The following is a 72,089-nucleotide window of genomic DNA, read 5'->3' as shown; positions in this document are numbered from 1 at the left end:
CAGCACCCCTCAGCCCCCCAACAAAAAATTTCTGGTGCCGCCACTGAAGTTATTCCATTTATAAATCCTATTAGCTCAACCAATAATTTGCATGACTTTTTATCAGGATTGGAGAAACATTCATTTTTGACCCCTGTACAAACTGAAATCAACCTTCTGTCACCATTCTTGCAGTTTCAGCTTCTCTACCTGTGATTGGAAAAATTGTGCATAGTGCATGTGTTGTATTTTGTATCCCCATCATACAGCTTCATGATAAAGTTGTATAGAGCGGGATTTTGATAAAAATAAGACCTGAGCGTTCAGCTACAATTTGCCAGAAAGTACATCTGAGATGCAAGCCTATATTTAATGTGAAAGGTGAAAGTGTTGTATTTCTTTATAGCTGATGTAAATAAAGTCCAAGATAAATTCAGTGACTTGGAAATGTATCCATCCCCTGACTTTTCTGAACAAAACTGGCAATAAAACTGATTATTTTTACAGGTAGTATACCAAAGTGTTCCATTACTTATGCAAGCCATCATGTTGGCTTTCATATTTTTCATTATATAACAGCTGAGTGGATCCTTATTTGACTGGTGCTTTGTAGGTCACGTGAAATGGATTGTTTGTAGCAAGCGTGCACACAAAGCAGACACTGACAGCTCCCAGGTTGAAACGGACCATCAGATTAGAACATGCAGCGGGTGATCTGACCTTCATGTCACCCACGTAAGCTCTATTCCACATGACGTGGTGTCTGTGCTGTGGCGCGCCGTCCACAAGACACACGTGTCGGGCAGAACACGCTCGCGGCCGACTGGACGCACCTGACCAGTAGATGTGGACATGATCAGAGCACACTGCTTCTCATTCATGTCATTTCATGACTGTATGTCTGTGACCATGGGTCATCACCAGAAGAACAGACAGATCATATTCGTATTGCTCCCTTGATAAATGTGGTGTTTTTATATGGTGTGGAATTTTATTTTATTTTATTTTTTTATAAGATTTACATGTCCTTCCTGATATGAGGCAGATTTCCGCAGCTTTCAAAGAACAGCTCTGTAGCTCACTGGTAAAGTCTCTGATGAAGGATCAGAGGTTTTGAAAGGTGCGAGTTTGTGTCCTGGGTGGTGTGTTTTTTTTTCTTTCTTTCTTTCTTTCTTTCTTTATTATTCCATATAAGCAGCGTGATGTGGTCCCACAGGTACTGCCTGGTTTTTATTTTTTTTATTTATTCCACATAAGCGACGCAATGTGGTTCCACATGTACCCAGCCCAGTCTCACTTTTTTATTTATTTTTTGTCCTCCCATCACAAAATGAGTCAAATTTTCGTGATGTTTATTTTTTAACTCACTATTACTAACCCTACTCCTATCCCTAACCCTAACCTTAACCATTACCTAATCCTACTCCTTCCCCCCACCTTAACCATAACCACCCCCGACCCCCCGCTTCACTTTATTTTCGTGCAGCCATCACGGAGTGAATTATAATGAATTTGTGCTGCCGTGACAAAAATGAGGCGCTTTTAATCACAATATCATGAACCAATAGATTAATGCATTTTTTGGGTTGCACGTACCAGCTGGTTTTCATTTCTTCCACATAAGTGGCACCATGTGGTGTATCTGGCACTGTTCCTGCTAGCAGGACACCGACACATGCATCAACTCTCGCACAGGTGTTCATGCACACCTGCCCGTCTGTGCGATGTTTCGTGCACTAATTTTGAACTATTTCATGCTCTTTCACCGTTTTCATCCAAACGCCATCCAAACTTTGCACTATGTGTGAAGGGCAAATAAAAATAGATTGGTTTGGAATGTTTAATAATATGTATATGTCACAGACATGAATGAGCTAAGCTCTTCAGCATCTCACCATGTCATGAATGAATGAATGAATTAATTTATTCAGCACACACAGATACAAAACAACAAAACATACAAAGAAAGAGAGAAAATAATCTGACAACGCACCCATGCGCCGGGAAGGGTGTAGGCAGCTTATAAACGCCTACCCCTTTAACCAAAAATAAAAATTGTACACACACATATATATATATATATAAATAAAATTATACATATACTTAATACAAGTATAAATTGATCCCTGAACTACAATTTCAAAAACATAAACGTACAATCAGCAGTACACCAAAAACAAGACAAAATGAATAAACCCAATTTGACATTCTATAAAGCAATCAAATAGTTTCTGTAGAGCCTTTTAAAGCCAACCAAAGTACCAAGTGATTTTATGTTATCCGGGCAATTATTCCAAGTTTTAACACATTTAACAGAAACACAATGACTTTTTATGGCAGTTTGAATCTTTGATTTCTGAAATAACAATTTCCTTGGAGATTATAACTGGAGTATCTCATTTTAAACAGGCCCTGGACATGTTGTGATAGATGTTTATTTTGTACTTTGAACATAATTTGGATTATGATATAATCAATCAAGTCCCAAAAATTTCAAAATATGCAAACAGACAGACAATGGATTTGGAGGCTCATGATATGGTTTCTTACAAATAATTCTTATAGCTTTCTTTTGAAGTAGAAATATAGGATTTGTATTAGTTTTGTAGGTGGTTCCCCAAACATCAATACAGTAGGTCAGATATGGAACAAGTAATGAATGTAAAGTAATTTCTACCTAATTTCTAAGGTAAATTCCTGGGCTTATTACCAAATACAATACACATTATGATCCTTCAGACTTTTTTTGAGCAAATGCTTCAGGGGAGCATAAGCATGGCTAAAATCTTTCAGCTTCTGGGGGGATCCACCCCCTAGACTCCCCTAATGACAGCCCTCTTAACCCACTGCTACTTTAAGCATTCTTTTAATGTAGATGTAAATTAATATGCAAGGTTTTCAGCTAGTTGACAGCAGGGCTGTACAATATGGCCAAATTATCAAATCTCAATATTGTCATATCAATATCATATACAATATGACTGATTTCACGCAAAGTGCAGCAACAGTGAAAATTAAACATTCTTAAACAAAACAGTAATAATACAATACTCATTTTGCACTCATCATAAGGTTAGTATACAGTGTTCTCCAAAAGTATTCGAACACTTAGTATTTCACACAATTTAATTTGTTTATGCCATTTCAAATACAAAAAAATATAAAGAACAAAAATTTCTAAAATTATCTTCCTCAAACTCAAACTGAAAGGAAATCTGTAAAACTTGATAATACCTGTAAATAATAATCAGTTTTATTCTTAGTTTTCTTCAGACAAGTCAGGGGACAGAAACATGAACATTTCCAAGTCACTGAATACAACCTTGTCTTGGACTTTATTTACATCACTTATGAAGAAATTGAAAAGTTTCTTTCAACAAAACATCATCACCAGAAAGACATGTATATATAAGGCAACCTGAATTAAATGAGAAATGCTGCTTTTAACAACCTGGCCCTCATTACTGGCATAAAATACAGTTGTTTACTCACCAATAAAAGTTTGGTGTCATTAGGAGTCCATGGTTCAGACAACAAGTTCAGATTCAAATATGGCTCCAAGATTTTTCTTCTTTTACTAAGGAGGATTAGAACTTTTTGTGGTACACAGTGCCAGCTACTGTACAGGAGAGACCAAGCAGTCAATATGTGTCACAGATTTAAAATGGCTTTTCAACCAGACTTGCGGTGCTGTGACATGTCAGTCATTTGGGGTGGTGATCCAGTGACACCCAGTTCCACCTATGCCAAGAAGTGTTCAACATTTGACATTTCCTGTTTCACTGTGGACTCAAAATTTGGCACTTCCTGTTTCAGTGTGAACTTGCCACTGAGTTCCCCCGAGATTCCACAAGATCTCGTCTGGCAATCCAGGAAGTGTCAATCCAAGAAGTGTTTGACATTTGACATTTCCTGTTTCACTGTGGACTCAATATTTGGCACTTCCTGTTTGGGACTCCCTGTACCATGAGTGAGCCTCGTGCCACTGCACATTGCTTCCCTCGTATTATACAAATAATGATTTTTTTATGAGTTCAATGGTATGAACATTTCATGAGGTGAAAGATGGAATGTTCCCTCCAGTGAGGCAAATTAAAGGCTTCAAATTAAACATTCATTCCATTGAAAGAATGTAAAAACATTTGTTAGTTGTTTTATATAATGGCAAAAATCAATCCTTGTCATTTGATATTATATTAATTTAAAAACAACAGAAAAGGGACTTACATGTTGTTGTGTGTCACTGGTGAGGAGAACTTGCCGATGCATGCACCTTGCGGTGGTGTCTTGTGATGTTATATTCTACATCACATGATATGTGTTCTCCAGCTTTGAGTAGAGATGACACAGTGTTCAAGTGCAGCTTTGACTGCATGGTCACCACCATGCATGCTGAGATGTGGCTGCACCGATCCAGTTTGTTTTTATTTCTCCCCCCGTGTTGCGGGCCCGCGAGCTGTTTCTATTTTTTACCATGTCAAATGAGCCCGCAGATACATGTGCATGGTGGTGATGTGTTGTGAAGAAGTGCTGTTCTTCATGGCACGATATCTGTTCTCCAGCTTTGAGTAGCGATGATGCAGTGGTCAAGTGCAACATGGCTTGCCTTTTTTGAATGCACATGTGATCATCTGACATGCACTGGCATCATCTGATTGTCTCGGTGGGTGTGCCTGGGCCGTGATCATCATGTGTTACATCACATGGCTGTCCGGTCTGTTGGTGTGCTGGCGCTATGACTTGCAGAAGGGCTGGCTTTTTATTTACATTTCTGTTGTGGTGTGGGATTGGGATATGACATGGTGTTCCACAGCTGTCAGCTATTCTATCATGGATGTGACAGCCATCCAGCTGTGCATGCTGTGCTGACAGTGATCACACTGCACTGCTGCCACCATGCAAGCCTTCGCAACCTCAGCCGCACCTTGGTAGGCTTGTGGTGTGTGTGTGGGGGGGAGGGGGGGGCACACTCACACACCATTTGTGTTGGGGGGTGACACCGTACACTCGCATCCCATCTGTGTTTCAGGGGGGTGGCACTGTGTTGCTTGGTAATGACAAACTCATGCAACACAGAAAATGTGCAGCCATTCGCACCGCAAGCTCAAAAGTGGTCTGCCTGCTCTCTAATTTCCTGCAGGCTGCGCGAATAGCCCCAGCTTTTCTAAGTGCCCCGTGAGTGGTGTTGGATGTTCATGGCTAGCACCTGGATTCCAGCCAATTCAGGTCAAGAGTGTGTCGAATGGGCACTCGCATGGCATTCGAAGATTTTCGGCCACTGGTGTGAAGGCCACCTCGATCGCACCATTCAGCCACAGTTCGACATGGATAATATGTCCAACATACAATATACAATATGTCCAACATGCATATGACATGCTGTTTAAATGTTCCAAACACGATCAGATGGCAGTGTGACCTCAACATGCCCGCCTTTCGAATGGGTTTCTGGTGTGAGCGGCTTGTGAATAGAGTGCATGTACCGTGCCCAAATGAATGTGGAGACTGTTGTATGAAGCGCTTAAGTGTGCCATTGAGTGTGTTTGAGTGCCGTTTGTCTCCTCCTTCGTGCACCATTCTGCCTCAATCGTGTTATGTGTGAAGGGGCCCTTAAATAGAGTCCAAAATTGCTCTCAGTCAACTTGGAAAAATAGTTAGATAGTTCAAAAATAATTCTGACAATGTAGTTCATGATGCTGGGCACTGACTTTGTGTACTTCCAAAAAAAAATAGAGACACCGCCCCCACTAGTGTGTGCATGGGCGGTGGTTGCAGCATGCAATGATATAAAATGAATGGAACCAAATTGCATGGCAAATGGAACGGCATTTGTACACTAAATGCAACGCAACACAAATGGGATGAATAATTCTTGTCACATGACATACAAAGCACCAACCAAATGACAAGGATCCAGTCAGCCGTTATATAAACACATGTAGATATAAACAATAGAGATATAAAATGTAACAGAGACAGAGAATGACTTGAGTACATATACATCAAATTTGTGCATTTGTACAGTACATGCATACATCTTCACCAGTGTTGTGTAAAGTAACTTTGACAAGTTACTTTCTTAGTTACTTTTTTAGTTGCTTTATGCAGTTACTTCATTATCAGCATTATGCAATTACTTTATTAGAATCTGCCGAAAACTTGCAACTAATAAGGAATGTAACTAATAAGGTAACGAGTAATGTAACTTGGTTACTTGTAAGATTGAGCAATCAGCAAAGTAACTAATAGTTACTTTTCTGAGTACTAAATCTTAAAAATAACCAAGTTAGATTATGAATAACTTTATTAATTACATTCAGCAGCTGCCGACAAGGTGTCCGCAGCTGCTAATGAACTAACTGTATGAAGTAACTGTAAAATATAACTGTACAAATTAACTAATGAAGTAACTTTCCAAAGTTACTTTCCCCAACACTGATCTTCACCTGTGCATACACACAGAGTACATTATTCGTAGCACTCTGCTTATGTGTGCCAATTGCACAGTTGGGCTGTGATTCAATCATAACTGGGCTATTGCTTTTACTTCATGCTCAGGCCAACCAATGGTCATTAGCATTAGTAATTCTGGTCACATTAAGTAAGCCACGCTTTGAAAGGGCTGGTATAGTTCAGCACTGCTTTTACTGCCACGAGAACCTCATCATCTCTGCCGCTCATTACAGCTGTCATTGTCATTGAAACCATCACCATTTTCATGAATATAATGTTATCACTGATGTTGTATTTTTTATCATTATCATTGCCACAGATTGCTCCTCCAGTCTTAATAATAATTACAGTGATCATCTCTCAACTTCGTGATTATGGCATGTTCATTCACACTGAAAGAAAACCTAACCTGTCATTTTGTCATTCAAGCCATACCTTTCGGCACTCCCTGTGAACACAACACATTTTGGCATGTATAAGAATAAAGACATTTTACTGTGGGATCAGTCTTATGCCTTATATTGTAAAACCTAAAGTGTGAATTGAGTCCTGTTCGCACTTTCACAGATTTGAAACCCAAATGCTCACAATGTATTTGTTCACGGTTGTCCATAAATATGAACTTGTACACAGGGACCATGTGCGCAGTGCGCTGTTCCTCTGCATGAACTCATATACACTTTATTTTGTTTGTAGTGCGTTTGAGGGTGCACACTCGGCGCCTACCTATACATATCCTGGGCAATGAACATTCACAAACACTCTAACCTGTTGCTGCGCAGCTGTCAACTGTCCCTCGAGTCAACCGAGGCGCTTCCCGGATGCGCTTCAAATAACGAATTGTGGCACACTCCATGCAACCAGCTGACCTTGGGCTGAACCATTTTTTGTGTGTGTAAATTTATTGTCTGATTTGCCACATTTTATGGTTTATTTCTGTTTACTAAAGATGGGTAAAGAATTTGTATTACAACCCCAATTCCAATGAAGTAAACTTTGTTGTTTTTGTGCAAATATTTGCTCATTTTGAAATGGATGCCTGCAACACGTTTCAAAGTAGTTGGGACAGGTCAACAAAAGACTGGGAAAGATGATGAATGCTCAAAGAACACCTAACTGGAAACACGTGAACGTCATGACTGGGTATAAAAGGAGCATCCCCAAAGGCTCCGCCGTTCACAAGCAAAGATGGGGTGAGGATCACCACTTGGTGAACAACTGCATGAAAAAAATAGTCCAACAGTATAAGAACAATGTTTCTCAACATTCAATTGCAAGGAATTTAGGGATTCCATCATCTACAATCCATACCAACATTGAATGCCCATGACGTTTGATCACTCAGGTGGCACTGCATTAAAAACTGACATCATTGTGTAAAGGATCTTATCGCGTGGGCTCAGGAACACTTCAGAAAACCACTGTCAGTTAACACAGTCCAACATTACATCTACACGTGCAAGTTAAAACTCTACCATGCAAAGTGTAAGCCATATATCAACAACATCCAGAAACACTGCCGTCTTCTCTGGGCCCAAGCTCATTTGAAATGAACAGAGGCAAAGTTGAAACGTGTGCTGTGGTCTGATGTGTCCACATTTCCAATTGTTTTTGGCAATCATGGACGTTGTGTCAAAAAGACAAAAGAGGAAAAAGACCATCCAGATTGTTACCAGCACAAAGTTCAAAAGCCAGCATCTGTGATGGTATGGGGGTGTAGTAGAGAAGCTTGAATCTTCGACTGGATTGGGTTGCTTGACGCGAGGACGTTTCGCTTCAAATCGCAGAAGCTTCCTCAGCTAAAATTCTTGCTCTGGTGGTCTGACTTCTGTCTTGACTCTTGTAGAGAAGAAAATCAGAAGTCACAAAAGCTGGAGTTTTAAGCCTAACCAGACCCCTCCTACCGAGAGGCAGACTGCTATAGGCTAGTGACTAAACAATAGCTCTAATTAGCACCTATTGTGCTCTAGTTAGCACCCTCCTAATGAGAGGGCAGCTGTCCCTCCTAATGATGGGACGGACCCTCTCCTGATGGCTCCCTTGACGACTCTGCTGATGACGTGAATGACTCATTACCATGAAAAAAAGACTGAAACTGCTTTGACCTGAGTACCCCATTGTAAACAGGGGATAAAGCGTGTCTCAGACCCCCTCCCCGGTTAAGGCTGAGTTTCAAACGTTTCACAAAGAATGCCTCCTTGACCCCTCTCTCAAACCATTTCTTCTCTCTGGCTAATATTTTAACTTCCTTGTCCTCAAACGTGTGGTTAGTGTCTTTAAGGTGGTATGGGGGTGTGTTAGTGTCCATGGCATGGGCATTGGGCAGCTTACACATCTGTGATGGCACCAACAATTCTGAAAGGTATATCCAGGTTTTGGAGCAACACATGCTGCCATCCAAGCAACGTCTTTTTCAGGGACGTCCCTGCTTATTTCAGCAAGACAATGCCAAGCCACATTCTGCATGTGGCTTCATAGTAAAAGAGTCCGCGTACAAGACTGGCCTGCCTGCAGTCCAGACCTGTCGCCCGTTGAAAATGTGTGGTACATTTTGAAGCACAACGGAGACCCCAGACTGTTGAACAACTGAAGTTGCACATCAAGCAAGAATGGGAAAGAATTCCACCTACAAAGTTTCAACAAATAGTGTCCTCAGTTCCCAAACACTTATTGAGTGTTGTTAGAAGGAAAAGTGATGTAACACTGTGGTAAACATACCAATGGCCCAGCTTTTTTGGAATGTGTTGCAGACATCCAATTCAAAATGAGCAAATATTTGCACAAAAGCAATAAAGTTTATCAGTTTGAACATTAAATATCTTGTCTTTGCAGTGTATTCAATTGAACATAGGTTGAAAAGGATTTGCAAATCATTGTATTCTGTTTTATTTACTTTTTTCACAACATCCCAACTTCATTGGAATTGGGGTTGTAAAACTAAGTCTGCCTGAGACTTTACACCATGTGCAATGTTATTATGATGAAGCTAATTGGATTTTAGTTTTCACCAATATTCTTGTCTTGATGTTAACCTGTCCATTATGACATGTGCTGCTGCCTATCATGGCTAGGCCATCCTTGCAAAAGAGGTTTCAATCTCATTGAAATTCTACATTGTACATGGTTAAATAATGCTTCTTCTTATTCCTTCTTCTTCTTCTCCTTCTTCTTCTTCTCATTATTATTATTATCATGGATTCTCACCAAATTTGCACCACAGATAGATATTGGGGCATCAAAGACTCCACAGAATTTTGGAACATATCTGGATCAGGATCCAGATTCTGTGTCAAGATATCACTTTATATAGTCTTTGAAGGATTATGTAAAAAATACTTCACAAATTCTCACCACATTTGCACCACAAATAGATATTACAGCATGGAAGACTTCACTAAATTTTGTAGGTGATCTGGATCTGGATTGTGGCTCAGGACTTCACTTTATAAAATCTTTGAAGGTTTATGTCAAAACTACATTATGGATTCTCAGCAAAATTGCACCACAAATACATATTCAGGCATGGAAAACTCCACAGAATTTTGGAGATGATCCAAACTGGATCCAGCTTGGCAGCGGTCAGCAATCTCTGATTGCTCTTGTTTCTTATAAATTTCCAGTAATCTCAAATGAAATTTTTTCACATTGTCATTATGGGGTATTGTGTGTAGAATTTTGAGGAAAAATAAATTTAATCAATTTTGGAATACGGATGTAAAATTAAAAAGTGCAATTTTGACATTAATTTAACCTTATTTAACTAGGTTAGTCCCATTGATACCAAGACCTCTTTTGCAAGGGAGACCTGGACAATGATAAACTTTCCAGTTAACCTAACCTGCATGTCTTTAGATGTGGGAGGAAACTGGAGCACCCGGAGGGAACCTATGCAAACACAGGGAGAACATGCAAACTTCACTCAGAAAGGCCACAGGTAGGAATAGAACCCATGACCTTCTTGCTGTGAGGCAACAGTGCTAACCACTAAGCCACCATGCTGCCCAAAAAACTGCAGTGCTGTGAATACTTTCCTGATGAATTGTATTTTAGGTTAAAGTAAAGTAGACAACTGATTTTCATGTAGTTCTTTTTCCTTTTTCATGTGAAATGAAATGAAATTACAAGTTTCTGGTAATATGGAGATGATGTTTACACATGTAGCCATCCTCAGATTTACATTACTAAAAGTAAAAGGTTTAATTCAATTGACTTTAGCTGCTCAGTCAATTCAGTAGACAGTTAGCTGCTTAACTTGCCTGGTAGTCTATTGGTGCTGAACTTTACTGAGACATTACAAGTCACTTGCCAATGATGATTTTGATCTTAAAGACCAAAAAAAAAAGTGAGCTCACAGAAAGAATAAGAGAAAACTGTCAAATTCTCCCTTTATGCAAACAGTTTTCACAAATACTGGGCTTACTATGTGCCCATGTCTGCTGTTTCCATAAAATTGTAAGAAAACTATTATAAAGGAAGATGCGCTCCTCAATGTGCTCAGATGTTTTGTTACAGTTCCATCACCAAAATAAGGATACTTTCCTTTGTGTCATTTGATTACCCATAAGGTCTGAGGTCATAATGACATGCAAGAGAATAGAAGTAATGGTATCATTCAGTGAACATTAAGTGAAAGTCAAACTCAGCCAAAATAATCATGCCTCTTTGAGAAAGTTCCTCTCTTTCAAATCCACCATGATGTTATGACTGATGGTGCACCAACACTGAACTCTTCACAATTTCTCCAGTCACAGCCACAGAAGCCTAAAACTCTTTAAGAGCTGCCATGGATAATGTCCCTCACTGCCTGCTTGCATGATCACTCAGTTTTTGAGAACTACCTACACTGTAAAAAAAAATCAGTAAAATATACAGCAAAAGACCGTCAAATAGCAACAGTAAAGCACCGTAAAACCAAAAATATTGTTTTACTGAATTAAATACGTTAAATAACAGTTTATTGAGAGACTGGAAAAAACTTTGATTTTTACAGTTTTTTGTATTTTTAACGATAATGTTTCACCATGAAAATGAGCAAATATCCATAAAGTTTAAAAGAAAATACTGTAATGTAAAAAAAAAAAAATTGAAGACCTTAAATTTTACAGTATTATTTGGGTAAACATCAGTTTATAGAGTTTTGCACATTCAAATTTACAGTATAAATGTTATGTGTCGACACGGGTTGAGGAGCGGACCTGCGTCTGACTGAACCCAGCGCTAAAATAACCAGAAAGCGGTTCCAATAACAAAACAATTTATTTTCCCCCTTTTGTGCAATACTCGGTGTACAAATATAAAACGCGTCTGTCTGGCGGAGTGAAGGACGGCGCGCTCTCCAGTGCCCAAAGGGATCGAAGCCCGGCACCTCTGGACCCATGTTCACCGCCAAACACCCCCCAGGTGGACACGACAAACCGACTCTCTGATGTGTGCTGACAGCATGTGTCCCTCACCCGTCCTCCTTCACAGGCACGATGTGTCAAACCCAGGCGCGGTCCTCAGCGTCTCACAAACGAACATCACAAAGTCGAGTTACTGGCAATTCTGCTTGAATCACACATGGCTGAAATGCAGAACGCCATCTCATTATCTGCTTCAGCTGAAAGTCTTTAAGGTTGCACGTGAGCATCATCCACAGGTGCTGCATATCACGTTGATGAGGGTGAAGGACTCTTCTGCCAGCACCTTCTCCACAGACAATAAATCAGTTTGCATACCACCTGGAGAGCAAAGAAAAGAAAAGAACACCAAAATGTCCAGCCAAACCCCCCAAACACACAACAGTACCCCCCCTTTAACGGGAAGCCTCCCGGCGACCGAACAGACCAGGTCCGAGAACAGCACCTCCCTCCGGGGTCCTCGTCAGGAAGCAGACAGCAGGACAGGGCACCGCAGCTGGAAGGCCGGCTGGCATCAACAAAAACCCCAAAAGAGTCACAAGTACAACCCAACATACAAGAAAAACATAAAACCCACCCAAAACCTCCCCAGGGGACCGTCCCATCCAACCCCAGGAAAAAAAGAAAAACTCTCAAATGCAAAAACCCAACACAGCCCCAACAACACAATACAAACATAAATGCACAAAGAAAAATAACAAACAACCCCCCCAGAACGACTTGCAGAGCCCAACACCCCCCAGAAGGCCTTTACCACCAGTTCCAGGAGAAATAGCCAAAGCCGGAATCCCACAGAGGTCCCCAGGTACACATGGAGCAACGGCGCCCCCCAGAGGACCGTACCATCAAACCCCAGGAGGCACCCTCCCCACAACCCAGGAACCCCAGACCCGGCCACACTTGGCTAGTCGGCCCCACAAGCCAATTCCCCCCCAGAGGACCGTCCCATCAACCCTGGAGGTGGAACCTGGAAGGAAACAGAAGAAACACAAAATTCCAACCCCCGGTGGACTACATTAAACAACCCTGGGGGCAAATAAAACAACCGATAAACCCTGTTACCTTCCCCAGCACCCCGAAAGACCCCAGATCACTCCCAGAGCCCTCCGTCGGCTCAATTTGGCGAACGGCAACAAAATTACCAAGCCGGGGAAGGGAACAGGAAAAACTAACCCGGCCCCAACCCCAAGGCGCAGCGGAAAACCGGAAATACGTCTGGTGCCCCAACCCGACCATACCCCAGCCTATCGGGAGGAGTGGAACTACCGAAATGGCGAACGGCAACAGATCGGCCCACCCCTCCAACAGAGGTATGTTCCCGCTGCACCACACCCCGGCAACACCAATGACGAACGGTACAAAGGCCCACCGAGGCTGGAGTGGAACCGGGCCCTAACCAAACCAAAAAAACGCCCCTGACAACCCCCCCTAGGTGCAGAGGTCTTCTGAGAACGCTCAGCGTGACCAACCTGCACCACCCCACAACCCACAAGACGAACGGTCTTGGGGCGAGTGAGGTTGGGGTTAGGGAAGCAGGGAAATAAAAAATAACAAAACGACCCCAGACCCAAACAGAAAATACCTAAGTACAAATTATAAAAACCAACGATCAACTGAATCCAGCCGAGCTCCGAACCACCTGTCGTTCACTCCACCAGAACCGCCTCTGAATCCCCAAACAATTTATAACCCCTTTCAAAAAAAAAAACCAAAACAGCCCAAATAATTTTTTTTTTCTTTTTTTTTTGTGTGTATTATTTTGCCTGTCCCAGAACTCCTGGAGATACGTCACCACTATTTTTCTTGACGCTTATATGACGGGGCAATATAGCGGCTTCAGCTCGTCCGAGCTGCATGGGCTCATCCGCAAGAGGAGCCAGAGGTCCCGTCGGAGGAGTCTCAGTGGGGCGAAGAAGAGGCAGCCCAGATCTGTGTCGGGGAAAGCCCCGAGATGAAAAAACCCGTTCTGATGGCCGCCCTCTCTCGCGTCCACGCTCCTTTATCCGATCATCTAGACGAATCACCAAAGATATTAGCTCATCTAAATCGTTTGGTTCGTCACAGACTGCTAGCTCGTCTTTTAATGAATCATTTAAACCATCCACAAACACTCCGCTTAATGCTGCGGCATTCCAACCGGACTGAGCAGAAAAAATTCGGAAATCCACAGAATAATCCGCCGCACTCCGCCTCCCCTGCCTGAGATTCAGCAACCGTTGGGCAACGGTATAAGCAAAAACCAGAAAACATTGCATCAAAAACGGAGCACAGGCTTCAACGTTTCCCGCATAAGGCTCCGGACGACAAATAATCAGTTCGGAAGCCGAATCTCTGGGTGACGGAATTATCTGCACCGGTATCGATGGTGCCGCAGCTGGAGCAGCAGGAAGCGGAGCGGCTTGCGCTGCAAGCTCCGTAACGCGGGCATCTGTTTGTTTAATTTGGTTTGCGAGGTGCTGTAATTGCTCCCATATTTTCTCCAAGTGTTCTTGAACTCTTTCGGCAAATGGAACCGCTTCTGCCGCTGGGTCCATTTTAGAATGGCCGGGAACTACTGTTATGTGTCGACGCGGGTTGAGGAGCGGACCTGCGTCTGACTGAACCCAGCGCTAAAATAACCAGAAAGCGGTTCCAATAACAAAACAATTTATTTTCCCCCTTTTGTGCAATACTCGGTGTACAAACATAAAACGCGTCTGTCTGGCGGAGTGAAGGACGGCGCGCTCTCCAGCGCCCAAAGGGATCAAAGCCCGGCGCCTCTGGACCCACGTTCACCGCCAAACACCCCCCAGGTGGACACGACAAACCGACTCTCTGATGTGATCTATATTTCTGACCTTAAATAGTATAGTATTAGGCAGTGTATAATGTTTTATGCCCTTTGCCATTACTAATGTGCTGTTGCTAAGGTGTTGTCAAGGAAAATGGCTGCTGCTTCTGGCACAGATTTCAACATTTTATGAGATTTTTATTCATAAGCTACAATTTTATGATGTGATTTTGTTTTTATTTCTTAATAGAGGTACTGTTTTATCACAATAATAATAATTAAATATCCTTGGCAACAGTATGAAAGGTCATAGTGCTGCACCTGTTGTGTGTTGGGGGGGTGTGGCTGGACATTTTGGTGTTCTTTTCTTTTCTTTGCTCTCCAGGTGGTATGAAAACTGATTTGTCTGTGGAGAAGGTGCTGGCTGAAGAGTCCTTCACCCTCATCAACGTTATGTGCAGCACCTGTGGATGGTGCTCACATGCAACCTTAAAGACTTTCAGCTGAAGCAGATAATGAGATGGCGTTCTGCATTTAAGCCATGTGTGATTCAAGCAGAATTGCCGGGAACTCGACCTTGTGATGTTCGTTTGTGAGACGCTGAGGACCGCGCCTGGGTTTGACACATCGTGCCTGTGAAGGAAGAAGGGTGAGGGACACATGCTGTCAGCACACATCTGAGGTGATTAATTGTTTGACTAATTGTTGATAGTAACTTGGTATTTTGTTACGCAGTAGATTTGAATTGTGATGAGAATTGTGCAGCTCGCTTCTCACTGCCGTGGCGTGCGGAGTGGTAATCCTCCACCTGTTGTGAGAAGCTGCTCATTTACATAAAGCTTAAATACAGACCTGAATGTGTTGCTGATAGTGTGTGCCTTTTGAAGGATATTGATTGTAGCTGCTGATTTACCTCACCTTTTCTATCCTTCGCAGAGAGTCGGTTTGTCATGTCCACCTGGGGGGTGTTTGGCGGTAAAGTGAGTCCAGAAGCGCCGGGCTTCGATCCTTTTAGGTGCTGGAGAGCGTGCCAGCCTTCACTCCACCAGACTGACGCATCTTTTGTTCATACACTTTGTTATGCACCAGAGGGTGGAAAAATAAATTGTTTTGTTATTGGAACCGCTTTCTGGTTATTTTAGCGCTGGGTTCCGTCAGACGCAGGTCCACTCCTCAACCCGCATCAACACATAACAGTACCAGTATTTTACTGCTACTGTACAGACTTTTTTGTTGATTTATTCTAATTTTATGTAGCTAGATAGCAACTATATGCATATTTAGATATATCTGACCATTTACTGTTGAATGTTATGTGTTTATTGTGCCTTTTGGGGCTAATAAAGTGAAAAGGAGTACAATGTTCAAAATGTCTCATCTTTCTAATTCTGTCTGAAAACCCCTCTTTAACATCCATTTTCTCAAAAACTGCAAATGCGGTAGTCTCATGGATGGGGGAAGCACTGCACAAGCGTGTAGCCTCTCGAAAGAGATTTGAAGAAGGAGAAGAAGAAGAAGAGGAAGAAGAAGAGAACGTTTTGTAGGGAAAGTGTAAGACATGGACCCACACGGGGCGTAAATGAACGGCCAATAGAGGTGCCAATGAATACAATTTAATACTGCAAAATGTGCACTACAGGTCAAATACTGCTTTAGTCTGTCAATCAAAAGTTCCACAAGAAGGTGACGTGTGGGCAGGCCCGAGGATAGGAGACGCCTTATCCAGAGAAGAGCCGGGACCCACAAGGTTCCACCACCAACGGAGACATGCAACACACCGGAGCTGCCAAATCCCAAGTCCCAGCTGTCAGATCTGGTACAGCTGGCAGGAAAAACAAACAGGTTACGGTGGGTGTGTGTACACCCAGCAACAGTCAGCAAAAACACAGTTCCTTCCTGAGGGGAAAAATCCACCACTCCCAGAAAACAGGAACACTGAGAACGTGCAGTACCAACAGTATACTTAGCGATAAGGAAAGTGAGGAGTGGAAATGCCAACTCATTCCAACTTCCACAAACCCAGCTCCAAGCTGCGAGTATACAAAGGTTACGACTGCAAAAATCAGTAGCAAGAATTGTGTGAACGGCACAAAACGGCTGAGAAAGTTTACCTGTGTGGTAAGCTGATAACTCGGCAGGGTTCTGATGATTCTCCCAAGCTTTTATTGTGGTGATGGTGATGACTGACAGCTGTCAGTGTCGGCGCACCTGGAGCTACTGCGAGGCGACTGCGCCCTCTGGTGCCTGAAGCCCGACATCAGGCAGGGCGCCCTCTGGTGTTGGGCCAGCAGTACCTCCTCTTCGGGCGGCCCACACAATTCGCTGTGGAAGTTACTTAGCACTCGAAATTTGAATGCCTAAAGTGATTTTCTTTTAGCACCCTGTACTCTTTTTTTTTTTTTTTTTTTTACTTTTATCCACCTGACGGAGTTACGGATCACTTTGACACAGCTTCGCCTGACCGCCAATATTGAACTCGCTGCCAGCGCTATTTCAGAGCGTCTTTGGAGATGTTCAACACCCTGGCTGTTTAAAATTGATTTGTGACGTGAGTACAATGTTTTCCAGTCTTGAATGTGCTAAGTTGGCAAAATAGCTGTTACATGAAGACATGCTGAGCTGTAATTTCTGTGGCAAGGCAGTGCAATCATTACGCAGCTATGTGCTTCATTGTAAACTTCATAGGAATGAGCCACGTTGTTTGTTTAAGTGCGTTGAGGCTGACTGGATGGCAACACAACTAAGACCTGAGAATCTCCTTGAAGGTTAGTAAAGTACACGCAGAGCTCTGGTATTTTAAACAGTTGTCTAAAAGTGTCTAAGCTGTCTAAATCTTATTTAGACTTTTATCATGAGCAAAAAGTTAAGTGTCTTGTTCTTTCACTTTTCAAGCACTGAATTTGAACTGCAATCTTAAGGAAACAATTCAAAGGCCCAGTGGCTCTCAGGAAATGGTAAGATTTCAAGTTGTATAAAACCAGTGTCAAGAAGATGACAGCCAAAAAAACGTGCTGAAGATGGAATCAAACCTTGGCTGGATAATTTTGGTATGTTCAGTACTTATTTTAGTATGTTGGCCTCTTAGATAGACTAGCTTTTAATGTTATTGAAGGTGACTTTAGCCATATGATTGTAATATGCAGTCTGTTCATTTTAGGCACAGTTGTTCTGCCTTAAACTGCTTTGCTCATTTCGCTAAAACCCAAATTATGTGTAAGATGGAAATCTCTTTTTATTCTTTGTCTCCATTTCTGCCATCCATTGCCTAGCTTGGTTATTTGCCCCCAAGAGTCCCTCAACAATCTGGAATTGTTTGAAACCTGCCATTTATTTTCTTGTTTTACAAAGAAAACATTTAACTTGTTCTTTCTTTCTTTCACGTTTTGCTGTTTTGATGAGGATACTTATTAGAGGTCCCTCTGTTTTAGTCAAGTAAAAAAAGATTTACTTGTTCCTGTGGTTCAAAGGTGCTTTTTGTACCAGTAGGTAGATTTTTGTTTGACTATTTTGACACTTGCTTAACTGTTTTACAGTATCTTTCCTCACTGAACTGTTGAAAACATCCAGCTAGACTTATTACAAAAAACAATTTATCTCTTATAAAAAAAACAGACAAACAAACAAACAAACAAAAAAACAGTTTTATTTTTATTTTTTTTTTTTAAGGAGGGATTATTACAGTCCTTTGTTATAATGGTTGTCTACGGGAGCTGTTCCTTCCATTTCAAGATACATTGAATTTTTAAATTTTTCCAATATAATTGTGATTTTTATTTTTACTTTTGATCAGTAATTAATGTTATCACATGCACTGTATTTAAAGGGCTATATCTTGTGGTAATAAGTAAAAGCTTTGTTATGAACAAGACTGAAGTGGATTCAAATATTTATGAGAAAAAAAATGGAAAAATAGCATAGCGTATTTCAGGAGGTTTTAGAAGGGGACAAAAATGTCCCCTTTTCAGGAATTAAGGACTTTCTGCTATCATGTATGAGGGTTAGGCATGCAAATGATTTGTATTAATTAACGTATACCAGAAAAAACATTTTTCAAGTAGTTTGTATAAACCCCAGCCTAAAGTGAACAGTTGAAAGTCATCATGTCATTGCATAAAGGCTTATCATCTAAATAAACAGTTACTTGAAAAATAACAGTCAAAAGCTGAACTGTCAGTTCAGCTGTTGGCTAAAATGCTCTTTTCAGTATAGTAATTTCTTGCCTCATTATTATTGTCATAATAATAATTTATTTCATTCATATAGTGCCAAATTACAATCGAGTTGCCTCAAGGCACTTCACACAAGTAAGGTCTAACCTTACCAACCTAGAGCAAGCACGCAGGTGACAGTGGTAAGGAAAAACTCCCTCAGAAATGAGGAAGAAACCTCATTGTCATAATATGAATATTTATTGCTGTATTCACTTTTTGTTTTTTTGTTTTTTGTTTTTTTTCCACATGCAGAAGGGATCAAGTCAGTCCACAATGAAACCCCCATTGTGAACTTGTGAGTGTTCAAGTGGAGATGATGGCTCCAAAACAGAGCAACTTCTCATAGGAGTCCATTTTAAAATGTTCAGATTTAGAGCTGAAACAAATATATTGTGGTGCAAAAAAAAAAAAAAAAAAATTCTCCTCCATGACACCTGTATGGGGGCTGAAGTAGTTTAAAACATAAATGTCTGTAAATTTAGGTTCATGGTCATTCTGAGTGACAACGGGTGAGCCGAGCATCTCTGTCTCTCACTGAACCTGGTCTCATGACAAGTCATGATTCAGCAGCATGAAATATGCATTATCTGTTGGTTTGTGATATTGTGACAAAAAGTGCCTCATTTTCATCACGGCAGCACAGATTCATTCTAATTCATTCTGTGATGGCTGCACGAAATTAAAAGTGAAGTGGGGGGTCAGGGGTGGTTATGGTTAAATTGGGGGGAAGGAGCAGGATTAGGTTATGCTTAAGGTTAGGGTTGGGGGTAGGAGTAGGGTTAGTAATAGTGAGTTAAAAAAAAAAAACAGTCACGAAAATTTGACTCATTTCATCAAAGGAGCAAGAAAAAAAATTAATAAAAAACAAAAAACATGAGACTGGGCTGTTCTAACTATAGCCCATAACAGTGTCCATTTGATGTGACTGTAGCTGCTGTGGAGGTTTTGCCTATTTGGAGTATTTTATAACAAAGACCTGGAATAATATGACTTATTGTGTGGTGAAATGTCTGAATGACTCATCTAAGACCTCTCTGCGACAATGTTCACATTGAGTGAAATTCTCAACAAATTTAATGTTGTATACTAATGGAGTTAACATTTTATCAGCTGTCAGTAGCCTCATCCATGAGGTCCACTTAATGCACGATTGCTTAGAAAATAAGTGGCTCATAACTTTTAATGTCCACACCAAAGCAAATTGTGAGGAGAAACACTGTGTTGGGAAGGTGTAGTGACACGGACCCACAACAGGGGGCGTTAATGAATGGACAATGGATGAGCCAAAAAGTAACAATTTAATGTTGTGAATTGCACAACGGAATGCAGACAAAAACAATAGAGGAGTACAGTCAATCATACACAAGGTGACGTGTTGGCAGGCTCAAGGATAGAAGACGTCTGTCCAAAGAAGAGCCGGATCCCACATGGCTTCCACCGCCAGTGGATCTGAAGAACACCGGAGCCGCCAAGTCCCGAGTCCCAGGTGGCCACCGTCTCCAGCTGTCAGACCAGGTACTGCTGGCAGAAACAGAAACAGTTAATGGTGGGTGTGTGAAGACACACCCAGTAATCGTCCCTTAAGTAGTTCCTCCGGGAGAGAGAACCTCCACCTCCAGAAACAATTTCACCTGTGCAGCTCCTGTTGGTCTCTTTCCTGGATGGAGTGAGAGGCGAAGAACATCGCCCTCTCACTGTCCGCCAATCCAGTCTCCGACAGAGCCCGCAGGAACACGGCTGCACACAGAACAATGTCTTTAGTCTCAATGTAAATCGCAGAGAAGGTTACCTCGATTGGTAGCTGATTTCTCGGCGGGGAGGTGGAGTTGCAGTCCGGCCTTTATGGTGATGGTGTTGAGTAGTGGATGAGTGACAGCTAGTACGGATGATGAGTGACAGCTGTCACTCCCGGTCGCTCCAACGCCCTCTCATGCTTGAAGCCCGCACTTCAAGCAGGGCGCCATCTTGTGGTGGTGGGCCAGCAGTACCTCCTCTTCAGTGGCCCACACAACACTCTGTACAGTCCCAAAAAATTGATTTAAAAAGCACAAAAACTGAGGCTATCCTGTTGTCTTAGAAGTTCAGACTCAAAGAGAGGGTTATGTTCAGGCTTCTTTCATCACACACTGAGCCACCCATGATCCACCTCTTTATGTATTAATGAGTTCATCGTGAATCAGCACGACAGGGGCTGCCAACATGGCAACCCCCAGATATGGACTTCATATACGAGGTCTGTTAGAAAAGTATCCGACCTTTTTATTTTTTTCAAAAACTATATGGATTTGAATCATGTGTGCTTGCATCAGACAAGCTTGAACCCTCGTGCGCATGCGTGAGTTTTTTCACGCCTGTCGGTTGCGTCATTTGCCTGTGGGCAGGCTTTGAGTGAGCACTGGTCCACCCCCCTCCTTGTTTAGGAATGGCGGAGCAACTGCCGCTTTGTTCCATGAAAATTTTTTCAGAAACTCTGCCAGACAGCCAGCTGGAAACCATTTGGAAGATTCAGGTGGCGCGAATCTGTCCGCACGTCTTTCATTACAAAAGCTCCTTTAACAGTGGAATGTGCTGATAAAGTGCTGATCCCAACCTCTTATGAAAGTTCTTTGCTAGTCACACGACATCCTGCATCAACAAAGCCTTAAATTTGTTAGTGATCTGCTCGTTTCAGCCTGTCGATGGCTGCTCGGGGCGCGGTGCGCCCTCCGGCACTGTGGGCCGTTTTTAATCCAGTTTTAATGGTCCTTAATCCGTGTGATACCGATACAATCTTCACCGAAAGCCACCTGAATCTTCCAAATGGTTTCCAGCTGGCTGTCTGGCAGAGTTTCTGAAAAACATTTCATGGAACAAAGCGGCAGTAGCTCAGCTGTTTGCTGAGAATGAAAATCTGCCGAGGGGGCTGGACCACTCCTCCCACAAAGCCTGCCGACAGGTGTGAAAAAACTCACGCATGCGCACGAAGGTTCAAGCTTGTCTGATGCAAGTGCACATGATTCAAATCCATATAGTAATTGAAAAAAAATAAAAAGGTTGGATAGTTTTCTCACAGACCTCATAGTCTGTTTTGGGTCTCCATAGAAAACTACATTTTTAGTCACAATTTTTTGGAATTATCAGCTCTTTAATTTGGGATTTTTGTGCATCATTCTAGTGTACTATTTATTATTGGCATTTATTATTTTATAATTTTTGTCTCCAGGGACTATCACCTTATCATGGTGGAGAGGTTTGTGTTTATGAACCTGTATTGTCTGGAGCCTTCGTGCCCCTGGTAGGGTCCCCTATGGCAAACTGATCTCAGGCAAGGAGCCAGACTAAGAATGATTCACAATGACATCATGAAAAATGAGGAAGAGCAAATGTGACCCAGCCCAGAGTAAGCATGGGGTCCATATCTGGAGCCAGGCATGGACAGAGGCCCTGTCAGTTAGTGCCTGGTGGCTGTGCTTGCCACAGATCCCAGTTGGGGACAGCACAAAAAGGCAATGAGGACTTTCCATCTCCACCCTGTGGGCTCACCACCTGCAGGGGAAACCGCCTTGATGGACCAAAACCCCTGTGGCAGAGGCTAGCTCTGGGGGCGTGGAATGTCTGTGGGAGAAGATGCCAGAGCTAGTGCAGGAGGTGGAGCACTACCAGTTAGATCTGGTGGGCCGCACAGTCTCGACACCAGAACCACACTCCTTGATAGGGCTTGGACCTTATTCTTCTCTGGAGTCGCCCAGTGTGTTAGGTGCCGGGTGGGTGTGGGGATACTCACGAGTCCCTGGCTGAGCACTGCTATGGTCAGACTGTGTGAGGGGATGAAACTCTGACTGTTGTTTGGGCATATGCACCAAACAACTGTTTGGAGTATTCGGCCCTCTTAGAGTCCCTGAATGAAGTCCTGTATGGGGCTCCAGTGGGGAATTCCATTGTTCTGCTGGGGGACTTCAGTGCGCACTTGACCAATGATAGAGAGACCTGGAGAGGTGTGATTGGGAAGAAAAGCCTCCCTGATCTTAACCAGTGCAGAGTGGGATCAGAGGATGGGGAGGACTTTCAACAGACCTGCTAAGTCAAAACAGATAGTTTGGGTGAACTGGGAACATCTGGAGGAGCCCACTGTCCAACAGATCATCAACTCACACCTCCAGCAGAGCTTTTCTGGCATCCCTGTGGAGGTTGGTGGCATTGAACCAGAATGGGCAAAATTCAAAGCTTCTATTGCTGAAGCCACAGTGGGGAGCTGTTGCTTGAAGGTCTTAGGTGCTCCAAGATGCAACAACCCTCCACCACTGTGGTGGACACTGGCAGTCAGGGAAGGCGTTCAACTGAAGGAGTCCTTCCGGGATATGTTATCTTGGAGGACTCCTTCAGATGTAAGGTACTGACAGGCCTGAAGGGTGGCAGACTCTGGTGTGAAGGAGGCAAAGCAGCGAGTGTGGGAGGAGTTTATAGTAATCATGGAGAAGGACGTTCAGTAGTGGCACCTCAGGAGACAAAAATGGGACCATCCAAGCTGTGTACAGTAAAGATAGGACTCTGTGGACCTCAACTGAGGAGGTAATCGGGCGCTGAAAGGAACACTTTGAGGAACTCCTGTATCAGACCGGAGCACCCTCTATGGTTGGGGCAGAGCTGGAAGCTGATGGGGGATCATCATCAATTTCCCTGGTGGAAGTCAATGAGATCATCAAACAACTCTGCAGTGGCAAAGCCCCGGGGGTTGATGAGATTCATCCTGAAATTCTGAAGGTTCTGAGTGTGGAGGGACTGTCTTGGATGAGACGTCTCTTCAACATTGGGACAGCGCCTAAGGAGTGGTAAACAGGGGGTGGTGGTCGGCATATTTAAAAAAAGGAGACCAGAGAGTGTGTGCCAATTACAGGGGCATCGCACTACTCAGCCTCCCTAGTAAAGTCTCCTCCAGGGTGCTGGAAAGGAAGGTTCGCCGATATTTGAACCTCTTATTGAAGAAGAACAATGCAGGTTCTGTCCTGGCCATGGAACAACCAACCAGCTCTTCACTCTCACAAGGATTCTGGGAGTATGCCCATCCAGTCTACATGTGTTTTGTGGACTTGGAGAAAGCATATGATCAGGTATCCAGGGAGATACTGTTTGAGGTGCTGCGGAAGTATGGAGTGAGGGGGTCCCTTCTCAGGGCCATCCATTGTCTGTAGTCATAAAGTGAGAGCTGTGTTCAGGTTCTCGGCAGTAAGTTTGACTTGTTTCCAGTGCGGGTTGGCCTCCGCCAGGGCTGCACCTTGTCATCAATCTTGTTTGTGATATTTATGGAAGGATAGTCGGGGGTAGGTGTAGTTGGGGGAGGAGGGTCTTCAGTTTGGTGTCCTCAGAGTCTCATCACTGCTTGTTTCAGATGGTGTGGTCCTGTTGGTTTATCGGGCCTGTGACCTCCAGCACTCACTGGATAGATTTGCAGCCAAGTATGAAGCAGCTGGGATAAGGATCAGCACCTCTAAATCTGAGGCCAAGGCTCTCAGCAGGAAAACAATGGATTTCCTACTCCAGACAGGGAATGAGGTCTTGGCCCAAGTGAAGGTGTTCAAGTACCTCTGGTTTTTTTTTCACAAGTGAGTGGACAGTGGAGCATGAGCTTAGCCAGAGAATCAGAATAGCAGGGATGGTGTTGCATTTGTGCTACACTACTGTTGTGACCAAAAGGTGAATCTCTCAATCTACTGGTCAGTCTGTGTTCCTACCCTCACCTATAGTCATGAGGGTTGGGTCATGACCAAAAGAACTAGATCGCAGGTACAAGCGGCCAAAATGGGTTTCTTCAGGAGAGTGACTGGTGTCTCACTGAGAGATAAAGTGAGAAGCTCAATCATCCGTGAGTTGCTCGGAGTAGAGCCACTGCACCCTTACGTTGAAAGGAGCCAGCAGAGGTGATCTGGGCATCTGATAAGGATGTGCCCAGGGCGCCTCCCTCAGGAGGTTTTCCAGGCATGTCCAGTTGGGAGGATACCACGGGGGACAACCAGGACGAGGTGGACAGATTATATATCCACACTGACATGGGAACACGTTGGCATCCACCAGTCAGAGTTGGTTAATGTGGCCTGGGAAAAGGAAGTTTGGGGTCCCCTGCTGGAGCTGTTGCACCTGCGACTCGATCCCGGATAAGTGGCTGAAGATGAGTGAGTGATTTATTATTTTATACACTGAACAAAAATATTAACACTTTTGTTTTTGCTCCAATTTTTCATGAGCTGAACTCAAAGATTGAAAATGTTTTCTATATACACAAAAGACATATTTCTCTGAAATATTGCTCACAAATCTGTCTAAATATGTTAGTGCAGATGAGCTTCACTGAGACAGTTTGTGCAGAAATTATTTTGTTCCGCAAACTGATTGTTGCAGCAGCTGTCCGGGTGGCTGGTCTCAAAAGATCTTTGAGGTGAGCATGGTGGATGTGGAATAGCTGGTGTGGTTACACGTGGTCTACTGTTGTGAGGCCAGTTGGATGTAAATTCTTTGAAATGCCTTTGGAGATAGTTTATGGTAGAGAAATGAACATTAAATTCACAAGCAACAGCTCTGGTGGACATTCCTGCAGTCAGCATGCCAATTGCTCGCTACCTCAGAATTTGCAACATCGGCATTGTGCTGTGTGATAAAACTGAACATTTTAGAGTGGCCTTTTGTTGTAACCAGCCCAAGGCACACCTGTGCAATAATCACGCTGTCTAATCAGCATCTTAATATGCCACACCTGTGAGGTGGGATGGATTATCTCGACAAAAGGAGAACACAGATTTACAGTTTTGTGAACAATATTTGAGTGAAATAGGTCGTTTGTGTATGTAGAAAATGTTTTAGATCTTTGAATTCAGCTCATGAAAAACTGGAGCAAAACCAAAAGTGTTGCATTCATATTTTTGTTCAGTGTAGTTTACTTTAGTGCATTTGTTCTTGGGAAATTCCAACATAATAACGAAGGTGTAATTTTCTGTACATAAATCTCACCGGAGTATATGTGGCAGGACCTCTAAAACTAGTTAAAAAAAAGTCACTCCCAGTCAAGCCAGAAGGTCATTCAAAGCCTAGATCTTAGTCTTAATGGAGAACAATCATAAACCCAGAAACTGATTTCTGCCTTAGGTTCTCAAGTGTGACAGTGAGGGCATCCATTGACAACACAACGAAAATACACCAATCAGATGCATATTTTTTTTTGTCAAGATTCTGTTATTTACTTTCCTCTACCTCCTTTTTTAGCAGAATGTGAACAAATAGTGCAGCAGCAATATTGTTTCACTGTTTTTTCTTTGTGTGACCTGTGGGCTCCTGTCACTCATATCAGCAACAAGCCAAAGAGAGACCTCAACAAAGTATTGAATAAGCACTTTCTTTTCTGCTGACCGCAATGCTCCCACACACAGGCCAACAGATGAGTTACTGGATGTCACAGACCCACAAAAAACATACACAACTCTGTGCAAAGCAGAGGGACTTGTTCTATGAAAACACACACACAGCAAAGTTAAAGTCTTGCTGTAACATAAAGTCAGGAAATTTATTTTGTTGGCTTCTGGGGTTATATTGGATTTATTTTGATGACTTTGCAGGGTGGAGACATTAGTATAATCTGGGTCAAAGCACATGAATGAGGATGTGGATGCACATTTTACTCTTCTCAGACAAAAGACTGATTCCTATGCATTTTGACCTGCCGAGTTCAAAAATTGCTGTTGGCATGCTGTATCTTTACTCCTTCACCCCTACTTTGCATAAAGCTAAATGGCCACCAGTTACATCAAAATTTCCAACATTTTGGATGTATATGTCAGGATTTCCCCCGGATCCTGGTTTTTACTCTTTTAACCAGTGTCATGTGTTAGTTTTTCCACCAGATGGCGCCCTCAGTTATTTTTCACACCTGTATCAGAGGAGTAATTGATTATTGACAGACTATTTAAACCCTGACTTTCTGTTCAGTAGTTGCCAGATACTTGTGAGCATTGCCAGACTTTGCCAGAATCTTGCAGATCTTCCAGGTTCTTCCAGAGCCATGATTCATGATCCAGACCATTACCAGGAGGACAAAGCCTGATTGCCTCTCTGTGACACTGACCATGTCTTCCGGCTGTGTGCTAAAGATGCCAGAGCTTCCCACAGCTAAACTTCAAGTAACCTGGCCTCCCCTCTAATTCCCGTGTTAGAGCAAACTGTCTTTGCTGCTGTTCCATATGATTCCTGCACAGGTGCCATGCTGCCCTGGCTCCTGGTACCTGGCTACCTGCACAGCTTTGTCACTTTGGAACTCATCGGGTCTCTGCTCAGAGCGCGACTCTGCTACACGCCAGTTAAGTTCCTCCTCATGTTAGTGGGATCTCCTTCTCACTCATTCCTGTCTGTGACTGTCTGTGATAAAGAACTGTTCCAAGAACTCTTCTTATGACCTGCATGAACTCTGATATCAAATAATTAAGAACCCAGCTATATTAAGTTCTGCTTAATTGGAACTGCGTCACAACGCGCAGCACTTGACCTCTGGATACAATTTATGAACTGTGAACAATTCCTGAACAGCAAACCTTATTTCTTAAGAAGAGAACATTATTTCCTCACCTTCGAAGCAACCTGTGTTCAGTCTTTTTTGAACTGTGACTGTATTGAGGCTCCAGCATTACGAGTGCATTCACTCACCTTGTGTGTCTTTATTCCCCATAGTTCCTGGTTTCGGAGGTGAGCGTTCCACCTGGTCCTGGTCCTTGAACCTTAGTAATCATTCTCCTTCAAGACTGGCTCGGGATACTGCAGCTCCCTATATTCTCCAAGAGGCGGGCCATCTCTCCATACTGCAGGCACCCCAGTGCAGCACCTTTTATTTATTGTTCATAAATAAATATATTTTCCTTTGTACTCCTTAACATGACTGTGAAAGGATGAACTCCACAAATGTATCAGGGAACAATGCAGTTTGATTGACCATGTCTATGCTGTGACTGCTGCTGCTGCTGTTGAGTCACTGTGGCACCATGTGCCAAGCCACTGGGCAGTGAGGCCTGCTCTCTGGTGTTGAAAGCAGTATCCCTCTGGTGTTGAAGCTGTATACATTATCTGTGCTGTACTGAGCCAAACCAAAAAGGTTTTCACATAGTATTATCATTATATTGTTCAGCATTTGTGATGAAGAAATACACGAGTCACGTGAAAAAACAGGCGGCCATTTTGTTTTATGCAAGTTAGGCAGTGAAGGAGTAGAGATACAGCATGCTAACAATATTTGAATTCTGCAGGTCAAAATACTTAAGAATACAACTAGAAAAAGATGGAAAACCATGCCCTACTTTTCTGGTTCAGGCCCAAAACTTGTCATTCACCTCTTGTGTGCGTTTGTACATACATAAAATAAACTCTGCGCTTACAATGACAGCCTGAAAACCAATGTTTAATCAGGTATGATTGCGGCACTTTTCCAAACCATCTCCATCCATTTCACACAGCATGAAAGACCAATGTGATGTTCAGAAATGATCAGCAATCTGACAGAAAGCACAATGCAGCAAGATGGTAAGCCCTCAAATCATAAATCATTTTTTTTTACCTTAGTTCAAGCAAAGGCACACCTGTGAACTGCTTATACCTGCATAGTGCATTTGGACAGAGGCAGCACAAACTGTGAACAGGATTCTACATTAATGTAGTGCTGACACACACCTGCAACCAACAAAACATACAATCATTCCTATGGGGAATTCTTTTTGGACTCAGGGAGCACCCAGAGAGAATCCAACATGCAAAGTCCTTACAAAAATAATCCAGATTAGGTGCTTACCACTTGCAATAATGTTCTCTCAGGATGCAGCGCCCGGTATCAAATCAATGGCACAATCGTACGGACAGTGTGGGGGCAGCGTGAGTGCCAGATCCTTGCTGAAGACATCAGCAAGGTCATGGTACTCAGCTGACACCGCCACCAGATTGGGGGGGACTAAAACCTCCTCCTTAGCTGTCACACCGGGTGGAACCGAGGATCCTAAACACTCCCGGTGGCAGGTTTCACTCCACTGAACCACAACCCCAGACGGCCAATCAATCCGGGGATTGTGTTTTAACACCCATGGAAAACCCAAAATCACTCGGGAGGTAGAAGGTGTTACATAAAACACAGTCTCCTCCCTGTGATTCCCAGACACCACCAATGTCACTGGCTGTGTCTGGTGTGTGATTAGTGGAAGAAGGGTGCCATCTAGTGCCCGCACCGACAATGGTGACGGTAAGGCCACTAGAGGGAGCCCAACCTCCTTTGCCCATCTGCTATCCAGCAGATTCCCCTCTGACCCCGTGTCCACCAGTGCTGGGGCGTGAAGGGCTAGATCCCCACTCAGGATCGTGACTGGGATACGTGCAGATTGTCGGGGTCTCCCCGCGTGGGTGTTGTGACCCACCCTTAGCCCAGTCTCTAAGGACGAGTGCTGCTGTTTTGACCATTTGGGGCATTCTCTCTGTGTGTGCTTGGTTGAGCTGCAGAGAAAACACTCTCCACGGATCAGCCTCCTTTGTCTCTGATCTGATCGCTTTTTGGCCCTGCTCGTTTCCATAGCAACATCAGCAGGGGGAGCTGTCGTCACGTGGAAAGCCCTGGCTGTGGAGCGTGGGGAAGTTGGCTCCCTTTCGGACCCGGGAGGAAGAGGGACGGCTTGTGCCTGACCATGCCCTTCGTCTCGCTCCCGTCGGTGTTCTGTTAATCAGTTGTCTAACCGTATAACCAGGTCGATAAGCCCGTCTAAATCCCGCGTCTCGTCCTTCGCCACCAGGTGCTCCTTAAGGACCAGAGACAGTCCGTTTACAAAGGCGGCGCGGAGCGCAACAGCATTCCAGCCGGCTCGCGCTGCCGCGATGCGGAAGTCGACTGCATACTTCGCTGTGCTTCGACACCCCTGTCGTATCGACAGCAGCACGCTTGAAGCAGTCTCGCCTAAATGAGGGTGGACGAACACCTGTCGGAACTCCCTCACAAACTCAGTGTAAATTGTTAGGAGCCGTGAATTCTGCTCCCAGAGTGCCGTAGCCCAGGCGCGTGCCTCTCCTCGAAGCAGATTTATAACGTAAGCCACCCCGGCTAGCGTCTGACGCGTACATGACGGGACGCTGTGAAAAGACGAGCGAGCACTGCATTAAGAAGTCCGCGCACGTCTCCACACAGCCTCTGTACGGCTCCGGAGGGCTTATGTATGCTTCAGGGGAAGGTGGGGGGGTTCGTTGAATGACCAGTGGAATGTCTGTCTCTGGCATACGGTCAGCAGGAGGAGGTGCTGCAGCAGCGCCCTGAGCATGCGCTTCCACCTGGGCGGTGAGATCCTCCATCCTTCGATTGAGAATAATGCTCTGCTCGGTAACTAAGTCCAACCGAGCAGTAAAGGCGGTTAAGATGTGCTGCAGCTCACCTAACACGCCTCCTGCTGGCGCCTGTGCACCTCGCTCTTCCATTGGCTGTTCAAGCGATGGTTGACGCCCCTTGGGATCCATGACGCTGGCCGAGAAATCCTGTTGGGAAGGTGTCGTGACACGGACCCACAACAGGGGGTATTAATGAAGGGACAATGGAATAGCCAAAAAGTAACAATTTAATGTTGTGAATGTGCACAACGTAGTACAGACAAATACAAATATTGCGGAATATCAATCTGACACAAGGTGACGTGTGGCAGGCTCGAAGATAGGAGACGTCTGGTGCGAGAAGAGCCGGATCCCACACAGCTTCCACCACCAACGGATCTGAAGAACACCGGAGCCGCCAAGCCCTGCGCCCCAGGTGGCCACTGTCTTCAGCAGTCAGACCCGGTACTGCTGTCAGAGAACAGAAACAGTTCTTGGATGAGTGTGAGTTCGCACACTCAGTAATCCCACAGTCTGTATACGGTTAGGAGGGAGAACCTCCACCTCCAATCACACACTCGTACAGCTCCTGTGAAACCACTTATCTGGTTTGGGGTGTGAGGCGAAGTCGTCGCAGTCCACACCAAACGCCAATACCGCAGATAAGGACACCGTCACAGGAAAACGGCTGCAACTGAGATCAGACTATTACACAAGGTTTAGTTCAGCAGAGAAAATTACCTGTATGGTAGAAGATTTCTCGGCGAGGAGGTGGAGTTGCAGTCCGGCCTTTGTAGTGGTGGTGATGAGTGACAGCTGGTGTTGATAGGTGACAGCTGTCACTTCTAGCGGCTCCGACGCCCTCTCGTGCTTGGAGCCCACACTCCAAGCAGAGCGCCATCTGGTGGTGGTGGGCCAGCAGTACCTCCTCTTCAGCGGCCCACACAACAGGGAGGGAGATTTATCAGATTGAGACTGTGGCCTGCTCCTGTAGACGTGTTCGTAGAATTTACAGGGGGATATGTTTTTCAAATTTAGTACCTATTACTACATTGGATAACACTGGAGTCGAGGCTGGCCTGCTGGTTGTTCCTGCTGTATTAAATATTTCATGTCTGATGCCTGCGATCCATGTGGAGTGTGTCAGGCCTAAACCTATTTTTAGGTATCTTAGAAATGTTATTTTGGAACTACCCATAAACCCAAATACAACTCCTGGCAATAATTATGGAATCACCGGCCTTGGTTGATGTTCATTCAGTTGTTTAATTTTGTAGAAAAAAAACAGATTACAGACATGACACAAAACTAAAGTCATTTCAAATGGCAACTTTCTGGCTTTAAGAAACACTATAAGAAATCAGGAAAAATAATTGTGGCAGTCAGTAACGGTTACTTTTTTAGACCAAGCAGAGGGAAAAAAATATGGAATCACTCAATTTGAAATGACTTTAGTTTTGTGTCATGTCTGTGATCTACTTTTTTTCTACAAAATTAAACAACTGAATGAACATCCTCCGAGGCCGGTGATTCCATAATTTTTGCCAGGGGTTGTAGTCCAATTGTCAACTCTGCCGAGGTCCTTAGTTTGGGTCTTATAAATGTTAGCTCATTGTCTTCAAAATCTATGTTGATCAATGATTTAATTGTGGATCACCATTTGAATATGATCGGTTTGTGTGAAACCTGGCTTAAACCTACAGTTGTTCTTCCTCTGAATGAAGCATGCCCACCAGCATACACATTTAGTCATGTTTCCCATGGTATGAAGCAGGGCGGGGGTATTGCTTTTATTTCTAAGTCTAAGTTTACATTAGTAACTGTTGGGGTTCACAGGTATGGATCGTTTGAGTATCTGATTCGCCGCTCTGCCCATGATGTTACACATTGTTTGGGGCAGAAGTGTGGACATCAGTCGTGTTATTTTGTCATTGTTTATAGGCCCCCTGGCCCATATTCTGAATTCCTGGATGAATTTGGTGAGTTTGTTTCTGACTTGTCAACTAATGCTGATAATATTTTGATTATGGGTGATTTTAACATTCATATGAATCGGCCCTCTGATCCCCTCTGTAAATCATTTATGGAGATTGTAGATGCATTGGGATTTCAGCAGTGTATTCAGGGCTCGACACATATTAGTGGTAATACCCTGTATTTGGTTTTGGTACATGGTATTGCTGTCATGAATATTGGTATACTGCCCCTTGCATCGATGGTCTCTGATGATTCACTTATTAAGTTTACATTTACATTACCGCGTTTAGTGGAGCAACAACCTACCTGGCCTATTACTGCAGTGACGCATTAAACCTTCAACTAGGACTGAACTTGAAGCCAGATTGCCTGGTCTTTTAGCTTCAACGTTGCAGAATGCTCAATCAGTGGACAGTCTGGTGGATGGTTTGAATTCGGTACTCAAAACTACACTTGATGAGATTGGGCCTCTTTTATTAAGGCCTTGCCTTCCCAAAGTGCAGTCGCCTTGGTTTAGTGGTTACTTGCGGGACCTCAGGCAGAAGGCTAGAGGTCTGGAACGGAAGTGGCGTAGCTCTAAATTAGAGGTGTTCCACTCTGCATGGCATGATGCAGTTGCAGAGTATAAGCATGCACTATGGACTACAAAGCGGGCCTACTATTCGGATTTGATCAATAAAAATAAGCACAACTCAAAATTTTTGTTAGATACTGTAGCATTTCTTATCCATGGTCGGTCACCTGTTAGTCCCTCTCCGTTTATAGCTCAAGACTTCTTGGAGTACTTTGAGAAGAAAATAGAAGACATTAGATTGAGCTCAATCTCTGCACCCTGCAGTGGCGGTGGGTGTTAATAATGAGGTGACACCTAGATTTACAGAATTTGATACTATTTCACTAGATGCGCTAGCAAAGCTCATGACATCTACAAAAAGCACAACCTGCCTATTTGATCCTATACCAACAAAATTGTTTAAGGACCTGTGGCCCGTTCTTGGGCCGACTGTGCTGGAAATTGTTAATCTTTCATTAAGCTCTGGTTCTGTTACTGGGTGTTTTAAATCTGCAGTGATTAAACCATTGCTTAAGAAATCTGGTCTTGACCCTGGTGTATTGAGTAATTACAGGCCGATATCAAATCTGTCATTCTGTTCTAAAATTCTGGAAAAAGTGGTCTCACGGCAGCTTGTAAACCATCTTACTGAGAATGATCTTTTTGAGCCACTTCAGTCTGCTTTCAGAAAACATCACTCCACAGAGACAGCACTTACAAGAGTGGTGAATGATTTTCTGTGTGCAATGGATTCGGACACCACAATGGTTTTAGTGCTCTTGGATCTTAGTGCTGCATTTGATACTGTGGATCATGTGTGTTTTGCTTGATGGAAAATTACTTTGGGATTACTGGAAGTGTTCTTGCTTGGCTGATGTCATACTTGTCCAGTCTTTCTTATTGTGTTGTGTATAATAACACTACTTCTGGCCTTGGTAAAATGAAATTTGGGGTTCCACAGGGGTCTGTGTTAGGCCCCTTGCTTTTCTCACTTTATATAGTGCCCCTTGGGCATATTCTGCATCATTACGGGATTGCCTTTCATTGTTAGGCTGATGATCCTCAGTTGTACATGCTGGTAACTGCTGATAATCTTGCCCATATAAAAGCTTTGGAAGATTGCCTTATATCTGTGAGAAGTTGGTTGTCTAGTAATTTCCTACTCTTGAATTCTGATAAGACTGAAATGATGGTTCTTGGTCCAGCCAGACATCGGCATCATTTTGACTAGTTGGCGCTTAATTTTGGTTCATGTGTTGTGCATCATACGGACAAAGTGAAAAATCTTGGAGTACTTTTCGATCCTACATTGTCTTTTGGCCCCCACATTAGAGACATTACGAGGACTGCCTTCTTTCATCTGCGAAATGTGGCGAGGATTCGTCCCATCCTGTCTATGGCTGATGCTGAGACTTTGATACATGCGTTTATTTCTTCCAGACTGGATTATTGTAATGCTTTATTTTCTGGCCTGCCGCAGGCTAGCATTCGAGGACTTCAGTTGGTACAGAATGCTGCTGCCAGACTTTTGACACAAAGTAGAAGGTTTGACCACATTACTCCCATTCTGGCATCCCTTCTTTGGCTACCGGTTTCTGCTAGATTGGATTTTAAAGTTTTATTGTTGGTTTATAAAATTGTTCATGCACTGGCACCTTCCTACCTGGCGGACTTGGTTAAGCCCTACATACCTGCAAGGCCCTTGCGTTCGCAGGGCACAGGGCTTCTGTGTGTTCCGGGGATGAACAAGAAGTCTGTGAAGTATAGAGCCTTCACCTACCGTGGTCCAACTCTTTGGAACGATTTTCCTGCTGTTATTCGGCAGTCTAACACGGTGGAGATTTTTAAATCAAGACTGAAGACCCACTTTTTTAGACTGTCTTATCAGCAGTGGTGGGCACACTTCCGATAATCTGGATAATTATCGAAGATGATGTTTTCATTATCGGATTATCTTTTTAGATAACTTTAAAAACCATCATCGGACTAATTATCTTCCGATGAATTGCCGACCGATAACTTTTAGACGTAGTAGTGATAACGTAGTAAACAAAGCTGAACAGTGAAAAGCATTTTTTTTTTTATTTAAAAGCAATTGAGACCTACCTGTTAAAAGTTTCCTAATAAGTATATTGTTCTACTCTCTGCAAACAGAAGAGAGCTGTTTTCAGAAAAAAAAACTACTCTATCCTCTGTAGGCAAAGGAGAACTGGTGACCCAAAAAAAAAAAAAAAAAAAACATTTCCTTTAACACCATACTGATATAACCGCAATATCACCCAAGTCATCCAGAGGCATACATTTTTAACTTATGGTTCAAATTTTAACCTACTAATTTTGGACATGTTATTTAAAATAGTCAGATATATGTTTTGGTTTTAAAGTAATGTGCTAAATTTTAAGGTTTTGTGAGCACAAGCTGTGCCCGGCAGCAATGCATTATGGGTAGCATAGGGTCATCTCAGACGTTCACGACAGGACAAATGCATTTCAGACACTCTGTTCAGGCTCCACGGACAACAGCATTAAACTCTAGTGCCTAAAACTCTTGTGAATATATTCTCTGGGTTTATAGACGTTATTGTATTTGCATTTAAATTCCACGCATCTTAAATGTAGCAGACGGATTATCTGGAATTTTGTTTGGCAAGTTTTCAAGGCCGCTACTGCCATCTACTGGCCAGTAGTGTTCATGGCAGTATTCACCCCAAGTATTAAGCGTCTGAGCACCAGTAGATGGCAGTGTTCTATTTATTTTGACCCGGTTATATCAGATGGTGGTCAAATCAACTTTTTGGCTTTGCAAATGGCTTTTTTTTTTTTTTTTTTTTTTTTTTTTTTACAAATTAAGTTTAAAAACAAAACAACAACAACAACAACAAAAAAAACATTACAAGACAGCTCTGCGGTTGGATGCTTTGTAGCTCTTCAGCAGCAGGAGGTGGTCGTGAGATGTTAAAGCTTGTTACTCCACTATGAGTACACGATTCAGGACGCGCGATTAACCTGAAACTCGGTCCAAAAAATTCTCGCACGAATGAAAAATCATCTGAAAAATGGCCAAAACACGCACAGTGTAAAGCCAACATTTATGTGTCAAGATAAGGCTTTTCAGAACTGACCAATTGTTAACCTTGTCCTTTGTTTTATCTATGTTTTTATTATTGCATTTTAACCTGTGAAGTGCTTTGTGACTTATGTCTGTGAAAGGCACTATATAAATAAATTTACTTACTTACTTACTAATATTGAGTGCACGTTTTACAACATCATAAAACGTACGCACATCATCAAACATTCTCTCCACATGCAAAACATTTTGCGATGACACTTCCAGGGCTCCGTAAAAATGCCTGTTTTTACAAATAAAAATGGAATATTTTACAAAAGCACATTTATCTTTAAACCAACACACGACACACGTTACATTAATGTGTTGGTTTACATAATGAATGACTGAACCAATCAGTGTTTAGCACAGGCACTTTTACCCAGAATGCTTTGCTTTGTTACAAAACCTCAGAATTAGTGCATTATTCAACATTAAAAGATATATGTTATATTTTAACTTTGTACAAATGACAGAATTGATATTCTATCAGTATTTTCACAAAACCATAAGTTAGTATGACTTTATTTTTCAAGACCTCTGCCTGACTGGAGCATTATGATTAGTTGAGAGCTCATTTTGTGGGTGTTCTCAGGATTCTTCTGTGCAGCTTCCTACAGGGGACAGCATTGTCAAATATAGAAATATTGGCTCATTCTTTGGGTCTTTTTTCACTTTTGATGCTTTGAAAAGCGATCGTGTTAAAAGTCAATTTCAGCTTCTTAGTAATTACAAATGTACCAGAGCCAATACTGGAATTTATCGATTACCTGTAACTTCCGATACATTTTTGGATGGTTTATCGGTTTATTTTTATCAAAGATAACTTTTCAGTTATCTAATTATCTGTTATCGAAGTTAATTTTTTGGTTATCTGTGCCCACCACTGCTTATCAGTAATTTAATCTGTTTGTGCTTGCTTTGTAATTTCTTTTTATTTTACTGTGTTTTATTTTTTTATTGTGCTTTTCTTGCTTTTAATTTTGATTTTAGATTAATTTGTGTTGTGAATTGTGTGAAGCGCCTTGTGGCGACTTTGTCGTGAGTTGGCGCTATATAAATTAATAAATTGAAATTGAGGGGCAGGTGACTGAAACTGCACTGTACACCTGAATAAACAGGACTGAATGCTGAAAGTCACATGGGAACCTTGCTGCTGTTTTAGCAACTGGCAGAGAACATGGAGTGATACATACTGGACACACGCTCCATGATGTCACATAAGCTGTGGATTCCCTGCTGTAGAAGAGAGGTTTTGAAGCTCAAATTGGGCTATTATGGAGGTCACCATCTTGGCACTGCTTAATTCTACTTAACTTCCCGTTAACCCATCAATGGGCAAAGAGGTGGAGTGTGAGCAAGACAAGCTTGACCTTGGCAGGAAGAATGAAGCCCAAACATACCCTGCAGCTCAGTTTCCCAAACATGCATAGCTATGGCTAACAGGACAACTTTGGCTCAAGTATTTGATAATTGACTATTTTTTTATGGAATGGGCAATGACTTTAATAATGGATGGCTTATGTGGACATATTGCATTAGTAACCCGACGCAACACTAATGGACCTTATTTCACTAAATTAGTAAATAAAAAGTCTGGTGATAACAGTGGAAACATAAATTAATACTTGAAATGTCACTCAACATAAATACTGACCATCAAATCCTTTGAAGGTTTGTTAGTACGTTTAACCACAAAGCAAGCCATATTATCTCAGCTATCTTTAATAAGAAGAAAAGAAAAATGGTGGACTCACTGCAAGCAGGGCTGACTCCAGCATACAGCTGTCACTCAAAGTGCGCACACCCCTAATTATTCAGACCTTTATGGCTTAAAGTAGCTTAAACTCCTGAGTCCAGGGTATAATTGGCTGTTTTTGACTACTTTTGGTTTTAAATTTATAATTTACCTTTAAAAAGTGTTTACATGGCCATGTTTGGTGTCATTTTTTCAGCACATCACCTGTGTGACTTTACAGTTTCTCATTCATTCTGACCTACTGTATTAACACAGTGAACCTAAAATCACACAAAAACATAAACTCCAAGGAGAAAAAAAAGTTATTTTTTTTACTGTGAAAACCACAAACTTGTTTTACGAACCATTTTCATAACTTAAAATGTAAATATAAATTGTAAATTTCAAAAACATACGTACAAATGTAGCAAAAAAAAAAAAAAGTTAAATACAACTATTTACATAAATGCATTAAATGCTTGGTGTCACAGACCGAATGGGCCCCCTAAAAATCGGTCCACCCTGCCTTTACTGCACATGCGTCATTTTGGAGCTCAGCAGCATCACTTCTGAGCACATGTAAACAATAGCTAGTGAGGATGTGGATGGCATTGATCCAGCGGGTTCACAGGTGAGTATGATGATGACACATTCTCCCAAATTCAGAGGGTTATCTAAAGGAGGTGTAGCACCTGTGATGGACCTCTGCTGTGTACCGATGTTGTCTTGTTGTAGATACTTCACGAGGTGTGTTTACATTGTGCCCTGAACTGGAACTCTGCTGACCTCACGCGTGAGTCACGGACCACAAGATTCACAACTGCGAAACAGTGAATGCGGACCATGGGGAAAACATAAAATCCACTATTGAGATAAGTCACGATATACATTTTTTTGGACGGACTTGCAATAAAGCCCCAGAGTGCTATTTTTGACAGCTATATTAGGGCTCGAGCGTAACTAGTCGAACTGGGATGCAAAACAAACATAAAACTAATGATGACTGTTATTTTATTGTTCAACTAAATATGGTCTCCCCATGGATTTAAGGCTTTCAAGAGTAGTGCTTTCAAACAACACAACTGCAGTTTTATTTATTGAATAAATTAGCAGTTTAGGAACATGGGTTTTAAATGTAACAGACCAAAGCACTATGAGTTACATTCAACACCACATTTTTGACATGCTTTCTGCAGCTGTACCGAGAGATTAAGAAACTGGTCTATGGAGGGAAATTAATTTTACGGTGTGCCCATCATATCAGAAGTAAATTCAGATAAATTAGTTGAAGTGATTTCGGTTTATTTTTACCAAAATAATACAGGTGCTGTTGTCACAAATTTTGTGGGGTTTGGTGTCCCAATTTTCAGATTAAAAACTCAAAAAAAAAAAAAAAATTCCAAGATAATTATGTCCTCTGTTATCACAGTTATTTAATCAATATATAGAGATGGACACAATCATTTTATATTTTTTTCCCTACACACAAAGCTGTTTTATACTGACCAATAATGTTGGCTTGTGTAACGGTGACCCCTTTTCATGAAGTGACCCAAATACTAGTAAATAATTTGGAAAAATTCACTTAGTCATCCTTTGTGACATGCATTAGTTCTAAGCAAATAACAATGCTAAGTGATTAACTGATTAACTGAAAAAAAAAAATTATTTTTAACTAGGATGGACAGCAACCAACTGCCAAGGATCAGTTAGTATCTTCTCAGAATCTGAATACCTGCTATAGGTAAGCTGGTGGGCAGTTGCAACCTTGTTTGGTTAGTAAGTACCTTTGGTTGCTCCCATGTTTTCACTCGGGGTCACCACAGCAGATCTGAGGTGGATCTGCATGCTTTACACTGGATGCCCTTCCTGACGCAACTCCACATTACATAAGGAAATGTGGCAGGGGTTTGAACCAGGAAACTTCTGCGCTGAAAACAAGCGTACTTAACCACTTGCCCTTGGTTAACGTATGTTTGGTTGGTGTTTCTTTGCTAACAAAATTTTAACTATTAGAGAAAAAATTACTCATAACCATCCCAAAGACGTATCGTTATCTTTGGCTGCTTTCAGTGATGCCGGTATTTGGTTAGACTCTTTCTCTCCGATTGTCCTGTCTGAGTTATTTTCATTAGTTACTTCATCCAAACCATCAACATGTTTATTAGACCCCATTCCTACCAGGCTGCTCAAGGAAGCCCTACCATTATTTAATGCTTCGATCTTAAATATGATCAATCTATCTTTGTTAGTTGGCTATGTACCACAGGCTTTTAAGGTGGCAGTAATTAAACCATTACTTAAAAAGCCATCACTTGACCCAGCTATCTTAGCTAATTATAGGCCAATCTCCAACCTTCCTTTTCTCTCAAAAATTCTTGAAAGGGTAGTTGTAAAACAGCTAACTGATCATCTGCAGAGGAATGGTCTATTTGAAGAGTTTCAGTCAGGTTTTAGAATTCATCATAGTACAGAAACAGCATTAGTGAAGGTTACAAATGATCTTCTTATGGCCTCGGACAGTGGACTCATCTCTGTGCTTGTTCTGTTAGACCTCAGTGCTGCTTTTGATACTGTTGACCATAAAATTTTATTACAGAGATTAGAGCATGCCATAGGTATTAAAGGCACTGCACTGCGGTGGTTTGAATCATATTTGTCTAATAGATTACAATTTGTTCATGTAAATGGGGAATCTTCTTCACAGACTAAAGTTAATTATGGAGTTCCACAAGGTTCTGTGCTAGGACCAATTTTATTCACTTTATACATACTTCCCTTAGGCAGTATTATTAGACGGTATTGCTTAAATTTTCATTGTTACGCAGATGATACCCAGCTTTATCTATCCATGAAGCCAGAGGACACACACCAATTAGCTAAACTGCAGGATTGTCTTACAGACATAAAGACATGGATGACCTCTAATTTCCTGCTTTTAAACTCAGATAAAACTGAAGTTATTGTACTTGGCCCCACAAATCTTAGAAACATGGTGTCTAACCAGATCCTTACTCTGGATGGCATTACCCTGACCTCTAGTAATACTGTGAGAAATCTTAGAGTCATTTTTGATCAGGATATGTCATTCAAAGCGCATATTAAACAAATATGTAGGACTGCTTTTTTGCATTTACGCAATATCTCTAAAATTAGAAAGGTCTTGTCTCAGAGTGATGCTGAAAAACTAATTCATGCATTTATTTCCTCTAGGCTGGACTATTGTAATTCATTATTATCAGGTTGTCCTAAAAGTTCCCTAAAAAGCCTTCAGTTAATTCAAAATGCTGCAGCTAGAGTACTAACGGGGACTAGAAGGAGAGAGCATATCTCACCCATATTGGCCTCTCTTCACTGGCTTCCTGTTAATTCTAGAATAGAATTTAAAATTATTCTTCTTACTTATAAGGTTTTGAATAATCAGGTCCCATCTTATCTTAGGGACCTCGTAGTACCATATCACCCCAATAGAGCGCTTCGCTCTCAGACTGCAGGCTTACTTGTAGTTCCTAGGGTTTGTAAGAGTAGAATGGGAGGCAGAGCCTTCAGCTTTCAGGCTCCTCTCCTGTGGAACCAGCTCCCAATTCAGATCAGGGAGACAGACACCCTCTCTACTTTTAAGATTAGGCTTAAAACTTTCCTTTTTGCTAAAGCTTATAGTTAGGGCTGGATCAGGTGACCCTGAACCATCCCTTAGTTATGCTGCTATAGACGTAGACTGCTGGGGGGTTCCCATGATGCACTGTTTCTTTCTCTTTTTGCTCTGTATGCACCACTCTGCATTTAATCATTAGTGATCGATCTCTGCTCCCCTCCACAGCATGTCTTTTTCCTGGTTCTCTCCCTCAGCCCCAACCAGTCCCAGCAGAAGACTGCCCCTCCCTGAGCCTGGTTCTGCTGGAGGTTTCTTCCTGTTAAAAGGGAGTTTTTCCTTCCCACTGTAGCCAAATGCTTGCTCACAGGGGGTCGTTTTGACCGTTGGGGTTTTACATAATTATTGTATGGCCTTGCCTTACAATATAAAGCGCCTTGGGGCAACTGTTTGTTGTGATTTGGCGCTATATAATAAAAAATTGAATTGATTGAATTGAATTGATTGTGTATAAATACGAGGTCTATTAGAAAAGTATCTGACATTATTTTTTTCAAAAACCATATGGATTTGAATCACGTGTGATTGTGTCAGACAAGCTTAAACCCTCATGCGCATGCGTGAGTTTTTCCACGCCTGTCGGTTGCGTCATTCGCCTGTGAGCAGGCTTTGAGTGAGGAGTGGTCCAGCCCCCTTGGCAGATTTTCATTGTCAGGAAATGGCGGTTTGATTTGGACTTTTTTTCCATCAGAATTTTTTCAGAAACTGTTAGAGACTGGCAGCTGGAAACCATTCGAAAAATTTATCTGGCTTTCGGTGAAAATTTTACGGGCTTCACAGAGAATAAGGACTGTTACTACAGCTTTAAGGACGGCTTTAAGGACGCTCAGTGCGCCGTGCTCCGTGCCGCCATCGAGAGCCACAAACCACCGGATCATTTCTAAACGGATGGCTATGTGGATCCGAGACCATCGTGTGCACTTTCTGTGGTTATCACAAGAGCTGGATATCAGCCATTTTCCATCAGATTTCACTTTTAACAAGAGATTTTGTCATGGAAAGCCGAGCGGAGGCTTCGCACATCATGACCGATTTGCTGATGGAGAGAGGCAAAGGAACACCTCCGTTTTGGTCTCACAGGATGGCTTTGAGATGGCGTTCAGACAGCTGTCATTGGTTTTTCCATCGAGTGATTATCCGAGAAATTGTGGATGTGCCTGGACATGCCAGAACATGTCCCGTGAGGCTTCATCACGGCGTTGCTTTGCGCCATGCGGCACTGCCGCGACACGCGGAATTCCTTCCCACGTCTGCCTCAATGTGCCGAAAAAGTGCTGATGTCCACGTCTTTTCACAATTCCTGTGCTAGTCAGACGAAGTCCCGGATAAAACACAGCATCCAGTTTGGAAATGAACGGCACATTCCACTGTTACAGGAGTTTTTGTCATGGAAAGAGGAGCGGAGGCTTCGCACATCGCGGCAGTGCCGCATGGCGCACAACAACACCGAGTGTCCTTAAAGCCATCCTTAAAGCTGTAGTAACAGTCCTTATTCTCTGTGAAGCCCGTAAAATTTTCACCGAAAGCCAGATACATTTTTATAATGGTTTCCAGCTGACAGTCTCTAACAGTTCCTGAAAAAACTCTGATGGAAAAAAAGCCCAAGTCATTCCGCCATTTCCTGACAATGAAAATCCGCCAAGGGGGTGGGCCACTCCTCACTCAAAGCCTGCTCACAGGCGAATGACGCAACCGACAGGCGTGGAAAAACTCACGCATGCACACGAGGGTTCAAGCTTGTCTGACGCAATCACACGTGATTCAAATCCATATAGTTTTTGAAAAAATAAAAAGGTTGTTTTTTTTTTCTAACAGACCTCATATGTTGAATGAAGAACATAATAGCTAAAAAACTGAAAACATTACACTAACATTGAGCCTGTTTCTTGCAACCCATTTATACTTTTTTATACTTTTTCTTAGAATGTACAACTTTATATTGGCATTCATTTTTATTGCTAGATTGCAACATGACAACATACTTACTAAAGAGCAGTCTTTCTACATTTTCAAACAGCTACCCCAACTCACACCCAAAGTCTAGATAACATTAGAACTCCAACAAACATATTTTTAAAAATTCTATATACTCAGGTATCATTGGTTTGTCATCTTTTGTAAAACAAACATTTGACTGCATTTTACAGTTGAATCTATGATCTCTGTCCCTGCAGAGACTACACCAACTTGTATGCACCTATATTTGTTGACAGTGAGTCTGAGACAGATGACCGCACAGACTACCCTGCAGAGAAAAGGTATGAACTATTACTAGTTATTTTTGGGTCCAATGTCAGAAATTATGTACACTGATATTCTCTCCCAGTAGTGCTGAAGACATTGTTTCAGGACTGGCCTCCAAGATTACCAATACATCATACAGCAGATTCAACATCAACAGGGAAAATATATGGGATGGAGCACTCAGAGGCTTCAAGCGATCATCTTATGACCCATCCCATGAAATCTTGGTTAAATTCACTGATGATGAGGAGCGAGCACAGGATGCAGTGGACACTGGTGGTCCCAAATGGGAGTTCCTTACCCTGCTGATGGACTGCCTTAGATCAAGAAGAGTCTTTGATGGTCCAGAAGATAGGAAATTTCTCACGTTTGACTGTGCAGGTAAACATGTTATTGAAAATTAATTAAATTGCATGACTGAAGATCATTTTGGAATTCATACTGGAAATTCTACATCTGGTTTTAGCTCTGCATTGGGATTCAGTGAAATTAACCCTGTTATGCATTTTCATGTGTACCTAGCAACTGATTTTATTAGTGGCACTAATGGATGGTAAAATATCAACAGCTGCCAGAAATGATGAGTATTTTCATGTTGGGAGGATGATCGCTACATCAATAGTCCATGGTGGTCCAGGCCCTAGATTCTTGTCAGAAATGATCTACGACCACCTCACGGGAAAATCGACTGTTGATGTTGAAACAAGGATTGAGGACATCACAGATAATACTATGAGAGCTTCCTTGTTTGAGGTTTGTGGTCAAATCAACAAAGCTCTGTTTTATTATTACACAACTTTCTCAACTACCAATCTATAGTCTACTTCAACCACGGAAACAAAATTTTGACTCACTGAGCCCCTGAATTTTTTTTTTTTTTTTTACTTAACCATTAAATGTATGGTAATTGTCTTCCAGATATCCAATGCAGCAGCACTGGATGAACTGCATGCAGTGATCAACAAACATTCAAGTCTGTTGCAGACTGCTGGTTGTCTTCAGTACCCAAAGATTGTAGGGGACAAGAAGATAATCATAAAGGACTTCATGCAGTGGTACTTCATTTACTGCAATCATTTCTCAATACAAAGGTAATGTGCTTTATTTTCACATTATTCATTCATTCAAATATTTAAGACATTACATGAAGTTGTCAAAGTATCATTATTAAAGTATTAAAATAGCATGTCATACTATTGTTCCCATTTCTCTCATTTTATGAATGACAGCTAAAACACATTTTATGCTCAGTAATCCCCCCCCCCCACACACACACACACACACCGCAGATAAACAAACTGGACTCTCCCTCTCTGACATCCTGATGTTCGCCACAGGACTTGGTTCTCTGCCCCATCTGGTTTTAAGCCAAGACCACAGCTGGTATTTCAGAGTACATCTCGATTCCCATGCAGCAGAACCTGTTCAAACACAATGGAAATTCCACTGTCAATGACGTATGAACAGTTTAAGGAGGACATGGACTTTGGAATAAAAACTTACCAGGTTTTTGACTGCACTAAATTGTTTTACCTGTTCAGTTCTGTTACAAATCATCCAGTGTCTTCAGTGTTATATAAAGTTCAACACAGGTTTCCCAGGTCTTTGGATGCATTACACCACTTTGTCTCTGAAGACCCTCAAAGCGTGACTGGAGATGGCGATCTCCACATGGATTGTGTGTTGCCTCAATCTGAAATGGCCGCAGTTCCTCCAGTGCAACTGGAAACCCACAGTTAGTTCCACCAACCCTAGTCATATGAGTAGGTACATTACCATTCATGTATCACTTTACTTGTGGTTAATCTGTTGTGCTGAATTTAATCCTGTATAACGTTATCTGAGTGCAAGGATTTTGCACATCTTTTGATGATGTACTTTATTGTTCTTACATTTCACACTGTTACGCTGCTTTCAAAAAGTACAAGGATTTTGCACATCTTCTGATGTACTTTATTGTTCTTACATTTTATACGGTTACGGTGCCTTCAAGACGTATTCAGCCCCTTGATATTTCACACATTTTAATTTGTTTGACATTGCAAATACAAAAAGAAAATCAGGCTTCTCAATGTAAACATTTCTAAAATTATGTTCCTCAAACTCAAAGCAAATCTCTACAATTTGATATACGAGGTCTGTGAGAAAACTATCCGACCTTTTTATTTTTTTCAAAAACTATCTGGATTTGAATCATGTGCGCTTGCATCAGACAAGCTTGATCCTTCGTGCGCATGCGTGAGTTTTTTCACGCCTGTCGGTTGCGTCATTCACTTGTGGGCAGGCTTTGAGTGAGCACCGGTCCACCCCCCTCGTCGGATTTTTATTGTTTAGGAATGGCGGAGCGACTGCCGCTTTGTTCCATGAAAATTTTTTCAGAAACTCTGCCAGACAGCCAGATGGAAACCATTTGGAAGATTCAGATGGCTTTCGGTGAAGATTCTATGAGTATCACACGGACTAAGGACCATTAAAACTGGATTAAAAACGGCCCACAGCGGCGGAGGGCGCACCGCACCCCGAGTGGCCATCGAGCAGATCACTTCCAAATTTAAGGCTCTGTTGATGCAGGACGTCGTGTGACTAGCAGAGAAGTTTCAGAAGAGGTCAGGATCAGCACTTTATCGGCACATTCCACTGTTAAAGGAGATTTTATAATGAAAGCCATGCGGACGGATTCGCGCGTCGGGACGCAGCCGCTCATGCCGCTGGACAAACAACACCTCCGTGTTGGAAACCATTCGTAAGATTCAGACAGCTTTCAGTGGCTTTTCAGTCGAGTGAGTATCCGAGAAATTGTTTAACAGCTGGGCATGTTCCAACTTGTCCTGTGAGACTTCCAACACGGAGGTGTTGTTTGTCCCGCACCATGAGCGGCTGCGTCCTGGCGCGCGAATCCGTCCGCATGTCTTTCATTACAAAATCTCCTTTAACAGTGGAATGTGCCGATAAAGTGCTCATCCCGACCTCTTCTGAAACTTCTCTGCTAGTCACACGACGTCCTGCATCAACAGAGCCTTAAATTTAGAAGTGATCTGCTCGTTCCAGCCTGTCGATGGCCGCTCGGGGCGCGGTGCGCCCTCCGCCGCCATGGCCCATTTTTAATCCAGTTTTAATGGTCCTTAATCCATGTGATACCGATAGAATCTTCACCGAAAGCCATCTGAATCTTCCAAATGGTTTCCATCTGGCTGTCTGGCAGAGTTTCTGAAAAAATTTTCATGGAACAAAGCGGCAGTCGCTCCGCCATTCCTGAACAATAAAAATCCGACAAGGGGGGTGGACCAGTGCTCACTCAAAGCCTGCCCACAGGCGAATGACGCAACCGACAGGCGTGGAAAAAACTCACGCATGCGCACGAAGGTTCAAGCTTGTCTGATGCAAGCACACATGATTTAAATTCATATAGTTTTTGAAAAAAATAAAAAGGTCGGATACTTTTATATTTTTAATTTACGAGGTCTGTTAGAAAAGCCAATATGATGGGTTCCATTTTGTATCACCAGTTATACAGCTTCACGATGAAGTGATATGTCGGAGGGTTTTCTTATGAAGAAGCCCTGAAAGTTTAGCTACAGACTGCCAGAAGGTACATCTGAGATGCAAGCCTAGATTTGATCTGTTTTGGTGAAAGAATTGTTGGGAAAGTGTAGTGACACGGACCCACAACAGGGGGCGTAAATGAACGGACAATAGAGGGAGTTAAATTAGAACACTTTACTGTTGTGAATGTCACAACCACACACAGCAGATTACAGAATGAATACAAGTCAATTAATGAAGGTGTCGTGTGGGCAGGCTCGACGATAGGAGACGCCCGTCTGGAGACGAACCAGAACCACACGATTTCCACCGCCACCGAACCCGAGGGATACTGGAGCCGCCAAGTCCCGAAGTCCCCAGGTGGCCACCGTCTCAGCGCGTCGGATCTGGTACTGCTGGCGGAGAACAAAGACAGTCAAGTGTGGGTGTGTGTACACCCCGTAACAATAATGGTGGGAATTCCAGCTCCACCTCTGAAAATATGAACACAGTCTTTTACAGAACCTGAACAGTCACTTGTCTCACTGATCGTGAAGGGTGTGATCCGTCACCCTGCCATTACCGACCAGCTCAGCTTTCCGCTGACACAAACGACTGAAACCTCCTGTATAAAGATCAGAAACACACAGTGCAGTACGGCACAGATTAAGGCTGAGAATGTTACCTCTCGCAGAAGTCGATATCTCGGCGATGTGGTGGAGGTGTCATCCTGCTTTTATTCCAGGTGAGATGCAGATGATCGGTGACAGCTGTCATAGTTGATGAGTGACAGCTGTCACCTCGGCTGTTCCTGTAGGCGGCAGCGCCCTCTCGTGCCTGAAGCCCGCACTTCAGGCAGGGCGCCCTCTGGTGGTGGGCCAGCAGTACCTCCTCTTCTGGCGGCCCAGACAACAGGACCCCCCCCTCAACGGGCGCCTCCTGGCGCCCGACCAGGCTTGTCCGGGTGGCGTCGGTAAAAATCAACCAGGAGGGCCGGGTCCAGGATGAAGCTCCTCTTCACCCAGGAGCGTTCTTCGGGTCCATACCCTTCCCAGTCCACCAAATATTGAAAGCCCCGGCCCATTCGACGGACGTCCAAGAGCCGGCGTACTGTCCAAGCCGGTTCCCCATCGATAATACGGGCAGGAGGCGGCGCCGGACCGGGTGCACAGAGGGGTGAGGTGTGATGTGGTTTCAACCTGGAGACGTGAAAGACTGGATGGATCCGCAGTGAGGCCGGGAGTTGGAGCCTCACTGCGGTGGGACTGAGGACCTTGAGGATGTGGAACGGCCCTATGTAGCGGTCTTTCAAATTCGGGGAAGCCACTTGGAGAGGTATGTCCTTGGTTGATAGCCATACCTCCTGCCTGGGCTGGTATGCGGGGGCCGGGGACCGTCGACGGTCTACATGGGCTTTTGCCCTCGTCCGGGCCCTCAACAAGGCCGAACGGGTGGTGCGCCACACCCGACGGCATCTCCGCAGGTGGGCCTGGACCGAGGGCACACCAACCTCTCCCTCCACCACAGGAAACAAAGAGGGTTGGTACCCAAGACACACCTCAAACGGGGAGAGGCCGGTGGCAGAGGACACTTGGCTGTTATGCGCGTACTCGATCCAGGCCAGGTGTTCATTCCAAGCCGTCGGGTGTGCGGATGTTGTACAACGCAGGGCCTGCTCCAACTCTTGATTGGCCCGTTCGGCAGAAACTCCTCCACACCTGCGAGGAGAACTGGGGACTGCGATCCGAAACGATGTCTGTAGGTATCCCATGCAGCCGGACGACATGGTGGACCAGGAGATCCGCCGTCTCCTGGGCCGATGGGAGCTTCGGGAGGGCCACGAAGTGGGCCGCCTTGGAGAACCGGTCCACTATCGTGAGGATGGTGGTGTGCCCCCGGGACGGCGGGAGGCCCGTGACGAAATCCAGACCGATGTGGGACCAGGGGCGATGAGGCACAGGAAGTGGCTGCAGGAGTCCCTGTGCCTTCTGGTGGTCCGCCTTGCCCCTGGCGCAGGTGGTGCAGGCCTGGATATAAGCCCGGACGTCAGCCTCCAGAGACGCCCACCAGAAGCGCTGCTGGACCACTGCCACGGTCCTACGCACCCCTGGGTGGCAGGAGAGCTTGGACCCGTGACAGAAGTCCAGGACGGCAGCTCTGGCTTCTGGTGGGACGTACAGTCTGTTTCTCGGTCCTGTTCCGGGATCCGGGCTCCGTGCCAGGGCCTCCCGGACGGTCTTCTCCACGTCCCAGGTAAGGGTAGCCACGATAGTGGACTCCGGTAAGATGGGTTCCAGTGGATCCGACAGCTCGGTCTTGACTTCATGTTCGTGCACCCGGGACAGGGCATCCGACCTCTGGTTTTTGGTCCCGGGGCGGTAAGTGATCCGGAAGTCAAAACGGCCGAAAAACAGTGACCAGCGGGCTTGCCTGGGGTTCAGTCGCTTGGCGGTCCTGATATACTCCAGGTTCCGGTGGTCAGTAAAAACCGTGAAAGGCACTGACGCTCCCTCCAGCAGGTGTCTCCACTCCTCAAGAGCCTCTTTCACCGCAAGGAGCTCTCGATTGCCCACGTCATAGTTCCGCTCTGCTGGGGTCAACCTGCGGGAGAAATAGGCACACGGGTGAAGAACCTTATCAGTCTCTCCACTCTGGGATAGCACGGCTCCTATCCCTGAGTCAGAGGCGTCCACTTCAACCACAAACTGGCGACTAGGATCGGGCTGCACCAAGACAGGTGCAGTCGAGAAGCGCTGTTTCAACTCCCTGAACACGGCATCACACCAATCCGACCAGGTGAAGGGAACTTTTGGTGAGGTCAGGGCTGTCAGGGGGCTAACTACCTGACTATACCCCTTAATGAACCTCCTGTAAAAATTTGCGAAGCCGAGGAACTGTTGCAGCTTCCTACGGCTCGTAGGTTGGGGCCAGTCTCTCACCGCTGCGACCTTGGCCGGATCCGGAGTGATGGAGTTGGAGGAGATGATAAACCCCAGGAAGGACAAAGAGGTGCGGTGAAACTCACACTTCTCGCCCTTCACAAACAGCCGGTTCTCCAACAACCGCTGCAGGACCTGACGTACATGCCATACATGGGTCTCAGGATCCAGAGAAAAGATGAGTATATCGTCCAGATATACGAAGACGAATTGGTGCAGGAAGTCCCGCAAGACGTCATTAACCAAAGCTTAGAACGTCGCTGGGGCGTTTGTGAGGCCGAACGGCATGACCAGGTACTCAAAATGACCTAACGGGGTGTTGAATGCCGTCTTCCATTCGTCTCCCTTCCGGACCCGAACTAGGTGGTATGCGTTCCTAAGATCCAGCTTTGTGAAGATTTTGGCTCCATGCAGGGGGGTGAACATCGAATCCAACAAAGGCAATGGGTATCGGTTGCGAACCGTGATCTCGTTCAGCCCCCGGTAATCAATGCATGGACGAAGACCGCCATCTTTTTTGCCCACAAAAAAGAAACCTGCTCCCATCGGGGAGGTGGAGTTACGGATCAGCCCGGCAGCTAAGGAGTCCCGGATGTAGGTCTCCATCGATTCGCGCTCTGGTCGGAAGAGGTTGTACAGCCTGCTGGACGGGAACTCCACGCCTGGCAACAAATCAATGGCACAATCGTACGGACGGTGCCGGGGAAGGGTGAGTGCCCGATCCTTGTTAAAAACGTCAGCAAGATCGTGGTACTCAACCGGCACCGCCGACAGATTGGGGGGAACTTTGACCTGCTCCTTAGCCTGGGAACCGGGAGGAACCGAGGATCCCAAACACACCCGATGGCAGGTCTCGCTCCACTGTACCACCACCCCGGACGGCCAATCAATCCGGGGATTGTGTTTTAGCATCCAGGGGAACCCCAGAATCACACGGGAGGTAGAGGGAGTCACAAAAAACTCCTCCCTATGATTCCTTGACACTACCAGAGTTACTGGTAGTGTCCTGTGTGCGATTAAAGGGAGTAGGGTGCCATCTAGTGCTCGCACCTGCAATGGCGAAGGAAGCGCCACCAGAGGGAGCCCTACCTCCCTGGCCCATCTGCTGTCTAGCAGATTCCCTTCTGACCCTGTGTCTACCAGTGCTGGGGCCTGAAGGGTTAAATCCCCGCTAAGGATTGTAACTGGGAGCCGTGTGGAAATGTGTGTGTGTCCCACGTGAATTTCTTGGCCCACCCTAAGCCCAGTTTCTAGGGGCGGGCGTTGGTGTTTAACCGTTCGGGGCAATTACTCAATTGGTGCTCAATTGAGCCGCAAACAAAACACGCCCCACGGGGAAGCCTCCTCTGTCTATTCGGTGGTCTGAATGTGGCCCTGCTTGTGTCCATAGCTTTGTCAGCAGGGGGAGCTGTCGCCACACGGGACGTAGAGGCCAGGGCGGACCTTTTTCGGACCCGGAAGGAAGAGGGACGGCGCGCGCCCGGCCACGCCCTTCGTCTCGTTCCCGACAGCGTTCTTCCAACCGATTGTCTAACCGTATAACAAGATCGATAAGCCCATCTAATTCCCGCGGTTCATCCTTGGCCACCAGGTGCTCCTTCAGGACCGATGACAGTCCGTTTACGAAGGCGAGGAGTGCAGCGTTATTCCAGCCGGATCTCGCAGCCGCGATGCGGAAGTCAACTGCATAAGCGGCTGCGCTCCGGCATCCCTGTCTCATTGACAGCAGCACAGTTGAAGCGGTCTCTCCCCTGTTAGGGTGATCAAACACAGTCTTGAACTCCCTCACAAACCCAGTGTACGTGTGAAGGAGCCGTGAATTTTGCTCCCAAAGCGCCGTAGCCCAAGCGCGTGCCTCTCCCCGAAGCAGATTAATCACATAAGCTACTTTACTAGCATCTGACGCGTACATGACGGGATGTTGTGCGAAGACGAGCGAACACTGCATGAGAAAGTCCACGCATGTCTCCACACAACCTCCGTACGGCTCAGGAGGGCTTATGTATGCTTCAGGGGATGGTGGGAGGGGTTGTTGAACCACCACTGGAACATTCATATCCTGCACAGGGTCGGCAGGGAGGAGGGGCTGCAGCAGCGCCCTGAGCCCTGCGGTTCAGGAGGATGTTTTGCTCGGTCATTTGATCCAACCGAGCCGTAAAGGCGGTGAGAATGTGCTGCAGCTCACCAATCACGCCTCCTGCAGATGCCTGCGATCCCTGCTCTCCCATTGGTCGTTCAACAGCTGGGTGACACCCCTCAGAGTCCATGACGCTGGCCGAGATATCCTGTTGGGAAAGTGTAGTGACACGGACCCACAACAGGGGGCGTAAATGAATGGACAATAGAGGGAGTTAAATTAGAACACTTTACTGTTGTGAATGTCACAACCACACACAGCAGATTACAGAATGAATACAAGTCAATTAATGAAGGTGTCGTGTGGGCAGGCTCGACGATAGGAGACGCCCGTCTGGAGACGAACCGGAACCACACGATTTCCACCGCCACCGAACCCGAGGGATACTGGAGCCGCCAAGTCCCGAAGTCCCCAGGTGGCCACCGTCTCAGCGTGTCGGATCTGGTACTGCTTGCGGAGAACAAAGACAGTCAAGTGTGGGTGTGTGTACACCCCGTAACAATAATGGTGGGAATTCCACCTCCGAAAATATGAACACAGTCTTTTACAGAACCTGAACAGTCACTTGTCTCACTGATCGTGAAGGGTGCGATCCGTCACCCTGCCGTTACCGACCAGCTCAGCTTCCCGCTGACACAAACGACTGAAACCTCCTGTACAAAGATCAGAAACACACAGTGCAGTACGGCACAGATTAAGGCTGAGAATGTTACCTCTCGCAGATATGGTGGAGGTGTCATCCTGCTTTTATCCCAGGTGAGATGCAGATGATCGGTGACAGCTGTCATAGTTGATGAGTGACAGCTGTCACCTCGGCTGTTCCTGTAGGCGGCAGCGCCCTCTCGTGCCTGAAGCCCGCACTTCAGGCAGGGCGCCCTCTGGTGGTGGGCCAGCAGTACCTCCTCTTCTGGCGGCCCACACAACAAGAATATCCTCCGCTCTACTCCAAAATGAAGCTAACACAGGCAGAGAAGCCTATAACTTCTTCTGGGTGTCTTGGTGTCTTTCCTTACTCTTCTCCTTCTTGCACAGTCACTAATTTTTTGAGAACTGTCTGCTTCACATAGATTTACCATAGAGTGCCATACTGTTTGTATTTCTTCATAACTGATGTAAATAAAGTTCAAGACATATTCAGTGACTTGGAAATGCTCATGTATCCATCCCGACTTGTCTGAAGAAGACTGGCAATAAAGCTGATTATTTACAGGTATTATACAAAAGCATTCCATAACTTAAGACAGCCACCATCTTGGCTTTTATATTTTTAATTAATTGAAACCAGATTGTAGAGATTTGCTTTAAGTTTGAGTTTAAGGAAGATAATTGTATAAATTTTTATATGGAGAAGCCTGATTTACTTTTTATATTTGAAATGACAAATTAAAAATGGGTAAAATACTGAGGGGTGAATACTTTTTCAAGGCACTGCATTTCAGGGAAGAAAAATAAATAAATAAATAAACGCTGACAACAAACCTGTGAGGTAGGTTGTACATGACCTCTGATTTCCCAGATGGACAATGAGACTGTTAAACAGGTCTGATCGTATGAGTATTCCACTTCTCTCTGCATTCATCAAGATCATTTTGTAGCACATCCATGAACACAAATCGTAGCAGGCATGTGTGCTCATGACTACCATTGAAGAGACCTCTCTCTCTCAGATCATTCAGAAGGTCCATCCAAAAGTGAAACCTGAAAAACACAAACTGGAATTAGTGTAATTTAATGGAATGTTCTTGGATTCTACTGCAATATAAGATGTTTGGATTTAATGATGAATATAATTTGTTGTTCCATCAAATGGCAATAAACATACAAGGACCACAATGTCCTGAATAAATGTATCCATCTCTGCCTTTACTAGGGTGCAGTTTGGAAGTTGAATGAAAGGGTATGCTGTATTGTCTTTGTTTTAAAGTGTTTCCAGCTGGTAAAAAATAATAATGACACCTCTGTTTGCGGAAATATGACCACCAGCTTTCAATTCTTTGGTTTGCCGTTGAAGAGCCGTACAAATGACTTGCAGCACCAGCATAGTCGTCAGTGTGAGATGATCTTAAGGTACACTGAATTGCTGCCATGGTGCCATTTTCAGTACCACAGTCAGTGTGAAGTCTGACTGGAATGATTCCAAGGTCTGAGAGACCGTCCAGGTAATACTGGGCAATGACCCCTGGGTCATTGTTGCTTACTCCACATTTAAACCACAGCACTTTTCGAGAGTATCCGTCTATGCAGCCACTTAATCCAAAACTATAGGGCTTTAATTTGTCATAACCATCCACATGCCATACATGGTTTGGTCCATCAGAACTGTAAACTCTTTTTATAAATTTTCTTCTAGTACAAAGTTGAATTCCTTGTGGATCAGGTTCTCTCATCAGGACCATAACATCATCCCTCTTAATTGTCAGAGAGTGCTTTTGACGCAGTGTCTACCACATTGAACGGTAGCCGTAGTATTGACCTGGCCCCTTTAACTCCACCTGTATGGCAGCACAAATGGTATTAAGACGAGAGTAGGTTTTATGCCTGGATAAAGACAAGCTTTTCAGTTTCCTCTTCAGGGAGCGAACGCTCATATGGATATCATGTCTTGAAGGCAAAAAATCCAAAATTTCAGCATTGCTGTAGTTGTGATTAAAAAGTCTCTTCTGTGGGGATATCTGGTGCTGACCCTGCCAAACATAAATGGCATAAAGACAGAGATTGACTTTTGTTAAAAGTACAACACTTTGCCTCTGATGTATGGTTGAGGTCCTTTAACATTAGAATCTGCATAAACACAAAGTTTCTACCCTATGGCAGTGAAACTCAATATCTGCACAGCGACACACAGCTGACTAAGCTTTGTTTAGCTATATCACCATTCACCAAGCCCCATAAATTGATTACACAACACAAGCTGTTAAGTCAAATTTACATGAATGTACTTAACATAAAGACGAGGTGCGAACTACAGTATCATTAAAACTTTGGATATGAGTAATTTCATTAAATATCCACTCTGCATAAATTAAAAGTCCACTTACTGTTGTCTGCATACTCTGCTAAAAATCGTACATTAGAGGCACATGAGCCACAGAACACTTCAATGACTCCCAAATCTTGTCCACATTAAGGGCAAAACATAGTAGCCTAGAAAAAGGTAGGCATGGAAGAATGGTGTAAGAGGGATTCCTAATGTACTATTAAAAAGATCTTTGGTATCAATCTCTAATCTTCTTATTGCTATTAGCATACAGGCTAATCGTCATGCAAATGTGCAGCATTGTATATTTACAGATGACAGTCTGGTGTAAAATACAACAAAATAAATGTCACGTAATGTGCATGTGGTACAGTGATATAAATAATATAATATAATCAAACAAAAATCACTTTACTGTACAACATCTCAACTTTTCAATTCACCGTGAGTCAGCCATTCTGTATCCTGTGTTCTTTGGCTGTTATGCTGAAAGCGCCCCCTGCAGGTTTGGAGCACTTCCGTTGTGGTGACTGCATATGCAGTGTTTTTCATTTGCATGTGTTCATGGTTCATGGTTTGCGTTGTTTCTCTATTTGGCTCATTTTTGGCTCATTGGCTCTCTCATTTGGCTCATTTTTGGCTCTCTGTTGGAACTGTTTACACAGAGACTGATACCTGCTGCTTTGGACTTTGAACTAACAGTGTTTTTCAAGACTTTTTTACTTTTTTACTTTTTTACTTTTTTTACTTTTTCACCGTGCTCCAACGCCTAAAGAAGACCTCTAACGGTCGAAACATCGCGACGGAGCACTTTCATCAGCTAACTTTCATCAGCGTTGGCAAGCTAACTAGCTTGCTAACGCTTTCGTTTTTATTTTGTTTTTTAGCACTGTTGTCGTGCGTTACCTGTGCTGCTCCACAGCGTGTCTAGTGGATTTTTATTTTATTTTAGCACCGTTGTCGTGCGTTCGCTGTTGCCGTGCGTTACCTGTGCTGCTTCATGGCCTGTCTGGTGCCTTAACTAAAGCACTCCTTCTGCTGAATCACCTCTAAATTATTTACACATTATTCACTTTGCGTGTTTTTAGGAATCCGCTAGGTTGCGTAGCTACTAGCTCTTAGCCGATTTAGCATGGCGGCTTCTCCTGTCTCTCCCGTACTTTTCTGCTCTGGGTGTGAAATGTTTAGTTATTCCTCGGCCTCCTTTAGCAGTAACGGTACTTGTAATAAGTGCAGCTTATTCGTAGCTTTGGAGGCCAGGCTGGGCGAATTGGAGACTCGGCTCCGCACCGTGGAAAATTCTACAGCTAGCCAGGCCCCTGTAGTTGGTGCGGACCAAGGTAGCTTAGCTGCCGTTAGTTCCCCCCTGGCAGATCCCGGGCAGTCGGGAAAGCAGGCTGACTGGGTGACTGTGAGGAGGAAGCATAGCCCTAAACAGAAGCCCCGTGTACACCGTCAACCCGTTCACATCTGTAACCGTTTTTCCCCACTCGACGATACACTCGCCGAGGATCAAACTCTGGTTATTGGCGACTCTGTTTTGAGAAATGTGAAGTTAGCGACACCAGCAACCATTGTCAATTGTCTTCCGGGGGCCAGAGCAGGCGACATTGAAGGAAATTTGAAATTGCTGGCTAAGGCTAAGCATAAATTTGGTAAGATTGTAATTCACGTCGGCAGTAATGACACTCGGTTACGCCAATCGGAGGTCACTAAAATTAACATTAAATCGGTGTGTAACTTTGCAAAAACAATGTCGGACTCTGTTGTTTTCTCTGGGCCCCTCCCCAATCAGACCGGGAGTGACATGTTTAGCCGCATGTTCTCCTTGAATTGCTGGCTGTCTGAGTGGTGTCCAAAAAATGAGGTGGGCTTCATAGATAATTGGCAAAGCTTCTGGGGAAAACCTGGTCTTGTTAGGAGAGACGGCATCCATCCCACTTTGGATGGAGCAGCTCTCATTTCTAGAAATCTGGCCAATTTTCTTGGATCCTCCAAACTGTGACTGTCCAGCGTTGGGACCAGGAGGCAGAGCTGTGGTCTTATACACCTCTCTGCAGCTTCTCTCCTCCTGCCATCCCCTCATTACCCCATCCCCGTAGAGACGGTGCCTGCTCCCAGACCACCAATAACCAGCAAAAATCTATTTAAGCATAAAAATTCAAAAAGAAAAAATAATATAGCACCTTCAACTGCACCACAGACTAAAACAGTTAAATGTGGTCTATTAAAATTAGGTCTCTCTCTTCTAAGTCCCTGTTGGTAAATGATATAATAATTGATCAACGTATTGATTTATTCTGCCTAACAGAAACCTGGTTACAGCAGGATGAATATGTTAGTTTAAATGAGTCAACACCCCCGAGTCACACTAACTGTCAGAATGCTCGTAGCACGGGCCGGGGCGGAGGATTAGCAGCAATCTTCCATTCCAGCTTATTAATTAATCAAAAACCTAGACAGAGCTTTAATTCATTTGAAAGCTTGTCTCTTAGTCTTGTCCATCCAAATTGGAAGTCCCAAAAACCAGTTTTATTTGTTATTATCTATCGTCCACCTGGTCGTTACTGTGAGTTTCTCTGTGAATTTTCAGACCTTTCAGACCTTTTGTCTGACTTAGTGCTTAGCTCAGATAAGATAATTATAGTGGGCGATTTTAACATCCACACAGATGCTGAGAATGACAGCCTCAATACTGCATTTAGTCTATTATTAGACTCTATTGGCTTTGCTCAAAAAGTAAATGAGTCCACCCACCACTTTAATCATATCTTAGATCTTGTTCTGACTTATGGTATGGAAATAGAAGACTTAACAGTATTCCCTGAAAACTCCCTTCTGTCTGATCATTTTTTAATAACATTTACATTTACCCTGATGGACTACCCTGCAGTGGGGAATAAGTTTCATTACACTAGAAGTCTTTCAGAAAGCGCTGTAACTAGGTTTAAGGATATGATTCCTTCTTTATGTTCTCTAATGTCATATACCAACACAGAGCAGAGTAGCTACCTAAACTCTGTAAGGGAGTTAGAGTATCTCGTCAATAGTTTTACATCCTCATTGAAGACAACTTTGGATGCTGTAGCTCCTCTGAAAAAGAGAGCTTTAAATCAGACGTGTCTGACTCCGTGGTATAACTCACAAACTCGTAGCTTAAAGCGGATAACCCGTAAGTTGGAGAGGAAATGGCGTCTCACTAATTTAGAAGATCTTCACTTAGCCTGGAAAAAGAGTTTGTTGCTCTATAAAAAAGCCCTCCGTAAAGCTAGGACATCTTTCTACTCATCACTAATTGAAGAAAATAAGAACAACCCCAGGTTTCTTTTCAGCACTGTAGCCAGGCTGACAAAGAGTCAGAGCTCTATTGAGCTGAGTATTCCATTAACTTTAACTAGTAATGACTTCATGACTTTCTTTGCTAACAAAATTTTGACTATTAGAGAAAAAATTACTCATAACCATCCCAAAGATGTATCGTTATCTTTGGCTGCTTTCAGTGATGCCGGTATTTGGTTAGACTCTTTCTCTCCGATTGTTCTGTCTGAGTTATTTTCATTAGTTACTTCATCCAAACCATCAACATGTTTATTAGACCCCATTCCTGCCAGGCTGCTCAAGGAAGCCCTACCATTATTTAATGCTTCAATCTTAAATATGATCAATCTATCTTTGTTAGTTGGCTATGTACCACAGGCTTTTAAGGTGGCAGTAATTAAACCATTACTTAAAAAGCCATCACTTGACCCAACTATCTTAGCTAATTATAGGCCAATCTCCAACCTTCCTTTTCTCTCAAAAATTCTTGAAAGGGTAGTTGTAAAACAGCTAACTGATCATCTGCAGAGGAATGGTCTATTTGAAGAGTTTCAGTCAGGTTTTAGAATTCATCATAGTACAGAAACAGCATTAGTGAAGGTTACAAATGATCTTCTTATGGCTTCGGACAGTGGACTTATCTCTGTGCTTGTTCTGTTGGACCTCAGTGCTGCTTTTGATACTGTTGACCATAAAATTTTATTACAGAGATTAGAGCATGTCATAGGTATTAAAGGCACTGCGCTGCGGTGGTTTGAATCATATTTGTCTAATAGATTACAGTTTGTTCATGTAAATGGGGAATCTTCTTCACAGACTAAAGTTAATTATGGAGTTCCACAAGGTTCTGTGCTAGGACCAATTTTATTCACTTTATACATGCTTACCTTAGGCAGTATTATTAGACGGTATTGCTTAAATTTTCATTGTTACGCAGATGATACCCAGCTTTATCTATCCATGAAGCCAGAGGACACACACCAATTAGCTAAACTGCAGGATTGTCTTACAGACATAAAGACATGGATGACCTCTAATTTCCTGCTTTTAAACTCAGATAAAACTGAAGTTATTGTACTTGTCCCCACAAATCTTAGAAGCATGGTGTCTAACCAGATCTTTACTCTGGATGGCATTTCCCTGACCTCTAGTAATACTGTGAGAAATCTTGGAGTCATTTTTGATCAGGATATGTCATTCAAAGCGCATATTAAACAAATATGTAGGACTGCCTTTTTGCATTTACGCAATATCTCTAAAATCAGAAAGGTCTTGTCTCAGAGTGATGCTGAAAAACTAATTCATGCATTTATTTCCTCTAGGCTGGACTATTGTAATTCATTATTATCAGGTTGTCCTAAAAGTTCCCTAAAAAGCCTTCAGTTAATTCAAAATGCTGCAGCTAGAGTACTGACGGGGACTAGCAGGAGAGAGCATATCTCACCCGTGTTGGCCTCTCTTCATTGGCTTCCTGTTAATTCTAGAATAGAATTTAAAATTCTTCTTCTTACTTATAAGGTTTTGAATAATCAGGTCCCATCTTATCTTAGGGACCTCGTAGTACCATATCACCCCAATAGAGCGCTTCGCTCTCAGACTGCAGGCTTACTTGTAGTTCCTAGGGTTTGTAAGAGTAGAATGGGAGGCAGAGCCTTCAGCTTTCAGGCTCCTCTCCTGTGGAACCAGCTCCCAATTCAGATCAGGGAGACAGATACCCTCTCTACTTTTAAGATTAGGCTTAAAACTTTCCTTTTCGCTAAGGCTTATAGTTAGGGCTGGATCAGGTGACCCTGGACCATCCCTTGGTTATGCTGCTTTAGACGTAGACTGTGGGGGGGTTCCCATGATGCACTGTTTCTTTCTCTTTTTGCTCTGTATGCATCACTCTGCATTTAATCATTAGTGATCGATCTCTGCCCCCCTCCACAGCATGTCTTTTTCCTGGTTCTTTCCCTCAGCCCCAACCAGTCTCAGCAGAAGACTGCCCCTCCCTGAGCCTGGTTCTGCTGGAGGTTTCTTCCTGTTAAAAGGGAGTTTTTCCTTCCCACTGTAGCCAAGTGCTTGCTCACAGGGGGTCGTTTTGACCGTTGGGGTTTTTCATAATTATTGTATGGCCTTGCCTTACAATATAGAGCGCCTTGGGGCAACTGTTTGTTGTGATTTGGCGCTATATTAAAAAAAGTTGATTGATTGATTGATTGATTTGCAGCGCATTTGATGACGATGCATTTACTTTTGTTTCTTGCAACGCTTTTTTCTTTTGCATGTGTTTTCTTGCTTTCATTGTTTTGTGCTTTGCATTGTTTCTCTATTTGCAGCGCATTTTTGATTATGCATTTGTTTTTGTTTTTTTCTTGCAGCATTTGGCCCCTGTTGGCCACCGTATATAAGTGTAATAAAGGTTTACAATCAAAAATAAGGAAGGAAAAAGTAAAGCAGAAAATAATTTTCCACACACATTTATTCAACACACAGCAAACTATAATAAACAACTGTTTTGACACTTTATACGAGGTCTGTTAGAAAACTATCCGACCTTTTTATTTTTTTTAAAAACTATATGGATTTGAATCGTGCTCTTGCATCAGACAATCTTGAACCTTCGTGCGCATGCGTGAGTTTTTTCATGCCTGTCGGTTGCGTCATTCGCCTGTGGGCAGGCTTTGAGTGAGCACTGGTCCACCCCCCTCGTCGGATTTTTATTGTTTAGGAATGGCGGAGTGACTGCCGCTTTGTTCCATGAAAATGTTTTCAGAAACTCTGCCAGACAGCCAGATGGAAACCATTTGGAAGATTCATATGGCTTTCGGTGAAGATTCTATCGGTATCACACGGATTAAGGACCATTAAAACTGGATTAAAAACGGCTCATGGCGCGGGACAAACAACACCTCCATGTTGGAAGTCTCACAGGACACGTTGGAACATGCCCAGCTGTTAAACAATTTCTCGGATACTCACTCGACTGAAAAGCCACCGAAAGCCGTCTGAATCTTACGAATGGTTTCCAACACGGAGGTGTTGTTTGTCCCGCGCCATGAGTGGCTGCGTCGCGACGCGCAAATCCGTCCACACGTCTTTCATTACAAAATCTCCTTTAACAGTGGAATGTGCTGATAAAGTGCTGATCCTGACCTCTTCTGAAACTTCTCTGCTAGTCACACGACGTCCTGCATCAACAGAGCCTTAAATTTGGAAGTGATCTGCTCGTTCCAGCCTATCGATGGCCGCTCGGAGCGCGGTGTGCCCTCTGCTGCCGTGGGCCGTTTTTAATCCAGTTTTAATGGTCCTTAATCCGTGTGATACCGATAGAATCTTCATAGAAAGCCATCTGAATCTTCCAAATGGTTTCCATCTGGCTGTCTGGCAGAGTTTCTGAAAAAATTTTCATGGAACAAAGCGGCAGTCGCTCCGCCATTCCTAAACAATAAAAATCCGACGAGGGGGGTGGACCAGTGCTCACTCAAAGCCTGCCCACAGGCGAATGACGCAACCGACAGGCGTGAAAAAACTCACGCATGCGCATGAAGGTTCAAGCTTGTCTGATGTAAGCGCACATGATTCAAATCCATATAGTTTTTGAAAAAAATAAAAAGGTCGGATAGTTTTCTCACAGACCTCGTAAAGGTAATTTGAGGTCTTGTGTGAAAAACTGTACAACACAAAGGTTCAAACAATAAACACAAATGCTCATTTTGAACAATATATACAAAATGGTCTATACGTTTTTTTGTCTGCATGGTAAAAGCAAGAGAGTTATCCAGTAATATTCACATGCAAACTAGTGGAGCAATCCTGATAATTACATACTCTTTGAGCACGTGAGATTGTCATCAGAGGCCCTCTGTCTGCTCAGTCTGCTTTCAGTGATCGCCGTGCGTAATGGCGCAGGGCGCATTTGGAGCCCAATAGTATGTACTCATTGGAGCACCTAGGGGGTTATTCAAACGGGCAAACTAGTAACATATCACTCCTGAAAATGATCTTTGGCTTTTCATGTGAGGTGAATCTGCCCTACGACTGGATTTTAGAAAACCATGTGACGTTGAACCAATTCAGATTGGACACTCACATTGCGCACGTCATCACACAGCTTCTATGAGGAGTACAAAGATGGCCGATGGCTGGCTCAAAAGTCCGCGGAGTTAACTTTTCAGCAAAAAAAAAAAAAGAAAAAAGAGTAAGTTTCTATCTCATTTCATTAAAAAGTTATTTATAATTTAGTAAAGCTTGGTCTTAGCTGTCTTAGTCGTATACAACAGCATCAGCCCCAGAGGGTTAAACAGAGAAAAAAACAGAATCAGGCATCAAAAAGACAAGAAATACAGTATAATTTGCCAGCATGAATCAACAAGAAAAACAGGATACTAAGGTGATCACTGGCCACTAAGCTTCACTAAATGACTCAGAATTTAGGTGAAGTTGAGGCCTTGGCATGCTCCGTTTCCTAATAAAATGAAATAAGAGTAAAAAGCATAAAACAAAACTATACCAGTATGCTAACCATATGAAAGCGAAATAAGTGCGTCTTAAGTCTGGACTTGAAAGTCTCCACAGAATCTGACTGTTTAATTGACGCAGGGAGATCATTTCACAGAACAGGGGCATGTTAAGAGAAAGCTCTATGACCTGCAGACTTCTTATTCACCCTAGGGACACAAAGTAGTCCTGTATCCTGAGAATGCAAAGCCCGGGCCAGTACGTAAGGTTTAATTAGGTCAGCTAGGTAGGGAGGTGCCAGTCTGTGAACAATTTTATAGACTAGTAGCAGAACCTTAAAATCTGATCTCACTGGGACAGGAAGCCAGTGAAGGGATGCCAAAATGGGTGAAATATGGTTGAACTTTCTGCTCCGTGTCAAAAGTCTGGTTGCAGCATTTTGAACCAATTAGAGGCCCCTAATGCTAGACTGCGGGAAACCACAAAATAGAACATTGCAGTAGTCCAATCTAGAAGAGATAAACGCATGGATCAGGGTCTCAGCATCAGCCATAGACAGGATGGGACAAATCTTCGCTATATATTGCAGTTGGAAGAAAGCAGTCCTCGTAATATTTCTAATGTGGAGGTTAAAGAACAATGTAGGATCAAGAATTACCCCAAGGTTCCTTACTTTGTCAGTATGATGTATGACACACGAGCCAAGGCTGAGCGTTAACTGGTCAAATTGATGATGATGTCTCACTGGACCAAGAACCATCATTTCAGTCTTATCAGAGTTTAAAAGTAGGAAGTTTCTAGACATCCAACTTCTCACTGATGCACGGCAATCTTCTAAGGATTTTATGTGAACGAGATTACCAGCAGTTATTGGCATGTGTAAATGAGTATCATCTGCATAGCAGTGAAAGGTAATCCCAAAACACCACAATATGTGCCCAAGGCGTGCAATATAAAGGGAGAAAAGCACGGGGATTAAGACAGACCCCTGTGGAACCCCAAATTTCATGTCACTAAGGTTAGAGTTTGTGTTACTGTACAAAACACAATGAGAACGACTGGTCAAGTATGATGTCAGCCATACAAGGGCACTCCCAGTAATCCCAAAATGATTTTCCAGCCTATCAAGTAGAATATGATGATCCATGGGATCAAATGTAGCACTGAGATCTAACAGCACCAGAACCGTAGTGGTGTCCGAATCCATTGTAAGCAGAAGATCATTCACCACTTCATTGAGAGCCATCTCTGTGGAATGATATTTTCTAAAAGCAGACTGCAGTGGCTCAAAGAGATTATTCTCACTAAGATAGTCCATGAGCTGCCGTGAGAGCAAAATGATACATTTGATATTGACCAATATTTTTTCAATACACTAGGGTCAAGATTAGGTTTCTTAAGTAATGGTTTAATCACTGCAGATTTGAAACATAGATCCGGTAGTTAAAGAAAGATTAATAATTTCCAGCATAGTCGGCCCAAGAGTGGGCCACCGGTCTTCAAAGAGTTTTGTTGGTATAGGATCAAAAACAGGTTGTGCTTTTTGTTGACATTACGAGCTTCGTCAGCATGCCTAGTGAGATACTATCAAATTCTGTAAATCTAGGTAACACCTCAGTAATGGTGCCCACCTCAATAGCAGGGTGTGGTGGCTGGGTTATGGCATGCTGGGATATGTTTAACCTAATGTCTTCTATTTTCTTCTCAAAGTAATCCAGGAAATCTTGTGCTGTAAAAAGAGAGCAAACTACAGGTGGTTCTCCATGAATAAGTGTTGCTACTGTGTCGAACAAGAACTTTGAGTTATGCTTGTTTATGTTGATCAAAACCGAATAATAGGTCCACTTTGTAGCCAATAATGCATGCTTATAGTCTAAGACAGCATCATGCCATGTTTCCATTCTTGACCTCTTGCCTTATGCTTGAGGTCATGCAGGTAATCACTGAACCAAGGTGACTGTGATTTGGGGGAGCGCACTTTTAACACAGGTGGCACAATCATGTCAAGTGCAGTTTTGAGCACTGAGTTTAAACTATCCACAAGTCTGTCTACTGATTGGGTATTTGCCAAATGTGAAGCTAAGACATCAGGCAGTCTAGCTTCGAGTTCAGTCTTAGTTGAGGAGTTGATGCATCGCTGTAGTGATAGATAAGGTTGTTGTTCCACTAAACACGGCAGCGAAACTGTAAACTTAATAAGTGAGTGATCAGAGACCACTGATGTAAGAGGCATGATGTCAATATTCATGACAGCAATACCATGTTCGAGAACTAGATCCAGAGTATTTCCACTAAGGGGCGTCGAGTCCCGAATGCATTGCTGAAATCCTAATGCATCCACAATTTCCATAAATGATTTGCAGAGGGGATCAAAAGGCTTATTTATATGAACGTTAAAGTCACTAATGATCAGACTGTTTTCTGCACTAGTTGACAAGTTAGAGATGAATGCACAAAATTCATCTACGAATTCAGAATATGGGCCAGGAGGCCTATACAGTGACAAAGTAATACGGCTGATTTTTATCCTTGGCAATGCATAATATCCTGAGCAGGGGGAGAATTAGATGCTCAAACGAGTTATATTTGTGACCCCCAACAGCTAATAAGCAAAACCTAGATTTCTAAATAAGAGCAACACCCCTGACTTGCTTTGCATCACGAGGGATGTGACTAAATGTATATGCTGGTGGGCAGGCCTTATTTAAGGGGAGGACAGCTGTAGGTTTAAGCCAGGTTTTACATAACCCAATCATATCTAAGTGATGATCAATAATTAGATCATTAATCAACAATGATTTTGAGGACAGTGAACTTATGTTAATGAGACCCAGACTAAGGACCTCAGTGGGGTTGACAGTTGAACTGTTTGGATTTAGGGGTGGTTCCAGAGTAGCATATATAAGATGCCTAGTAGTAGGTTTAGGCTTGAGACATTCCACGCGCGTTGTAGGTAGCAGACAAAATCTTTGCTATTGCTGGAACAACCTCAATTTCAACATCATCCAATGATTACGTTTGCAAAGCATATCCCTCTATGATTTCTATGGACATGTCTACAGAAGCAGGCCACAGTCTCAACTTGTTGAATTTCCCTCCCTGGCACATAAACTGCACTATCACCATAGTGGATTTTCTGCACGAATTTCCCCGCTGAGCTAATGGATTCCCACATTTGTCATAAGCCTTGTGGGGTCTCTAATAACCTGCTCCATGGCCTGCTGTAAATTCCTAATGTTACCCTCCCTTTCGACCTCTATCAATGTTCACAGACAAGATGGTGGCACCTTCCCCAGTAGGGTGGAAGCTGTCCGGCATCAGCAAGCCACGGCGGCCCCAGAACGAAGGCTAGTTATCAATAAAGCTAAAGCCTCGCTGTCTACAAAATTGTGCTAGCCACCTATTTAATGATGTCAGCCTGCTAAATGCCTCATAAGTACCCCGGGAGGGGAGGGGACCAGAGACTATTAATCATTGCCAACACATCTTTGTGGCAAGGTCACAAGTCCTATGTGCATTTTTGTGACCTCTGAGTGGTTCATCCTTACATCATTGGTGCCGACGTGAATAAATATGTGACTATAAATCATGTCATGCTCCTTAGTCTGTCTTCCCTTCTGCAGCATCAGCACCCTAAGATGGGATGCAGTGTCGGGAGCTCTGGCCCCAGGAATACATTTAACGTCAGCCGGCATTAGTAACCTGACTTTGTGGGTGATAGAATCCCCTATCACTAAAGTCCGGTGTTTTTGCCTGGAGACAGGAGTGGAAGTCACTTGTGGGCTCAGAGAATTCACATCAGGCAACTCCAAGGGGGAGAACCGATTCACAGTTCACAGTGGTGAGTGTGATTGGGGTACCACAACCGGGCATCAAGCCCTACGGGGCTTCCACTGCCTAGCCACAGTCCGAAAGCCATCCTCAACAGCCGGTGTTTCTAGGCTGATGCTCATGGGCTCGCTAGCCGGCCCAACACTAACCTCATCTGGAGTGCCGTAACAACTCCACTGAGCTAAGAAGCTGCTCTAACTTATGGACATGGCTCTCTAAGAGAGCCAGAGCCACCCTATCTTCCAACATCACACAGGATTTACGAAGGGTGTAAAGTAGTGTACTTTGTGCACAAAGAAATTCATGAGTATAGCCAAGCAAGCACAAGCTAATCAATAATGGATAAGCTAACCACTCCTAAGTCTCACACAGGATTCACACAGATGAAAATTTAAAAAAAATTAAAATTCACAGCTGTTACACTGAAAAAGTAGCAGAAGTATTAGACTGTATGAACAGTTAAAAAAAACCCTCCTACAAGTAAACCACTCCTAAGATTACCACAAGAGTAAAGTACTAAGCTAAAATTCACAACAGTTACACTAAAAAACTAACTCCTCCATCAGACCGGAGCGCCCTCTATAGTAGGGGCAGAGCTGGAAGCTGATGGAGGATTTTTATCAATTTCCCTGATGGAAGTCACTGAGGTAGTCAAACAACTCCACAGTGCAAGGCCCCAGGGGTTGATGAGATCCGTCCAGAAATGCTGAAGGCTCTGGGTGTGGAGGGATGGTCTTGAATGAGACGTCTCTTCAACATTGCGTTGAGGTCTGTGACAGTGCCTAAGGAGTGGCAAACTGGGGTGGTGGTCCACATTTTTAAAAAGGGGGACCAGAGAGTGTGTGCCAGCTACAGGAGCATCACACTACTCAGACTCCCTGGTAAAGTCTACTCCAGGGTGCTGAAAAGGAGGGTTCGGCCAAAAGTTGAACCTCTGATTGAAGAGGAACAATGCAGGCTCCATCCTGGTCATGGATCAATCGACCAGCTGTTTACTCTCACAAGGATCCTGGAGGGTGCCTGGGCATGTGCCCACCCAGTCTACATGTGTTTTGTGGACTTGTGGAGAAGGTGTATGATTGGGTACCCTGGGAGATACTGTGGGAGGTGCTGCTCAGGGCCATCCAACCTCTGTACTTGCAAAGCGAGAGCTGTGTTCGGGTCCTTGGTAGTAAGTCGGACTTGTTTCCGGTGGAGGCTGGCCTCCGCCAGGGCTGTGCCTTGTCACCAATCCTGTTTGTGATATTCATGGATAGGATATTGAGGCGTAGTCGGGGGAGGAGGGTTTCCGGTTTGGTGGGCTCAGGGTCTCATCACTGCTTTTTGCAGATGATGTGGTCCTGTTGGCTTCATCGGCCGGTGACCTTTAAGACTTGCTGGATCAGTTCGCAGCTGAGTGTGAAGTGACTGGGATGAGTATCAGCACCTCTAAATCTGAGGCCATGGTTCTCAGCAGGAAACAAATGGATTGTCTACTCCGGGTAGGGAATACGACCTTGCCCCAAATGAAGGAGTTCAAGTACCTCTGGGTCTTGTTCATGAGTGAGGGGACGATGGAGCATGAGAATGGCCAGAGAATCAGTGCAGCAGGGGCGGTATTGCATTCGCTCTACCATACTGTTTTGACGGAAAGGGAGCTGACCCAAAAGGTGAAGCTCTCGATCTACTGGTCAATCTTCTTTCCTACTCTCACCTATGGTCATAAGTGTTGGATTATGACCAAAAGAACTAGATCACAGGTACAAGCGGCCGAAATGGGATTTCTCAGGTGGGTGACTGGTGACTCCCTTGGAGATAGGGTGAGAATTTCGGTCATCCGTGGTAGGTTCAGAGTAGAGTTGCTGCTCCTTCATGTTGAAAGGAGCCAGCTGAGGTGGTTCAGGCATCTGGTAAAGATGCCTCCTGGGCACCTCCCAAGGGAGGTGTTCCAGGCACGTCCATCTGAGAGGAGACCCCAGAGAAGACCCAGGACTAGGTGGTGAGATTATATCTCCACACTGGCCTGGGAACGCCTTGGGATCCTCCAGACAGAGGTGGTCAATGTGGCATGGGAAAGGGAAGTCTGGGGTCCCCTGCTGGAGCTGTTGCCCCTGCGACCCAAACCCGGAAAGCTGTTGAAGATGAGTGATGAGTGAGTGAGTATTAAAAACGGGGAGGGGGGTTTCGAACTAGCTAACGCAAGCTAACCACTAGTGAAAATGCTAGCCGCTCCTAAGATTTACATTAGTAAAATAATGACTTAAATTCACACCCTGAAAAACTTACAGACGTATTAAACAGGTAAAAAAAACAAAAAAACCTATAAAAGTACGGCAGGGGGAGTCAACCTAGCTAGCGAAAGCTAACTGCTAGCGAATGCTAACCACTAGCAAATGCTAACTGCTAGCAAATGCTTGCTAGCAATTCACAACAGGACTGTAGTTAAATAAGGTTCAGAGTAGATACACTTAACAACCAGAAGAGTGATAACAGAAATAAAAGAAACATATACAACCGTGTAAAGTCAGAAGAGCGTTCACAACAGCAAACAATCTGTCGGAAGCAAGTAGCCAGATCTGTGAGCCAGCATCAGCCAACAGGTATTCACATCTGGAAGTGCCTTGCTGACGGTGTACGCAGCAAAAAAAAGAAATGTATCTGTCTCCTGAGCACTATGTACCAGAACGTGGAAATTGTGGACACCCCGAAAACAAAAAACCGAAGATCGTTGTTGATTACAACCATTTTCAAAAGCGGTGTTGATACATGGACCAGAAATTACGCAAACTACTCCGTGCATGTAGGAACATGGAGATGACCCCTGCCTGTGTTTTACAACAGTTGGACATGGCTGCCACAAATGCACGTTTTATACACAGCATGTACAGGATCAAAAGAAAGTCGGCAATTGTTCATACTGGAGCTCACCGAGGAACTTCAAAACAGACATTGCAGGAAAAGGCAGTGGGGAAGAGTGCAAACAGCAGCGTTGTGAGATGAGAGTTTCTCAGAAGTAAAAGACACAATGCCAGGTGCACATACTCTACAATAATAACAGAAGCATCTGAACGTTATGTATGCTGCCGAAAACAATCTGTGGCAAATGTAGGAAAGACACCCCTGGGAATGTTGAAACTGCTAATTATGACAACGTATCCTACATTGTGTGCTTTGTATAGTCTTTATATAGTAACAAGCCTTTTCTTTCAGAGAAATAAAATTTTGTTTTCTTCCTGACATTGTACCTTCTGTTTGTTGTTATTCCAAGATTTTTTTTTTTTTTTTTTGGGTGGGGTGCGTGTTAGTTCTATGACATTGTGAGATTAGTATGGTACATTGTCATTGTAATCTGTGTTTAGCCTACAACCAAATTACCATTCATGAAGGATTTTCATCAGAAATACTCTGCCCTTCTTAAAATGGCAGGCAATTGTTACAATAAGTGTTATTTTATGACAAATAGAAATGTCTTGGATCTTGGATCAAATGATAAAATAGGGTAAAACTGTTTGTTGAAGGAAAAGCTTCCGGGAAGATGGCTGGGGGAGGAGAAGGTTGTGGTAGTGAGAGCTCTCTGCAGTCGGTTAACTAAAAACCTCACAAATCTAAAAGAACTCGATAAAAATCTGACACAATAGTGCTGAGAAAGAAGTGTCACTCGGCAAAGGACGTCTAAGCAACAAAGTAATGGAGAAAGAGGCCTGAATTCAAGACGAAGGTGAATACGAGGACAACATGGCGCAAGAAGCAGCACAAGAGCACCGGGAGGATTGGCAAATAGCATTAGCCAAGATAGCGAAAATATAGATAAACTTCACACAACTTTCGGGCCAAATTACGCACACTTGGTGAGGAACTGAAACCTGACATAAAACAAGAAATGAGCACGCTTAGACTCGAAATGGAACAAAAATTAAAAGTAAGCAACAAAGAGCTGGAAGAACAGAGAGCAAGCTTAATTGAGGCTCAAACCCGCATCTCAGAGCTGGAGGACATGAATGCGGATGCTAATGACTCGATACAAAAGCTGCTAACTCACACACGTAATATGCAGGACAAGCTAACAGATCTTGAAGCAAGATCACGAAGAAATAATATCCGCATCTTTGGATTACCAGAAGGCAGTGAGGGGGACTCGGTACCAGGTTACTTGGATAAACTTTTTAAAAAGGAACTAGATATTCCCGAAGACGCCGAGCTACAAATACAGCGTGCACACAGAACGCCACCATACAAACCCAACCCAGGTGACAATCCGAGGATGATTGTGGTCAACTTTTTAAAGTTTGAAACGAAAGAAATGATTCTGAGGAAACCGTGGCAGAAAAAGATACGTATAGCGGAAAGGTTAATCCAGTTTGATCACGACTACCCCTCAGAAATAGTGAAAAAGCGGCGTACATACCTGGGCATTAAGAAGACACTGAAAGAATGCAGCATAAAATTCCAGACCCCATTCACCAGAATACACATCCACTGGAGTGACGGTGCCAAGACCTACGACAGTGCAGAGGATGCAACGCACGCAATGAAAGCGAAAGGGCTCCCCATAACCCCATCTGACGGCGGTGACGGAGGCCAGTGAGCGACGGGATGGCAGCGAGTGAGCGGGGGATCTAACCGGGAGACGGCTCAACGCGCACGGGAGAGACTGAGGGAGTATGAGAGGATGCCCAATACAGAAAAGTGAAAAAGGCAAAAACCTTCAAAAGACTATGCTAGTGTCAGGGGTGTAAACTTAATAGAAGAAATAAGGGGACTGTTACGATTTTTTAGTTATTATATTTTATAATGTCAATTCAATAATTTTATAGTAACCGCCCTATCAGACTATTTACATCTCTTTTATTTTATTTTTGTGGGAGTGTGATGACCTTTTAAATAACAAAAATGCCGACTGAGACACTCTGGGGAAAGATGCTGGACTTTTCTAGACACAATACTAATCCATCTGTAAGGTGTATTATGGTGTCTAGGGGCAGGACCCTCAAGGTTAATGAGGGACTTACAGCCCACCCACCAACAGGGGAAGAGGGGTGGTTTAGGATCCACTCACAAGTGGAAGTTCTTGTTCAGGAGTTGTGTGATTTGGTTCTTTGTTCTGTTCTGTTCTGTTTTATTTGCCCGGGAAATTAACAAATTAATATGCACAACAATATAAGAATTCTTTCACTGAATGTGAATGGTCTAAATACTCCCATTAAGAGAGGAAAAATTATAACAAAATTGAAGAAGGAAAAAATACAATTTGCATTTCTCCAAGAAACTCATCTAGATAATCAGGAACACGAGAAAATTAAAAAATGAGGATTTAGAATACATTTTACAGTTCTCATTCATCAGGCCGTAAGAGGGGTGTGAAGATACTTATATCCAATTCAACAAAATTTATTCTAGATAAGGAGATAAAAGGGAAAGAGGGACGATATATAATAGTAAAAGGGAGGCTGGAAAATCAGGTAATTACATTAATAAACGTTTACCCCCCGAAAGCAATAAGCAATTTTTCAAATCATTGTTTAGT

At 43.5% G+C, this 72,089-nt stretch overlaps 1 long non-coding RNA gene across 1 annotated transcript; it reads right to left on the bottom strand.

The window, feature by feature from the left end:
- Positions 1-43,067: 43,067 nt before the first annotated feature.
- On the bottom strand, positions 43,068-60,705 carry LOC117509198. Its single transcript, XR_004560304.1, has 3 exons — positions 60,565-60,705; positions 57,755-57,756; positions 43,068-43,080 (listed from the first exon to the last, which is right to left on the bottom strand). It is a non-coding gene; the product is annotated as an uncharacterized LOC117509198 (long non-coding RNA).
- Between the last annotated feature and the right edge of the window lie 11,384 nt (positions 60,706-72,089).

This window comes from Thalassophryne amazonica, chromosome 4 (assembly GCF_902500255.1).
Source record: "Thalassophryne amazonica chromosome 4, fThaAma1.1, whole genome shotgun sequence".
NCBI lineage: Eukaryota > Metazoa > Chordata > Actinopteri > Batrachoidiformes > Batrachoididae > Thalassophryne > Thalassophryne amazonica.
Note: the sequence above shows the minus strand (reverse complement) of the source record. Positions and strands in the feature narration are given on the sequence as shown.